Below are 60,948 nucleotides of genomic sequence, written 5' to 3' on the forward strand. Positions count from 1 at the left end.
TTTTGATGTTGAGCTGAAGGAGTTCCTTAGTTGTTTTACACAGTAGACACCTACAGTCTTTCTGGTTTTGTAGGTTGCCCTTCCTCCTGGCTATTTCATTTTTTACTCTGGTGTACAGAAGCTTTCGAATTTGCTATTACTCCGAATATCTACTTTTGCTTTTGTTACTTGTGATTTTGGTGTTATATAAAATGATTATTGTCAAAACTAATGCACATGAAACAGAGAAGGAAAAGGGTATTCATTTTAGAAGTAACCATAGAATTGCCATACAAAAGGCCCACAGTAGTTACAAGCATACGTTTCACAGATCTGTGGCACAGCATCACTCCAATAACTAGGAATACTAAATCATGCACTTACAATGTCTTAAAAAGGTATACTATGCTAGATATTCTCACTTCAAGAAATATAGTGAACATATGTCAAAATGTTGACATTTTAGATGCACTGGGTGAAGTAAGAAATTCATGCTTTAAAGTTATCAGTGCAATTCCCTGTATTAACAGAATAAAGGAGTAAATCATTATTAACTGAAGAGTTTGTTTTAAATGTAGTTTGTCTTGAAGGAAAAGATCTTATAATATAGCAGAATATGATTGCACCTCATATCAGATTGCTGGTTCAATTCCTAATTACTCCATCACTTTGCTTCTTACCCACCTCCTCCTTGGTTTCTAGGAAGTAGCAGATGATGGTCCAAGCACTTCAATCCTCAGGAGAACCCCCATCACCCTAACGTCACAAAGAGGCTTTTTGGCTTATGTTTCCATCCTCTCTTACTCCTTTCTTTTGCTGCTACATGAGCCAGTAAGTAGGGCACAATTTCAGGTTCATGCTTTTTACCACAGTTCTTTGATTCTCCAAACAGATGTCGAAAACATTTTTCCCACCAAACTTTACGTTTAGTCTCAAATGGGAACAGGTGCCAGCCATCCATAGCAAGGAATCTTTGATTTCTTCTAGGATTTTCTTTTACCTATCACCTAATCTCAAGAATCCCAAAGCAGAACAACTTCCCTTATAGCACAGCTCCAAATTGCTGTATGTCTTAACCTGAGCTTCAAATCTCAACTGACTATTTAAAAGATTTACTGCTTTCTTCTCGGTCACAGACATAGTTATCCATAGCCAAATAAAACAATTATGATTCTGTGTTTTTAGTACATCCCAGCTTCACTCTAATTTTGAAAAATAGTTATAAAGTACTTCATTTATCACATATGTATTTGAAATGCATGATTAAATTGAAACTGGATATAAACAGTTATGAATTTTTTCTTTCTCTGGATAAATATGTTCCTTGAAGTCCTAGGAAAATCCCCAAAGCCTTTTGAAAAGCACTTGGCTGTTATAAAAATGCAGAGACATCTAAAACGTTTGCTTGTTATAGCAACAGCAAACAGAACAAATGTTATTTCCCTAAGTTGGAAAAGAGGAGAGGGTCCACCCAGAACTCACCAAATTTCTGTCAGAAATGAAAACTCAGCAGGAGTCTATCCCTATTTTATTGTAATTCAATGCGCAGTGCAGGCTAATTGGGCAGCTTACAGCAACCCTGCAATTGATTGGGCTGCCTCTGTACGGGAGGATAAGAATTCATTGGCTTAATCAGTGAGTGAGGCAGAAAAGAACTGAGCTCTTCATGTGGACAGATGGAACAAGACATGTGCCAGGAGACAGCCATGCACGTAGGGTCTGACAGAGTAACCCCCAATTGGCAAGTAAAAGGAATGAAATCTATTTCAAAGCAATTTAAAGCAAAAGGATAGGCATTGGAGTGCAAGACAAAAAAAAAAAAAAATTATCATGCCCTAAATCAAGAGGACATGTAAAATAGTCAATGTTTTAAAATTCAGACAGAAATTCAACCAGCAATTGGAGCAAAACAAGAAAGAAGAAAACTGACATATAATCTCAGGAAGAAACAGGGTGTTAAGGTTTATAATTCAAAAACTCAGAAGTCAAAGGAAACAGATTTATCCTGAGCAGTCAAGATGGTAAGAATAAACTATACTGCAAGTTAATTCCCAAAACACAAGCTAGAAACATGCATGTAAATGAGGAAGAAGCTTTACTTACCAGAAACTTCAGGACATTTCAAGGGAGAGAGTTGTGGAGGACAGAAGTATGGACTGGAAACGAGAAATGTGCCCAATGATTACATTTAGAATAAAGTTGTCTGATATGAAGCAGAAGTCTTCAGTGTCTGCTCCGTAGTCCTTCTACCTTCTGCTGGAATAATTTTGGACGCAGGGAAGCAAATGTAACTTTCAAATGGGGCAGAATGGGCCCAGCTGTGGTTAGGAGAAAGTAACAAGCTGAAACACAGATAGTGCCAATAAATCACAAAAGGGATTTAAGATGTTGCTGATTTCTGCCAGCAATTGCTAGTAATTCGTATGGTTAAGATGGTTTCAGAAATCACCTGAGGGGCTTGTGAAACCACAGGTAGCCAGGTACCACCTGTGCCATTTCCAATTCAGTAAGCACAAAAACGCCAATTGTTGCCATGTGGAGATCATGCAGCCACAGACAGTGAGCTGCTCCTGGGATGAAAACATTACTTTTGAACAGGTGCCTCTACTTAGCTGAGGGCAATCACCTGCCAGCAAGAGGTGCATCTGCCTCTGCTGTGAGACTGCCCTAAGTATATGTTGCTTTAGAGCTCAAAAGCATCCCTGACATATAAACACGTATTACCATCCGTGAGTTACTAACCTCTACAAGTCACAGATGTCGCTATGACTCTAGCGAGGTTGAAAATTCGAAACAGAATCCTGTAACATTAATTCACCCTAGTTTATCATACACACGAATCTTTCTTTGGAATTATGCTTGATTAGAATTTGGATGATCCGATGTTACTCATATGTGATTCTGTCACAATTTGGAAACATACAGTTCAAATAGTGACCCATGACCCTAAAATTTAAAAGCAGTCATGTACATGGTTATTTAGATAGCATACTTCTTAGAGATTAATACTTTGAATTGGAAGTAATAAATAGAAGAAACACATAGAATGAAAATAAAATCAGGTTGACTGCTTTGTTTTGTTTTATTCCTGCTACATTGTGTGGATCAAAGAGCCTCAAAAAAAGAAAAGGAAAAACAAAAAGAAATGGCTTAGTTTAAGAAATAATTTGTGTTAAAACAGTGCCCTCTTGTGACAATGGGTTTTATGTCTTATTGGTAAAAGTTGATTTTATTTTCCCATACATCCTACATGACATGAGCGTTAAAAAGAAATAAATGTCTAACACACCTTTATATTGCATCTTTGGATAAAAAACAGCTTCAGGGGCTTGGAAGGTTTATATATATATATATTGTTATTTAGATTGTTTCTGAACATATGCAACCTTACTTCCTTGCTGGGAAAAGATAAATATCTGAAGCTAGACATAGAGTAAGATATGACAGGCACACTTCAAAGAATGTAACAATGAGGTCTTCTATTTTTCTGTGACTATGAATTCCACTACTAGACTGAACAATTAGTACAATGGTATGAAGATGTGCCAAAAAGATAAGGTGTTCTGTGGCAGAATGTTTTAGTGTGATCAGGCTCAGAATGATGAAGGCCTTCACTGATGGATTCAGTTAGTTATCTCTGGGGGGGATGAAGTAGGCTTCTCTTTCTCCTTGCCTTCAGCCCCAGCACCTCGATCCCCATGAAAGCGCACATGCACTCTTTTCTTAGTAGATGACTGAGTCCACAACACTGTGTTATAGCAGCAGAAAACCTACCCATTTGACAAGAAATATCTCTAATTAAACAATACATATCACATCCTGTCTGGGTTTAAAGTGTTTGTAAACTAAGGCAGTAGAGAATTGATGTAGACAAACAATTGCAGACCAAAATTATAAATCTTTCATATAGAACTATACTAATTTTGTATGTATATATATATTTTTTTTCCTAGAAGCATAAAAGAAAAGGCACTTAGCTTTAGAACCAATGAAATTGACTGGAACAGCATAATTTTATCCACCTTTATAGACTGAATAGCACAAGCTTTACTTCTGCATGTTAAGCACTGTTTGGAAGCTGGGATTGTCTTATTGAAAACAAATATTTTTCAAAAAAGTTTATGGAAAATTTAATTAAAAGATGCTCATTTCATTGTAAAATTTTTTGAAATTCATGTATAACTTTTCAGAATATACATTTGCCTTGAATATTTCAAAGCACCCTTCATGACCATGCCCTATCTTTGAAAAGTAAGGTATTTTGCATAAACCACAGTAAATAATTTAAATTTTTTGTTTATTTTCATTTTATTTAGAAGTTGGAGATACAACTACAGAGACAAACATAAATGCAAAGTTTTTTTTTTTTAATTAGTGGTTCACTCTTCAAATGCCCTCAATAGTTTTTTGTTTGTTTGTTTCTATTTTAATCATAAGCTAACATTTCAGAAGGGTAGTCACTGCCTCCTTGTAATTTAGGAGTCTTGTTTCAGCAGGGCCTCCACCTGTTTGCCCAAGAGGGTCTAAGGATAAAAACTAGAAACCAGGAGAAATTGATATTTTGACTGTTTGAAAGAGTAAAATAGGAGGGAAACCAGATTCTATATATTTTCAGAGGGACCCTCATTTTCCCACTTCACCAGAAATCCTGTCCTGCGTATTACCTATCTAACATCTTACAATCTAAGTTCCCAGTTTCTTAGGGACAACCCATACACAAGGAGTGGCCAATGAAATACAAGTGTACTCCTCTTCCCCTTATGTGAGTAGTTTTATTGGCACCATTCTTATGATGTCACTGTTGAATAAGTAAGTAATTAAATAAGTAAATATTATGAAAAAGAAAAATGAAATCTTAGAAAATGTTGAACATTCATAGACTTTCTCACATATGAACCTATTCATCGTATTTCAGAGCCACAATAGGAAAACTGTTCATGCATTCCGCACTTCTAAATTAGTATACTCAATTTGATAAAACTACAGAAAGTAGACAGAGTACATAATATCTAGATAAAATGATGAAAACCAGTTCCATTCCCTGGAACTTCAGCCTTTTGGGATCAGATGCAAAGACACCTGTGGACTGCATTGTTTACCCTTGGCTCGGTAGCTTTGAACACATTCTGCTGTATTTACCATTAAGTACTCTAGACACTTCCCACCGGGACACCAGAGCCTCTTGAGGCTGCTCTCAGGGTTCTAATCTCTTACCAGTTTGTTATTGAGAAATTATACTTCCCAGACATTTCAGTTGAGTCTTTTTTTCCCCACTATTCCAATTTTGAGTTTCAAAATGTAATTTTGTTTTACTACACTTATTCAATTGAAACTTTTTGGAGAGACATTATGGAGAATCATACATTTCTGCTTATTTTATAGCCACAGGCACTGAATCTGATCTTCATGCTTGTTTACTCTGGTGTTTGTGTAGGATATAATTTGGTGTAAAGATGCTCATTGACTTATGATCTGACATCTGCAATGTCAGATGCCATCAAGATTTGAAAACATTTTAAACTGAGGGTACACATGGTCCTCCCGACTTCTGCAAATCAAAGCTTAGGAACATGGTACACTACATAAAACGCATGCCCTCACAATCACAGGGCTCACTGCTGCCACCCAGGCATCGCAAGGGAACATTACACTGCCTGCCATTTGCTCAGGAAATGATTAAAACTCAAATTTGCAAGCATAATTTCTGTTGAATACATATTGATTTTGCAACATCACAAACCAAAAAAATACTAAACTGGCCATCTGAAGTCAGGGACAATCTATGTAAAATTGGTGCCTCCTTCTGTACAAAAGTACATTTTATTTACTGTCCAATATAAAAAAAAAAAAGAATTTGTCCTCCTGTGGAAAGTATAGCCACGTGAACTGCTGATTGTAAACTTTTAGTTCTTGAAGCTCCAGTGGCTCTCCTGCAGTGTAATGCGCATTTGAATTGGTAGCTTTGTGCAGCCTGTGCAGTTGGCACTGTGAGAGTTGAAAATTCTGACTATGCAATTTGTATGAGTGATAGATGCTTTATTCTATGAAGCAAAAATATTATCTTCTGCTAACATGGAGAGTACTGTGGTAAGCTAAATTGCTGGCTTGCAAGTAGGAAACAATTTTATATTCCTTGAAGTTATTCACAAATGCAATCCAAGATTTTCGAATGTGCATTTTTATAGATAGGCATGTGTCATGATGAAGCACAGAGAGAGAATGAGAAACTAAGAGAAAGTTTTATATTGATTAAGCTTTATGATGTTTGAAATTTGATTTTTCAGTTTACTAACTGATGCCTTAATAATAGTAAAAAAAACTCAGTGTTACATAAAATAATATACCACACATGCTATACTTAACCTATAAAATGAAGTACATTTCCTTTTCCATTGTTGATTTTCAATGCTTTCTTGCTAGTTATGTAGGTAATTATTCATTTCTACAATTCTTTTGCATCAAATAATTGCACTACATTATATTTGTATTAAGAACCACTGGCTTGACTGTGTCTCATGATAGATGACATTATTATCTAAAAACAATGATAACATTAGAAAGGATGAAAGTTTCAGTTTGTAGAAGATAAACTACATGTAGTGAAATAAATTCTGTGTACACTGTGATAATATAGTCCATTACTAACAGCCTAAGGTTTAACCTTCTGCCACTAAAGTGCACAATAGAATTTTAGGTATTCAATTGGTAGAGGTAGAAAATGTAGCATCAATTTGTCAAAGTATATTTTATTATTTCATTAGGAGTCCTTTTATTCAGGAGTAGAGATGCCTATTATGATGTAATTCATTTCCAGTATGCTACTATTACACAGTTATCTATGAAAAGTATTTGTTGACCTATATATCTATTTGTTTTATATTTAGCATGAATATTGTCTTATATCAGAGAGAACATATGATATTTGTACTTTTGGGATTGGCTTAATTCACTAAGCCTAATAGTCTCAAGTTGGGACCATTTTGTAACAAATGGTAGAATTTCATTCTTTTTGTTAGCCGATTACTATTCCATAGAGCAGATATGCTACAACCTCTTTTTTTATTCCTCTGCTGATGCGCATCTGGGTTATTTCCATGTCTTCACTATTATGGATTGTGCTATAAATATAGGACTGCAGGTCACATTCTCATATGAACATCTCTCTTCCTTTGGATATAGTCCCCAAAGTGGGATAGTTGGGTCCTTCATTGTCTGAGAACTCTCCCTATTGACTTTCACAGTGGCTGCACTGACTACACCCTCACCAACAATAGAGTACCTTTTCCCCTCGTTCATACGCACAGATGCTGCTAGTAGATTTCTGAATGTACACCATTCCTATTGAAGTTAGGTAGCGTCAAAATGTGGACATATGTCCCTAACAACTAGGGCGCCTTGAACATTTCCTCATATGTCTATTAGTCATTTGAATAGGGTGTTTGGGAAAACATCTGTTCATTTCCTTCACCCATTTCTTAAAAGAGTTGTTTGTGGGGTTTTTGTTGTTGTTGTCGTTGTTGTTGAGGTCCTGAAGTTCTTTCTAAGCTCTGAATATTAATCATCTATAACTTTGTGTAGTTCGCAAAGATTTTTTTCCCATTCTGTAGGTTGCTTCTTTGCTTAGTTGATTATTTCCTCTGCTGTACAGAAGCTTCTTAGTTTGATGTAATCCCATTTGTTTATTTTGGCTTTAACTGCCTGCGATGATTTTCTAAGACTCTATCAATGCCTATATTTTGTAGAGTACTTCCTTGTTATCCTCTCATGGTAGTTTCTAGATACAGATTTATGTATTTCATCCATTTGGGGCTGAATTTTGTATAAGATGAAGATGAGGGTCAAGGGGGTTTGTTTCTTACTTCTCAGGCTGCTATCCAATTGTTGCAATAGCATTTGTTAAACAGACCAACTTTTTCCCTGCGTTATTTTAAATTCTCTTGCCAAAGATTAGTTGGCTGGATATGTTTGGGCTCATTTCCAAAGTTTCTATTTTGCTGCATTTATCATCTCTGTTTCTGTACCAGTACCAGATTGTTTTGAGGGCCACTGGCCTAGAGTATGTCTTGGTGTCTGGAATTGTGATTCCTCTAGCTTTATCTGCATTCTTCAGAATACCTTTTGTTATTTGTGGTCTCTTGTGTTTCCCAAAGAATTTTCCTATCTTTTTGATTTTTGAGAAGAATGTTCTTTGGGTTTTGATTGGGATCGTATTGAATTTATGTATTAATTTTGGTAATGTGGAACATGATAAATTTCTCAATCTCTTAGTGTCTTCTACTTATTTTTTAACTGTTCTATAACTTACAGCATTAAAGGTCATCCAAGACTTTGGTTGGGGTTAATCCAAGGTATTTACGATTCTTCCCTGCTATTTTGAATAGGACAGTTCTTATAAGTTTCCTATGGCATGGAGTTATTTGTGTATACCAGGGCCATTGACTTTTGTTCAATGATTTTGTGCCCCATCAAATTCTTTTATGAGTTCCACTAGCCTCATGATTGAGTTTTTTGACACTCTTATGTGAAAAATCATGTCATCTGTGAACAGGGATAATTTTAATTATTCATTTCTGATTTGAAAATTTAATTTCTTTTTCTTATCTAGTAGCTCTAGCTAAAACTTCAATACTATGTTAAATGGAAGTATTGAAAGTAGACATCCTTGTCTAGCTCCAGATCTTAGTAGAAAGGCACCAGTATTTCCCCATTCAATACGATACTGCCATTAGGTTTTTAAAACATTGCTTTCATTGTGTTGTAGAAAATTTCTTCTATGTCTATATTGTTTAGAGTTTTCAGCAGGAAATGGTATTGGATTTTATCAAATGCTTTTTCTGCATCTCTTTAGATTATTAGAGGATTTGAATTATTCAATTTATTGATGTGGTATCACATGTATTGACTGTGTATGCCAAACTATTCCTGCAGGACAGCAATAAACCCCACATGGTATGGGCCAACCATCTATCTGATGTATTGGCATATAAATTGGGATGGTGCTTCTATAAAGCAAGTGATGTATATATTCTGAAAAGCAACATAATCTAGTAGAAGAACATGGAAAATTTCTCTATGAGCCTCTGAAAGGCACAAACTATGGACCCAAAGCTGAGGCTTCCAGCCTCTACAACTGTAAAAAATATATATGTTAGTATTGTTATTAAGCCTCCCAGCTTCTTACAACAGTACTTGCATCATTATACAAATGTAACTTAAAAATTTTTCATTGTGGAACAAAATGAAATGATCGTTTAGTTTTCTGTATTCATTACACATTTTGTAGCACAATAGAAACCGATTTTTCCTTTGTTAGCTTCTGATATGAGTCATCCTAGATTTATCTCATGAATTGTAAAACATTTCATCTGTTCATAATGTGGAGTTTTATTTTGTGTAATATGTGGGCTTGGACTTCCTTGAGTGTGTGAATGAAATCAACACTAAAGATTTTTTGAGAAGTAAATCTTAATAGTAAATATCTAAATTTCTTCCAATGTAACCAACCTCCTCTGCTCCAGCCCTGTCTCTGGATCACTCTGACTGCAGCTCCTCTGACTGTATTCCTTGTCCTCCAGTTTCATTTTTCTACTCCCTGTCCTCGCATTTGCTGTATCTTTTCTTGGAATACGCCCCCATAGATTTCTTACACAAATACCCTAGTCTTTATTCCTCTGCCTGATATTCATATTGCCTGATTAGAAAATCTTTTCTGAATATCTCTAATAAACAAATATTATATTACCACAAGTTGTGTTTATTAATTTATGTTTCTTGTGACCTTATCAATTTTAATTTATGTTTCTATTTACTCCAAACACTAAACTATATGAGTTCAGGCAGCTGGTCATACCTTGCATGTTTTTTTCCAATATAATATCAGGCATATAACCAGATTCAATGCACATTTTATGAAAGAATTGCTATAAATATGTGCTCAATTTACACATTATACAGTACATCCCTCTAGAAGCACTTGCCAGCATCTGTTTCCTAGCTGTATTTTTTCCCAGAAACTGTATTTCTTAATTTTTACCACATACCAAAACAGGTTAGATACATTATTAAGCTCAGAATTTTGTTGCTAAGCGGTATGATGTTGCAGGACTGGTCTCTCTCTGCTCATCATTGTCTGTGATCATTCTGGTCAATGACAGCCTCTCCCTATAGCAGTCTGGTTTTGCTCCACTTCATGTCTTACCCTCCTAGATGCCTGGTTTGGTGCTTTTGGGATGCCTCTTAGATCAAAGATAAGAAGTACTTTTTCAAGTCTGTCTTGTGGCTGCTTGTTCTTGTTCCCCAGTTACTCAAGTGAGACACATGTGCAAGTTCAGAGAAAGAGTTTGAAGTGAAGTACCCACAGGAATGGCTACAGAGAGATTTGACAATATTGGACCCATTACTCAAGCAATGCACAATAGGAAATAAGTTGACATTGCCTGTGAATGTTTCTGCTGTAGTAACTGAACAGAGCTGGTGAATCCCTGATGACTATGAAGTGTTCTCTCTAATATAAGGTAATATTTGTGCAAATACAAGATCAATAGCCCTTCCAATGCTTCTTTGCTACATCTCAGGCTGTTTGATAGTTTTGCCTTTGTTTTCATTCATTGATAAAGTTTATTTTCTTATTGATTCCCTCACTGAATCATAAGTCACACTTAGCATCATCTTCTTCAAGGTTTTTTATTTTCCTTTTCATTTTTTTAGCGACACATTGGCCATTCAAAAGCATGTTGTTTAACTTCATGTTCTTGTAAATTTTCTATGTTTTCTTCATGTGCTGATTTTGTTTTATGGGTTTTCAATTAAAAAGGATGTATAACAATTGTGCAATAGAGACTAAAATATTGAGATGTTAAAATAGGCAAACGATGGACTTATGACTGTTCCTGAAGTACTATTGTAATGATATAGTGAAAATCAAGGGGGAGGGTAACAGAATTTGGAAGGCCAGAGTCTATAAAACTGTATTATGAAATAATAAAATAATTTTTAAAACAAAAATGTAAATAAATAGGGAGAACGAATAGTATCTTGATCTCAGAAAGTAGTTGCTACCTAGAAGAAAAATGACTATATTTCTTTGCATGGCAAGTGGAATGGAATCACAGAATAGTACATCAACTTCTTCCCCCAACCCTGGCTACATTATTTGTGTTAACATTCTATTTCCATTCTTCTCAGAGCTTAGAAGGTTTTAGTATTTCTTGTGTTCTGGGAAGATCTTCAGAGCTGGACTTTGTATTCTCTAATCTCCTGGGAAGATAAGTGCTGCTGGTTTGTATTATTATTGCTCTGAACTGGCTGCCAAATAATTTTCTATACTTTAGTTGCTGCATCTTCATCCCAATCTACATCCCAATCCTTACATATGGATGAAATGTTGCTTTTTGGTACAGGAAAATTAGACTGAAATAATAGACTCTTTCTTCAGTAATTCACCATTTAATAGAAACTACATCTTGTCTTTTATAGCCAAATTGTCTTGTGAATTTTGGCATGTCGTTTTGAGAATACATTTCTGATCCTTCAAACAAAATGTATAGCTAATAAATTTTACCAGTTTATTTCTAGTGTTCTTACTTTCTCTCCCCACTTACATGATGTTCTATTAAAAAAAAAAAAGACAACAACAAAAATCCACTTTGGTCTATAGTGTGATATAGCTGATTAACCCGTCATCTGCATGCCAGCATAGCAGGTGGGCACTGGTTCCTGTCTCTACTGCTCCACTTCTGAGCCAGCACTGCCTAAGACCTAGGAAAAGCAACAGAAGACTTCCCCAGTGTTTGGGCTCCTAGTGCCTATGTGGGAGACTCAGATGAAGTTCTAGGTTCCCAAACTGTGTCTGATCCAATCCTGGCTTGTGTGGTCATCTGGAGAACAAATCAGTGTATTGGAGATCTCTGTATCTGCCTTTCTTTGTATGATTCTGACTTTCAAATAAATGCTCCTTGGAAAGCTTAAACCAACTTTCTAGCTCTACATTGATTTTGACAATTCACTGTCAAAAGTATTTTCTATAAACATTTCCATGTATCAAAATTTGAAGAATAACACAACACTAACGTATATGAGACTTAAAAAAATTTTTTTGACAAACATGACAGGTTGAAGTGGCAAAAGTCCAGTGATTTCAGAAAATATACAGGCAGGGAACAATGGTTGCTTTTCTTCAAATGTTGCTTTTCTTAAACAATTATTGACAATTATTTCTTACAATTAACATATTCAGTTAAGTTCAGGTAGTAGCAAATGCTTAACTATTTTATCAATATGCGTGATATCATTTTTAAACATTCACTTCTAAGTGCAAAATAGTATTAAATGTGATCTTTGTTCTGACTAATCTAATAACAAAATCTTACTTTGATATACACTTGGAAAGGGGTCTAACTTTAGTAATTTTAGATTTGCTTTACTGGGAAGGCACCCTGATCTCTGACCTGAACGGATTGTAACACTTTGTTCTTCTCAGTAGCCTGAACCCACTGATATCTGCCCACTCTGAGCTGAAAAAAAAAACCACCTTACTGCTTCACTTATTTAATTTTGCACTTGTTTACATGAATCAACACATTTTCTGAAAGGGTATTTATGGATACCCTGAAGCAGACTTATACATTCATTGAGATCCTGAAAATACCAACTATTAAAAAAAAAAAAGACCTGTCAGTAAGAAGCTCACATTCTCTTGATGGATACAAATAGGAAAATGAAGAATTGCACAATCCACTATGCTACATCAAGACATGAAAGGACTTTTCTAGGAAACAGAGGAGTGTGCTGGGGATTGAAAGAAATTAAACAAATTATACAAGGAAAAGGTCAGGAAAAGGGCACAAGCGAGCTGGGAATGGAAAGGTGCTGAGGAAGATCTCACAGGGGAAACCTGGCAGGTGGTTCAACAAGGTCCCAGTGCATTTTCAAACGCTCTGCAATATTGTATTCTAGACAAGGCACTTTAATCATGGCTGCCAGCCTTCATGTAGACTGTTAGCTCGCACGCAGACACGTTTTCCCAAGTCCCGAAGAGATATGATTCTACCTTAAGCCAAGAACTTCGCATTCCAGAAACTGATTCCATGATTCCAAAATCCAAATCCGTCAACACCATCTGTTCAATCTGCTGTTCACCTCGAAGATTTTTTTTTCAAGCACCACATGTTCACAATGAGAAAAATTATGAATGAAAATGCTGTGTTTTAAAGTCCTACATTTCATAACTGCAGAAACCATTCCGTGATGTTCTCCGACAATGAGACAACATTATGTTTGCCACCTGGGAACGCAGGTTGTATTGGTCTTGGTCATTTGCAGCAATGTTTTCATTGCACATGCCAGACAAACCACGAACGTGTCTGTACACTTGCCAAGATGAACACAACCTTCAGCACGCTCCATGTCTCTTGGCAGGCATTTACCATTGGCATCACAGATTTTAGAGCCAACCTCCCAATACTGTTGTGTGTTTCTTTCCATGAGATTTGACTTCCTGTTCATTCGTTTATCCACTTACTTACTTACAAGTATTCACAGGAATATCTGTATTTGCTTAATAGGTAACAATTAAAACACATCAAAAATGTCTTCCCCTGTAAACAAAAGTATATAATTTATAGTGCCTGTATAAAGAAAAATAAAATACTTCAAGTAAAAGAATTAAAGCTTACATTGGCACATATTAAGTATTGAATATGTGCATGCCAATGTGAAAAACAGGATTAATACATAAGAATATAAATAATGATGGCCTAGATCATATTTATTGTAAAATTTTTATTGTAAATTTTGTTGTAAATAAATTTTTACAGCCATGTTTTGCCTATGTTGGTAAGACACATATCTCAAACATGCAGTAAATGGTGGTGGTATTTTAGCCAATCTGAATATTACAATCTATTAGTTTGAAGTGTCATTTTTTTAGAAAAAAAGTGAAATCAAGGGATCTGTGTTGTGTCTACCTGCCATTTCAGCTGATCATTTTGGTTAGCAAAATTATGATTCATTTTCTTTGTGGTCTTTTAAAAAAAAAACAAGATGAAATTCAGTAAGGATTCAAAAAGAAAGTACCTTACCAAAATAGATCTTAATAAAATAAGTGATGTATTTATAAATCACATAAATGTATTTTATCAGGTTAAAACCAGTAGCCTAATTGTAATCAGAAGATCTTACTGAAGAAACTTCACAAGGCAGTGTCCAGTCAGAGTCTGTGATCCGTGCCACGCAGGCAGCCGTAACAATTGAAGCTCTTCATCCTTGCACCTTCTGTGTCTGATCCAGAACATCAGCTCTTGGAGGCAGTCTGGCAGAACGTCCTCTGTTCACAATGACTGCTTGTTCTTCCTCTGACTTCAGACATAATCTACTACAGAATAGCTACTTAACTATTGTCCCCACAAACATTCATTTCTGTTCTTATTACATTTTTTTCTGAAATAGTTTCCCCACACTTAGACAACAGCAACAATCGAAAATATTGGTAGGAGACTGGACTTGAGGAATACAAAATCTATTTATTTTACTACCGTGGAAAGCTCTGGAAGCTTCCTGACCCATATCAACCTTGACCCTGTAAAAAGGAGGAAGGAGCTAGAATGCTAGAGAGGATGTTGCAATAGGAAAACCTTGAGTTTATATATTTGAGTTATGAATAGAAGACTGTATCACCTATAGCAGGGATGGTTCATTAACTGGATAATGGTGTCCAACACACTATGGGACACGTCAGTTGCTGTTTTTATGTTACCCAGAAGCCGTAAGCAATTAGAGTATTTCAGGAAAATTCTACCCCTGATACCAAAGTTATAGTACACTTTAATTTTAAATATCATTAATCTCAAGTTGAGATTCTAAAACTAAAGCGATAATAGGCAATCTAATGGAGTGCATTGGAAACGTGAAATCACAGAAGTTTATGTTTATCTTAAGAATACAAGAAGCCTGTGAGCAGACGTTCATGTGGCAACGGTGAGAAGGCATCACGACGGACTGCAGTGGAAGGCCAGCAGTGTGCAGAGCCGTGTAGAAACTGAAGGAGCTGATTTCACGAATGGTTGTCACACAACAGACATGAAGTCAGTCTGATGAAACAGCTATGAAAGGAGTAAAGCATTTATTTCTACCTGAAATCTAAATCTAAGCTCTCAGGAAATTTCACACATTAGTGTTTCCCAAGTGGGCACCAAAAAAAAAAAAAAAAAAAAAAAAAAAAAAAAAAAAAAAAAGAGGCCCCAGTTAACCTTCCAGTGGATTATTTGGCAAAGAACTCTACTGGAATAATTGGTTCACAGCACAAGTTATGGGCTGACTGATGGCTTACCTCTTAAGTCACAAGTTGAAACCCTAGTCCCTAATAGATTGGAATGTGTATTTGGAGATAGGATCTTGAAAGATAAATGATAAACATGGGCCTTCTTCCAGGCAGGTTGGTGATCTTAACACAGGCAAAAATTTGGAGTCAGAAGAGATTCCAGAGATGCTCAAGGACAAGAGAAAGAGCACGTGAAGATGCAACAAGGAGGCTGCCATCTTCAAACTACGAAAAGAAGCCTCTAAATAAAAACTTCCTGCCAACTGATCTTGGACTTGTAACTTCCAAAACTAGATTTCTTAAGTCATCCAGTCCATGACACTTTGTTAGACCAGCCAACAAAATGACTGTTTTAGACAATGAAGAGCCCAGAGCCTGGCTGCCGCTGACGAAGTGACTCAGAAACTTACAGAGAATAAACCTTGGGAGGAATCAGACCTGAAAACGACAGAGCCCAAGCCAAGACAATCAGGACTTAACTGGCAAAGACCTCTTCACGGTTATTTTTGAATGTGAACCATTAGTAAATCTACTTATCATCTGACTCATATTGAAATTTGGGGAATCATCATGATTAAGAACATGGGTTCTAATTTCATAGGTTTCAATTCTGACTCTGTACAATCTTGTATAAGATTGAATAAGAAAATCTTTGTTTCAGGGGATATCACATTTCTAGCAATTTTAAAAAGAATTAGTATGTTCCAGGAACACAGTGACATAGATTAGCATAACTAACATCATCATAAGTGTTAGTGTAATGGAAGACAAGCTGTTTAAATTCTTATTGACTCAACCTTAACAAAATTCTTGCAGGTGACTCAGGCGTGTTGAGGTGAATAAACTTACTCAATACCACACCATTAGTAAATAATCAATCTAGGACCTAATCTTGCCAGACCCTTAAGCTGTTCATTGTGCTATAAAGAAGAAAATCTTATTGACAAAGCATTATTTAAAATGCCATGAATATCATTGATCAGAAAGTATATTCCTGTTTACAAAATTCACATAAGTTAAAACGATATTTCCAAGTGACAGATTTAGAAATGAAACAATTCATTCACATCTTTTACTGCAGTTTTATATGGAGCGGTACCAGTGATGTCATGTACTGAAGCAGTAGGATTCTCTGCTTTTGAAGTAATAATTATTACTAAGAAGTTGAAGCAAATATTCAATGCTAAGTATTGGAAGTAATAAGCAGACACAATAAGCAGAAATAAAAATTTTAAAATGAATTCAGAATGCTTTATGTCATGTGTTTTATTATCTGTATTTTTTATTTGAAGAATTTGGTCAAGACGGAGAAATATCTGAATCACAGATTGAATGGTGCATTCTGAAACACTGAACTGTTCCCATCTGAAGATTCTTTAATTCACTGCTAAGTTATTACTTTTGATAGAAGAAAGTGTTTTATATTTTCTTTATGACACACACATCTGGCTCCAGAAATATTTCTTTTCTTTCTGTAAGCACAAAATTATAGCTGCAAATTGGTGGTCTGTGAAACAGAAAACAGAATAATAACTATTAGTGAACATAAAAGTTTACTTCCTTAATTCATCTGATACACCTATCACTAGGTACATAAATCTCCAAGTTCAGAGAGTATGAACAAACCTATGAAAGAGCTGCAATTCCATGTCATTTGCTATTTGCCTATTGGAATAAGAAATTCTGTGTCCCAACTTCTACCATATTTACTGTCTCATTGGAACACTGACATTTTGTGGGATGTATAGCTGGGTACTGACAAATCTTGCCAAATGATTTCATCAATTCTTGCTTACTTAATAAAATAAAAACTATAATACCTAGAATAATCTCTCTCAGAAAGATTGTGTATGCATTAGGTAAGCTTTCTGAGAAGTAAAGTACAATGGTGAATTTAGCATCTTCTGTATTTATTCTCCCCCTAATGTCAGGAGTAGCTGTATAAAAAGTCATCAACTAAAGTAGTAAAAAAAAAGAAAAAGCTGAGCCAAGGAGCAATAGTGAAAGCTGTGACTCATAGAGTTCTTGTCACTGACAATCAGTTAATGCAGGTAAGGTCATCCAGTCGCCTGCAGAGTGCTGGTGGCTGCGCAGCATGCACTTGCCCTGTTTCTGCTTTCCTCCCAGTCTCCTTCTAGCTTTGTCTAAAAACCATGGAAAACTTCTGTAAGACATGCAGAATCACTTTTGTTTCAAGCATTTGATTTTTAAATAAACTACTTTTATAGCTGTGTTAGTGTTTGAAAACAATTACATGAAGACAGTGACGGAACACGACACTGTTTTCCATTCATTTTGGTACTAGAGCAGCAAATTTAGAATGATAATACCTCAATATTTAAGATTTGTAGACGTTGTCAGAAGTGACTTTTGATTAAGTTATTAAAGAGTAGAATTTAGGTGATTATATTTAGAATAATTATACAAAATGTTTAAATCAGACATCATCTTTCTTCATTTTTAAAAAATAGGTGAATAAATTATTCTCCCCTAAACAGATTTATATTCTAATTGCCTATCTATCTGGCTACATTCCTTATCACTGAATATTCTCCCAGTAAATTGAATTTCCTTGCTCTACCAGGTTTATTTATTCTTGGGAAGTGATGTATGTAATAAGCCCTGGAAATGGATACTTTATCTCATTTGTTAATTGCCCTGTTTACATGCTCATAAATATTGTGTTTGTTTCTTTTTCAAAATACAGTAAAGCTCACAATTATATTTCTTCTAAAATAAAATTATTAGTAACATAATAAATATTTAAATATCCATGTTATAATTCTTTACATGTATTATAAAACAGTTTACCCTGGTCATATTGCTTACAAATTTCTTCAGAACACGTATGGAAAATGTATTTTCTCTTTACACATTATGAGCAGCTATCTTCCATCACTATGACACTAATTTTGATTTTTTTATTCTATTTTGTTGGTAGCCTTTATTTTAGGCATCAAGAACAAAAATACAATAATTTAGAGTAAAATGCTTAATATAATAGTGCAACTACCATGAAAAGCATGGATTTTCTTTTTTAATCTCAAAGGGCACAGTAAACACTATCTGATACTTTTTATTTACCACAAATTCACAAAAATGAACACATTATTCATAAAATTAAAAATGCAAAATTTAATAAGACAATGGAAGACAACTGTTGAAAAAAGTTTCCATGAAATTTAAATACAATCTACATTTTTTAAAAACTATATTAATGCAACAAATTATAAGAAATACATATGCTTCTTTATTTCAAAAGCTCCCTAAGGCTTTTGCTAAACATCACAACTACCTATCTGATGCTCTTAAAAAAAAAAAAAAACTGGGCCCGGCGCGGTGGCGCAAGTGGTTAAAGGTCCTCGCCTTGCACGCCCGGGATCCCATATGGGCGCCGGTTCTAATCCCGGCAGCCCCGCTTCCCTTCCAGCTCCCTGCCTGTGGCCTGGGAAAGCAGTCGAGGACAGCCCAAAGCTTTGGGAACCTGCACCCGCGCGGGAGACCCGGAAGAGGCTCCTGGCTTCGGATCGGCATAGTATCGGCCCGTTGCGCTCACTTGGGGAGTGAATCATCGGACGGAAGATCTTCCTCTCTGTCTCTCCTCTCTGTATATCCGCCTTTCCAATGAAAAATAATAAAAATAAATCTTAAAAAAAAAAAAAAAAAAAAAAAACTTTATTGAGGTTAAGAGTCCACATACTAATGCAGGACCAGAAAAAAAATCTATTTCCACCTGTCAGATTGGTTGGGTCAATGATTAACAGGCCACCAAGTGTAGCACACAAAGGAATCTTTCCTAAGGAATGAGGATGATGAAACCTAGAATGAGCAATTCTCCAGGTTTGTACACAGACCCTGCAAGGAATACATTTGTCCTAGCTCTTGGTTCACTTTCCAAATGACTGTACCCACAGCTGGACTGGCCAAAGCCTGTAAGTCTGAAACTCAACCCAGATCCCCACTGTGAGTAACCAACACGGAATTGCTGGAGTCATCACTACTGCCTCTTGGGGTTGCATTAGCAATAAGCTGGAATCAGGGGCCAAATCAGGAGTTAAATGCAGGCACTCTAGTGTAAGATGCAGGTGACTAACTGCCATGCTAGATATCTGTTCTCAAGCACCTATTTATAAATGAAAATATCTTGCAAATATGTCTCACATATATTCACAAGAATACCAAAAAATATATAGTACCCAACATAACAGTATGCAAAGCTTCTTGGATCTCATCAGAATTGCCAAGCAATTTTGGTAATTAATTTTCTTTCTTCAAGATATATCTCTTTCCTTTATAAAGTTAGCTTACTTATGGTATTGTGTTACAGAAATCAAAAACTGACTAATAGAACCAAAAGGCAAATAAATAGGAAAAAAACTCATTTGAGGCAAATATTAAAACTATACTACAAGCAATTGAAACCAAACTAAATGTACACAAATGCATGAATTAATGCACATTTGCATTACAACAGTTATTATACTTGCAATTCATGAGTTCAAAAATTCAATTCGAGACATGAGAGATGAAATAAAAGTACAGATCACCAAAATGTTCAAATGATTTTGTCTAGCATGTAAAACACATTGCATGAGGTCAATAATACATTAGGGTTCTGATGACAAGATAGTGGACCAGGAATGGCAAGTGTACTTAAGAATGCAGAGAGCTTTGGGATGGGAACAGTTAAGAAATGCTGAAGGAAATGAACAGACACTTTTCAAAGCAACAAATCCAAATGTCTAACAGACATGAAAAAAAAAAGGCTCAAGTTCCCTAGCACTAAGGGAAATTCAACTAAAAGCAACACTGTTGCTTCAGTTAACCCCAGTGAGAATGCCCCAAATGCAGAAAACTACCAGCAACACCTGCTGGCCAGGATGCCAGGAAAAAGGAACCCTACTCCAGTGCTAGTGGGATGGGCAGGCTTGTACAGCCAGTAGGGTATTCAATGTGGAGAATACTCAAACAATGAAAATTCACCCACCCACCCTCTGATCCAACCATCGCATTTCTAGGAATATAGCAAAAAGATTTAACACATACATATAAGAAAGCAGCTTGAGCCTCTGTATTCATTGTAGCACAATCAATCACAAAAACATGGAAACAACATAAATGCCCATTGAAAGAGAACTTGATAAAGAAACTGTGGTGCATCTACTCTATAAAAACTTCAGTTATCAAAAAGAATGAAATTTTATTATTTGAATCTAAATGGGCCCAACTGGAAACCATCATGCTAAGTGAAATGAGCCAAACCCAAAAGGACAGATACACGCTCACTCTAAGACAACTCCATTGAAAATACAAAATAAATAATAATAATAATAATAAAGGAGAATAAAAATACATGTGTAACCCCACAAATGAAGGATATAATGGAGACCAGAGTACAAAGAATTAAAAAAAAATAATCAACAGAATACATCTTTACTAAAGAATGAGGGTAGACTCCCAAAAAAGGTATACTCTATGGAACTATACCACTTAAAAAGTAAAAGCAAAGTATGAGAAAAAATAACATTAGGAATGATAGAAGGAAAAGAGGTAATGAGTTTAAAGATACAGTAAGAGAAATTATCCAAGATGAAATGCTGGAAATAGAATTAAAAAATGATTAGAGCATCAATGAGATATGTGTCAAATTTACACATTGTAATAATCATGAAATCAGAATCCTAAAATGCAGAGAGATGAAGCATACACAAACACAAAATTCTCAAGAAATAGTTTAAAATTAGAAGTTTGATAAAAACCATAAACCCAGAGGTTCATGAGGATCAACAAATTCCAAATACAAAAACCCATTTATACTCATGTAAGAATCGTAACCATTTTTCACTTTCAACACATGAAAGATGTAGGTGAATTGTCCTCTCCCGTGCATTGATCCTAGCGAGAATACAAGAAGTGTAAAGGAGATTACAAGGCATGTTTTCAACAACAACAAAAAAATCAGTGACAAAAAGAAAATCACCAAAATCAGGTAGAGGAAAAAATGCGTGTTTTTATCAGAGAAGCAAAGGATAGCATTAGATACTGCAATAGGATAAATCATGCTGAAAGACTTTACAGCCATATCTTTAAAGTATCGAAACAAAACATTTCTAAGCTAGATATTTATTTCTGAAAAAAAATACCTTTGAAAATGGAGGTGACATTAAGACTTTCAGACACACAGAAGTGGAAATATTTCAGCACCAGGAGACATAAACTGCTAAGTAAGCCGTTCAGTCAGAGGGTAAATTACACCAGATGAAAACATGCGCCTTGTCAAGGGTGTGAGGTGGGCCATGAACAGTAACACCAGATAAATACACAGTATTTTTGTAAGTAATTAATCTTTTAATTTACTGTCAATTTACTGTCTAAACAGATATGGCATGTAATGGAATTGTGAACATGCACACAAGCAAAATATATGCCAAAGTAATGCAAAAGCTGGAATGGGAGAAGTAGAAATATACCACTATATGTTTCTCATGTTATATATGAAGTGCTAAAGTTCACATTTAAGTTACATTGCAGTAAATCAAAAATTAAAATATATCTCCAAATAAACAATAAAGGAATATAGAAGAGAATTAACACATCCACAAAGGAGATAATGTGCAATCATAAAATTATTCACTTTATCCAAAAGAAAACAAATGATAAGGAAAATTGGGACAAGGAATAGATGGAGCAAACAAAAAGCAAAGCAGCAAGACACAAAGTGGTTGATTTAAATTCAACCCCATCATTATTTCCATTGCATTAAGAGATGTAAACACACAATTCGTGCTATCAGTAATTTATATCATTTGTTATTTGAGAAATACAAGTTAAAATCCCAGTGAGATAACCTCTACAAAAATACAAAAAAGTAATCTGAAAATCAGGCAAACAAATATTGATGAAGGATGCGTCTAGATGCAGGATAGTAATGAACTCACACAGATTGCTAGTTGAAATGCAAATGTATACATATTTTAGAGAACAATTTGATAGTTTCTTATCAAGATAATTGCATGCTCACCATATACCCTAATGCTACTACTTCTATCTGTGTAACCAAGAAGAATGAAAGCTTAGGTTCAATAAAAATTTTTATGCAAGTACTTATGAGAGCTTCCTTCATAGACAATAAAACTGCAAACCAAATATAAGTTCACCAACTGATGAATAGATGAAAAAACTATCATCATATAATGGAATGTAGTCAATTGAGCAACATGAATGAATTTTAAGTAATATGGCTCAGTGAAAGAAACCATACTTAAGTAGCCACATACTATGTAACTCCATCCATTAAAAAAATATATTTCAGAAAGACAAAAACAAACACAATAGTTACTATCGGATGTAAGTGGGAAGTTGGATTAAAACCAAGAAGTAGCACCAGGGACTTTTTATGACAGATGAAAATGTTCCAATACCTGTTTATGGTAGTGGCTATACGATTCTATATAATATAGATTCTTTAATTTTTTTTAAATTTTTATTGGAAAGTCAGATAAACAGAGAGGAAGAGAGACAGAGAGGAAGATCTGCCATCTGATGATTTACTCCCCAAGTGACCGTCAATGGCTGGTACTGAGCCAATCTGAAGCCAGGAGCCAGGAACTTCCTCCAGGCCCAAGGCTTTGGGCCATCCTCTACTGCTTTCCCAGGCCACAGGGAAGAAGCTGGATGGGAAGCAGGACCGTCAGAATTAGAACCAGCAACCATATGGGATCCTAGCACATTCAAGGCGAGGACTTTAGCTGCTAGGCCACCGTGCTGGGCCCAATATAGTTTCTTAAATAAAAATCTTTAAGAAATTGTATAAGCTGAACACCAACATGAATTTAAAAACTCATTGATTATGAATAAAATTTACTTATTGTAAATTTACTTTTAGTCTGATTTTTTTCACGGTCACCTCTGTAGTGCACATTACTCTCAGATTCTACTTCCTGTATCGTATTTTATTGGAAGACCCTGGAACAGCAGCTCTGGGATGAACCCTGTCTGTTTGTTGCAGAGGAACAATTACTTGCTGAGTTTGGGCAGTGTTACCTGGATCAGAACACATCATATTTTTATAACAAACATTCGAAATAAGTTAGCAGTACTAATTCTCATTAATCATGCAAAAATCTTTATGAACATATCCAAATGGGAAAATAACTAGATTATTATGCCAATTATTTAGAAAATTAAGCATACAGCACAGATTCAGCCAAGATCTCTTAGCATCTCCAGCCAGCAGGGATTTTTCAAATACAGTAAGCACACAAATGTATTGTAGTATCTTTTTTTTTCTCCAGATAGAGCCAAGTGCATCCAAATCTCCAACTTCAATAAATTTTGGCAGTCTATTCACTATTGATATTTGATAATCTATCCACTTTTGATATTTCACTAATGATATATCCAATATTGATAATTACTTTGCTATTGAGTGTATCCAAGTGATCTCATTTTATTTCTTGCTTTTCTTACTCAACATATGAATGACTTGTATGTGGCATTTATTTATGCAAAACATGAATAAGAAAATTGTGCAACAAATATAGGAATACACATATCTGTGTTTGTTTCATCTTTCACTTTGTCCCCTATAATAAATAACTTAAAGAGGCATACATCAAGGTAGTGACTGTGGGCTCATCAATAGTAAATATCAGTGTGTGAACATCAGAGACTGGTGGAAGATTAGAAAATGCTTCTCATCTTTGATGTAGCTTCTAGAAATATATACTAACAGAATTGCTTAAAATGCAAATAGGCACAGAAATGCACTATTTGAAGCAAGTAAACAGGAAAGGAAAGGATCAAATAACAAAAGGAAAATGAAGTTAAATATTTCACAAAATGGATTGTAATAGAATTTTAAACTTATAGTTAGTGGGAAAATGCTTAAAATGCTGTTTATGGTGCAGCAGAAATCTAGGTGTTATCTACGTGAAACGGGAAGTTTAAACCTATTAACAAGATTCAAAATAAGCGATTCTTTTTTTTCCTTTGACAAAAAGTTATAACAGACTCTAACATAATGTAAATAATTAAGTGCACTATTCAGCTGCTGTCAGAAGTTGACAAACTATTAATAATTATTGCTCAGTCTTTGGAGTATGTGTAAATTAATTTTCCTAAATGTTCCATAATAATAAATAACTATGACAATTAGTGATTTTTTTGTTTTTGAAAAAATAATAATAATTGAAAACCAAAGCAATTTTAAAACTTCCAAGAGAGGTTTAGTTTCAAATAATTCCAAATGCACATTTCACTTGCAAAACTTTAGAAATATTATTTATCACTCAAATTTCTTTCCTTACAAATAAAATGAAAGAAACTATTTCATGATATTGTGGTAAGGATTGTAATAATATTTGGGATGCAGTGGATGATAAATGTATTTACTAATTAAAAAGAAAGCTTAAAAATATCTCTTAGATGCATAAATATTTATTACTATTGTCACTTTGAGATTTTATTTTATTTTTATTCTAAAGGAAGAGTTTTAGGGAGTGAGAGTGAGACAGAGAGAGAGAGAGAGAAAACGAGAGATACAGCAAGATCTTTTCTTAATTATTACATTGTATTATGTGACACAGTTTTTTAGGCACTGGGATCCCCCTATCCCTCTCCCAACCCTCCCCCCCATGGTACAGCAAGATCTTTAATCCACTGGCTCATTCCTCAATTGTCTACATTGGCAGGAGTTGGGCCGGTTCAAAACCTGGGTCATGTAATATTATCTGCATCTCCCAACTGGGTGCAGGGGTGCAAACACTTAGTTTATATTTCGCCAATTTTTAAAATACTTTAGCAGGGATTTGGAATTGGAAGTTTTGCAGTTGAGCCATACAGGATGCTGGCACTGCAGGCGGCAACTTAACTGTTACTCCACAATACTAACCACAAGTGCACAAATCTTTAAAAAAAAAATCGGTATTTGACATAAACACTTCTAACTTAAATTTTAGATAGATAGATAGATACATAATTTTAAGATATAAATATTAGAAAACTAAACTTCATCTTTATACACCACTTCACTAGTTGCCTAAAATGAAAAGTTAATTTGAGCGCAAATGGCCCAGAAGACAAAGTCCCCATTATGATAGGAATGTCTCATGAGTGCAGATTCACTTTCCTGCATATCTTGGTCACTAATGCTCAGAGGCTCCATACATTTGACTGTTACAGGTGAGGATTCTGATTGTGCAGTTGGCACAGTGAGAAGCAGAGCAGAAAAATGCAGATATGGGATAGGAAACTGTGAAAGTAGCAGTGAACAATATTTACCTTAAGTTAGGAGATTATAAACGGTTAAAGGAATGAGATATACTCTCACATAAGTACAAGGGATAAGGTATTTTTGATTAATTATTTTAGCAAAATAGATAAATCTGAATTAAAGTATTTCTGATTTGATAAGTCTGTTGCTTGAGCTGTGTATTTCAGGATAAAATGAAAAAGAAATCGAAATGATGAACCAATCAGAAATGTAAAGAACAGAAACATTCAGTGCCCACCACAAATAAAACATATAATCTCATAACTGCATCACTGAAAATATATACAATGAATTAGAAGACAAAGATAAAAAGAAAACAAACCTTTTTATGAGGAAACAAAACAGATTGTTAAGTTCAACTATACACACTTGTAATTTTTTTCAGTCATGTTTTGTTTAGATTTGTATTGATTATTGGATGTTTATATAATAATTATAATGCATTCATAACAGTGAAATAAATGTGCTAAGGTTTTCTTGATTTTAAAATGTGGAACCTATTGATATAAAATGTGGAAATTATTGTGTATAACTGCACAATTACTACCTGGAATTATAACAACTTTCAGACACACTAAAGACAGAATTTTTATTTGTAAACATTAACATTTTATACAACCTTATTCATGCAACTACAGAGAAATTACTACCTTAAAACACATAATTCTAATAATGAAATTAGAGTTAAAGTACTTTTTCTCTCAATATAGTCCTGTGTTGTTTCTACGAATAGTACAATATATTCTTTTGTGCTAAGTAATAGCTCCAACAATATACCAAAGTGCATTTATACTTATCTCAAAAATACTTGCTCTCATTTGATAGCTTAGTCTGTGAATGGGCTTCAAAAAGGTGGTTGAAAACTGAATTAACATACACAACATTAAAACTACTAAAGGATAAAAAAAAATGTACATTTTCCACCAACTTTTTGAAGACTCCTCATATTCATGAGGAAATCAGTGCGCAATATCTCTGGCTTCCTTAGAGCTCAAGCTTGCAGGACAAGAAACATAATTTCTATTCTGTGTTTAGTGGAAATCGCCTCTTCAGCTAACAGATACAGAGACCAGTTAGAGACTGAAAATTTTACATTAATAGACCATAAAGACAAGAGTCCTAATTCCTGTATGCTTTCCTAGGAAATGATGATACTGAAATGATGATACTAATTTTTCTTCTGAAATATCCTACACATTTTGAAACTTTTTGAAGAATTCATCAATATTTGATGAAAAGCAAAAAAAACAATAAGATGATCCCCAAGGATGTCATTATAATGGCGTCCTTCTGATTGCTTCTCACTGAATAAATATCCCAATAGTCAGCATTATGAAATATCTTACACTTCAAAGCCTTGCTCCCTTTTCTTCCCTGTGAATACAGACTATATAATACAGAACATTTTCATCTATTATGCCCATTTAACATTTCAAAAATTTTTACTCATTATATCAAAAAAATATATAGAATGTAGTTTACAAGCCAAATAGATGCACGCATGAACATAAAAAAAAACCCTGATACTCAGTGAGGGAGAGATTTGTGGCCATACACAAATCTATTTCCACTCACTCTCAGCTGGTGTGGGTTGTTAACACAACTCACATATTCAAAAACGTATCAATTTATAAGGAATTCTTTAGTGTTCTTAGGATTTCCCAGGTATTTTGTTTTTGGTATTACAAGTTGTTCTATGGCAAACATGTGTACTCACATAAAAAGCACAAGGACAGTGGGAAACACGTGTGATTGTGAAAAGATGGACTAAGGAAAAGAACTGCCTGATTCTATTATCTTTAAAATTTGTTAATTGGGATGGTGTCACATTATTATTATTATTATTATTATTATTAAAATATTTTTCAACTTTTTAAAAAGCAAAGTTATAAAAAGAGGGATGGAGGGACAGAGAGAAAGATACAGAGACAGAGAGAGAAAGAGAGATCGTCCATTCACTGCTTCACTTCTCAAAATGGCCACAATGTCCTGGGCTGAACCAGGCCAAATCCAGGGACCAGGAGTTTTTTCCAGGTCTTCCACATGGAAACAAGACATGAACACCTGTGCCAATGCCTGTTGCTTTCCCAGGAACGTTAGCAGGGAGATAGAACAGAAGTGGGGCAGCCAGGACTTGAAATGATACCCATAATACCACAGTGCCTAAGTTCCTGTAACATTATCATTGAATGGAGACATCTGCGTTTTAATTGACAGATCAAGACAGGTGACAATAAAAACCATTTTTTTCTTCAGGACGTTATACTTTATATCCAAGAACCTTATTTCTGCTTATATATGTCTGAAATACAAGTAAGAAAAGTACTGAAGTAATTACTTTACAAAGCAATGTTTTGGGGTTTGAAAGGTAACATGTTGAAATTAAAGGTTCATTTTCTTACCGTTCTGGATATGTCAGTGATTTTAACATGAGACTCCAAATCCTGTATTTGCATGAGGAACATTGTAATTCTGAATTCTGGAAATAAGTCAGAACAATGCTGGAGATATTTACAACATCTCTGAAAAATTGCACAAGAATCTTGACTTCTTGAAATTCATGAAATGGTTGGCTTTTCCTTAAAAAAAAGGGGGGGGGAGGGTTCATATATTTACATGGTAAAAATTGCTCAAATCAATGTAATGTTCATGGGATACAGAAAACAACCAAAGAGGGAAAAAGGCAAGCATAATATTTGTTATAATAACTTAGATTGTAAATTACAATACAATAATAATGACAGTGATAAAAATGTGTGGATCTCCACATGGAAACTTTTTGAAAATTCTTTCTGGGAAAAAAAAGAGATGCAATCAATGTCCTTTGAGAATAGGCACTTAGGTTGAATATTTATGTAAGATGAGATAAATAGTCTTCTATTTTTTTATGTTCTTCAATAATTTTGATTTCCTCAAAGATGAGATAGCTCCTTTTCTTGCACTACTTTATAGAGAATTTTCTAATTACTTGAGTAATTTATGAAATTAATGAATTTATGAAATACAATTTCCAAAGCAAAAATTACAGGCACTATTTTAGTAGCATATATTCCAGGGGCCAGATCATGTACATAGAGTTGTAGTAAGGCTTCATGTACTTGGCCATATTGAACTATCCCACAGATCCTTTCAGGAAGTACTCAGCCAACATAGAAACAAAGCTGTGTACCTGTTCTGCATTCCATTCATTCCTCACAGCTGTGAGTCTGCAGCCTTTTATTGCAATATGGGCAACTGTTCATCCCCTTCTACACTTTTTTAAAGTATATAAAACTTAGGGTAAAGGATAAAAAGAAGGCAGGGCATTGGGGGGTGGGAAGGAAATGTAAAAACAGATGGAAGGCTATGGTAAAGGAGTGGAAAGCACATGAGAAAAAGTAGGAAAGAATGGAGAGGACTTGCCTGAGTACAGATGGCAACCACACATAGAAATGGGGGAGAAACCAGTGGGACCCAGCGCTCCCCGCCATCTCTAACCTGTCCCTGCTCCGGATCCTCTCAGCAGCTAAACCCAAACAACATCATCTTTCCTCTAAGTCCATCTCTGCTCATGGATGGCAGTGTCGTTGAGCATGCCAGATGAAAATATGTAACTGATTTTCTCCCACAAAATTTAAACCAAGCTTTTAAATAGTTTGCTCAAGGCCACCAAATCTTTAACTCTGATTGAGGTTGATAAAATGAGTTTGAGATAAATACATCCGCTGCTACACATCAATCAATGTGCGTATCTCACAGCTGCCTAAAACTCAACAGCTCAAATCTAAATAAGTCTTCAACCCCCAAATTCTCCTTTCATAAAAAAAAGAGAGCAAACAAAAAATGAAACTTTTAAAAATATATATTATTACTTTATTTATTGTTTTCGTTTATTATTTATGTGAAAGACAGACTTGTAAAGAGGGGGAGACACAGAGATCACTTCCCAAATGGCCACAGTGCTACAGCCGCGCCAGGCCAAAGCCAGGAGCTACATCAGGCTCTTTCAAGAACTTGGAAGAGAGAGAGAGAGAAAATGTCTTCTATCCACTGTTTCACCCCCCCAAATAGCTGCAATGACTGGAGCTGGTCCAATATGAAGCCAGGATCCAGGAGCTGCCTCCGGGAGGCACACGTGGATACAGAGGCCCAAGCACTTAGGCTATCCTCTGCTACTTTCCAAGATAGCAAATAGGGAACTGGATCATAAGTGCCGCAGTTGGGACTCAAACCAGTGAACTTTTGAAATACTGGCACTTGAGGAGAATGTTTAGCCTACTCTGCCATAGTGCCAGCCTATTCATTAACAAATATTTTAATTTAAAAAAAATCAAATACTTTCAACTGATTTAGGCAGATAGATTATAACATGTGAGTATTCATGCCCATATTTTAAGTTTCTTCATTGTAAAATTTAAAGGAAAAAAAAAAAAAGAAGGGACTGATGTTATCTTCATAGAACTATATGTGTAAAATATATAGACCAGCACTCTTTGTATTAGGAAAACTTAAAAATTGAAAAGATGGTGAAGTAGTATTTGAATTGAATGGCCCATTATTTCATAATGTTCTACAGACGATATGAGGTTTACAAAGAAACCAAAAATTGTGGTTCCTTTGCCTCCTGAACAATCTGAAACAAAGGCTCTAGGACCTGTGTTGAATACATCATTGCTAAACTGAAGTAAGTTTTGATACCCATGTCTTTGAAAGTATCTTCTTGTTTCCTGATTATATTGAATTACTTTCAAACATTGCTTTTTTTCCCCCTCTCGGCTCTGGCAACCCGGTAAGTGGAACACATCATCACAACTGTGGTTATGCATGAGTCTCCCTCATTTTTCTCTGACATCCTTGAGAATAATCACCCTATCTATTTCACTTTGGATTGCCATTATTTTGTAAAACATCTGAATAAATTTGGTGAGATATGTTGTTAGACTTATTCAAATCTACTACATTACTGAAAATAATAGATAAAAGTCAACTGTCTATTTCTAATAAGATATATGCACAATTTTTAGTGACTTAAAGTCACAAATTATAGGAGAATAATATCACTTGCTACAATAACACGCAGTTTCTCATAATTTTCAAAAAAAAAGAGGCAAAGGGGTTTGATGAAACTTCTCTTGAAGTTCTGCTTATTCTTTAGGAAAGGAGAAAGATTGGTGTTGGTGCAATATTGGGGTTCAGGTTCCTGTATCGGCTGTTCCGCTTCTGATCCTGTCCTCTGCTAACGAACCTGGGAAGGCAACAGAAGATGCTCCAAGTGCTTTGGTTCTTGCAGATGGTTTCTGGCTCCTGACTACAGGTTGGGTGAATTGCAACCATTGCGGATATGAGGGTCATGAACTAACACGTGGAGTGTTTCTCTCTCCTTTCCCCCTTTTTGTGATTTATATTGTTAGATTTATTCAAGCCTAATAAAGTAAATTTCTGACAATAATAAATAAAAATAAAGGTAACATGTATTAATAATAAGGTATATGCACCTCTTTCCTTTCCTTCCCCTTTTCCAGTAAACTGAAATCACTCTCAGGAAACAAAGAAGAGAAAGAACATGAATACTTGCTTTTCTTTAATTTTCAATTCCTTCCACCACTAAATTTTTACTGTGATACCTATATGGACTTTAAGAAAATTAAACTTATATAATCTAATATTAAAGTATTTATCTATGGAGTTTAAAACAACTGAGTATGATTTTTTTTAACACAGGATATTATTTCTAAAGGCGAACATGGTGATCTATGAGTGATGGTATTCTTGCCAAGTGCTGAGTTCCTCAACATTTTTTCAACCTTATATGTTTACAAATAATTACCTCTAGATTCCAAGCTTTAAAAAAATTGTATCTGCTAACCAAGCAGTATTTAGTATTAGCTAGGATTTTCATTTTGTTTCAATATTTCTAAGCACTGCTAATACTTCAGCATTAATACTTTAACTGTAGAGTGAAGTAATACTACCATTGCTTAGAATATTAATACACAAACAAATAAATGCGAAGAAGTTTTGTCCCTGGATCACATATATTGGTTGAATAAGTTTGCACATTAATTTTCTAAGCAATGTTTTAATCAATTCAGGCACTGTGACAGTTGTAAAGATTGAGATACCAACTGTGCCTTCTGAAATTTCAATGCCATTAACAATTTAGAATTTCAATTGAGTTGTGGTAAAGCTATCCATAACAACAACAAAAAAAGTTTCTATTCTATTCATGTTCCTGTGAGCCTTGTGAAAGTAACTCCAGTACTTACTGACTTTCTAGCAGTCTAACATAACTGTTTGGTAACCATATCAACAGTAACTTTTTTTCATATCAGTTTTGTTTAAGAGCAAATTAATGTCTTAGTTTTAGAATCTATTAAACACGAAAAATATGCATTCAAGAAATTCAAAAGCTAAGAAAGCTTTTCAAAAGAGTACATACCATTAAAAATAAGTAAAACAGAGAAAAAAAGAATGGTTCAGTGATTGAAAGTATCAGTTACCACACCTCCATCCCACTTCAGAGTTCAAATCTGAGTTTTTGTTTCTCATTCTAGCTTCTTGCTAACGTGAACTCTGACAGGCAACAAAGATGCTTAAGCACTTGGGTCCCTATCCTTCACCTAGGAGACCAGAACTGAATTTCAAGATGATGGCTCTAGCTCCAGGCTTGCCATAATTGCTGTGAACATTTGTACCAGAGAATAGAACTAATCCTATTAGTTCTCTCTTCTCTTTCCTCCATTATATCTGCGTCTCTCTCAAACACACAGATGAAAAAGCTAAACACTTTGGGGTGTTGTGCACCACCTGTAACTGCAGCATTTCACACATGCTCCACTTAGTCCACGCTGCTCTACTTTTAACCCACCTCCCAGCTAATATACCTGAGAAAATGCAAAATGGTCCAAGTGTTGGTGTTTCTGAATCCACAAAGGAGAACTATAGAAAGCTCCTGGCTCCTGGATTCTGCCTATCACAGTACCAGCTTTCCAGCACTTTCTAACTCTCCACTTCTAACTCCGTTTCAAATCAATCAATATGTATTTTTTAATTAATACATACATGCATACTTGTACATAACACATATAAATTAGATGAAAGATTGAAAAAAAATCACAGTTCACCCAAATTATTTGAGGATTTTATGCCTGAGGGTGGTTTTATGAAATTCCAAAATTATATCACTTTGCTACTGGCAAAATTTAGTAAATGCATATTTACAATATTGTGAATACAATGGTTTGGAAAACATGAAAAGTAACAAATCAAACGGGTGGGAATAATACTGAAGCAGAAGTGAAATGATGAAAAGAAAAGAAAATGTTTTGCTTTTCTACTAATTTCAGTTTTGTAGTGAGCTAATCATATAACAAAAATTACATAATCTCTTTTATTCTTTCACTTTCTCTGTAAAACAAATTATATCAAGCATATGAAGTCCTATTAATATTTAACATTTTTATATTTTTTGGATATCTAATCTGCATTATTTGGATTATGCATGACTGTATTCTTAGGAAAACAGACATTTAATTCATGAAAGAAAATACATTGAACTTGACTTACTCATAGAGCTTTGACTCTTCAGCCACTCCAAGATGGTTTAACAATTTAAGGGAGAGATTACCAGCATTCATAGTGTTATCCAGAGAAACTATGCTAAGAACAAAATAATAGGCTACAAAAGAAAAATAGAAAATAGAGTTCATATTAATTTTAAACATTTTTACTACATGAAACACCTACGTATTATGTAGTCTGGGTTTATATTACATATACAAATAGCATTACTTAAAATTATTCATTTGGTCAATCGGCACTATGTTGCATTTCCATTTTGTCATGTTTTGAGTAGACTTAAAAACAAATGAAAAACAGGCAGATATGGACTTTGTGAAGATTTGGCCAAATAGATTTTAAATATTAACTATCCTCAAATCAGAAAGTTTCAGAATTAGATTTAAGTGATTTTTTTTGTTTTTTTAAATAAACTAGCATAATTATAGTAAGGTTCCTTAATTATTGGGCTAATAACCCCAATTTAATTTGTTTGGCAAAAATAATCTTCCATTTTACTGGCTGCTCAAGAACGATTGTAGACTTAAATAAAATTACATAGAATACATTAAAGTAATTCTCACTGAAAAAGTCCTCAATAAAACTAGGTGCAGTACAGATTTCAGAGACACGGATACAGAATCCATGCTTGTATTCATACATGGGCAGGTTTGACTCTACTTTATCCCAAGTTATTTGCACACTCCTGTAGAAGACAATGCATGTGTGAGAGTTTTTATGAATACATCCACTATAGAACAGAAAGCAGAATCCATGACATTTTCAAAAAAAAAAAATAGACAAAACGTTTCATGCTGATAAATGTTGTTATGAAATAGTCAAGACCGATGTAATGCAGTCCATATTCATTACTGCCTCAACTAAGGTAATAGATTTAAATTTTGACTTCATCAATTTTACACAAGAGATATAAAGGAACACTTCTTTTTCCACGTTGTATTTATTTTTATTTGAAAGGCTTATTTATAAAGAGCTCAAAGTGGTCTTCCATCTTCTGATTCACTCCCCACATAGCTGTAACAGCCAGCGCTGACATCATCTGCTGTTTTTCCAGGCCATAAACAGAGAAATAGACAGGAAGCAGAGTAACCAAAATTAGAATTGTGCCCATGTAGGATGCTAGCATTTGCAGGTGGAGGATGAGCCTTTTGGGCTGGCCCCAAAAAACACTTCTTATTTTGAAAAGACTACCTAGGTTCAGATGAAATACTTTAGTCTATGTTGTACATAAAATGGGCACGTGAACTTGCTTAGATGGTTTCTGACTGCATGACATACTGAGATATTATACAATAAGCACCTATCCTACTAGGAATTTGAAAACTAGCTATAATATGGAAACAGAGGATAAAGTGCCAGTGTCTGCTCAGAAACAGGAAACATGATGCCAAGTGACAGGCCAAGTGACAGACTGAAAGTTCCTGTACAAAGCCAGGGACTTTAGCTCTCTGACTAATCACTGAATGGGGAATGGGAAAAATTCCTCCAACTTGTTCCTGCTCCATATGAATCTTAGATTGAAAAAAAAAAAAAGTTAACTGGTCCCAGCACAGTAGCCTAGTGGCTAAAGTCTTCCTTCCCCTAGTGGCCGGAATCCCATATGGGCATCAGTTTTAATTCCAACAGCCCCACTTCCCATCCAGCTCCCTGCTTGTGGCCTGGGAAAGCAGTGGAAAATGGCCCAAAGCCTTGGGACCCTGCACCCGCATGGGATCCTGTAAGAAGCTCCTGGCTCCTGGCTCCTGGCTTTGGATCAGCTCAGCTCTGGACGTTGTGGCCGCTTGGGGAATGAATCATCAAATGGAAGATCTTCCTCTCTGTCTCTGCTCCTCTCTGTATATCTGACTTTGCAATAATATGAATGAATGAATGAATAAATAAATAAATAAATAAAGTTAACTGATACTAAATAAAACTTCACTTGGTGAAGAATCTCCAAAACATACAGAAAAATTCTCCAGAATTATGGTTCTAGGTCTCAGGATCAACTTTTTCTGAAGGGAAGACATCGAAGTGTTGATTGGTGAGATCTTTGTGTAATATAGGAAGACACAAGTCTTTATGATTAAATAGCACAGATTTTTTTTCAATAATTTTTAATCTACACAGAAAAAAGACAATGACCCCAGAAAACAAAACTACAGCAAAATAATTCAGTAATTCTGAGAGATAAACACTTCAACAAGGAAAGAATTGCAGTGGTAAGCAATGAAAAAGTAGTCATAAAACAAAAGATTATTTTCAATGTGTTGAACAAAAATAACTTCTAATTTAGCAATGTATCCTGAGTTATATTTTCATTTCTAAGTAAGGGAAAGATGACATTTTCAGAAGAAAAAAAAAGGCCTGAGAGTGATTACTGCTGAAAAGTCACTGGGAAGATACATATTTACAAGAAAAGAACTGCATCCCAAGGAAAGAATAGGGGCGGGGGGAAGAGACAAGAAATAACAACAACAACAACAACAAAGAAGTTGCTAAATGTAATTGAATATGTATTGTAATGGTGATATCTAAACTAAACGTTGATTGTTAAAAACAGCTGGAAGAAAAACACAACAAAATAGCTTGGCCAGAACCCCCGGAATATGCACACATGGAGACTCCGGGTTGATGTGATGTGGCAGTTCCCCATCCCTGGGTACCGGGACATGTAATCATTATTTTAAAAAATAATAAACAAACATATAAATAAAGTACCCAAAGACTGAAGAAGAAAAGATAATAATAAATGGAACAGGACAAAAGTTATTAAAATTTGCTGAAGGAAAACAGTAAAAAGAAAGTGAATTAAACAATGAGTCCTTGGAATAAAAACTAATGAGGTTGCTGAACAATTTTGTCTATCTTTACAGATAAAACTTAGAAAGTCACAAATATTTCCTGATTAAGAAAAACATATTAGTCCATACTTTAAAAAGGAATTTGAACAACCTAATTCTTCTAATTCAGCTTTGACAAAGCAAATACATTTCTTGAAAATTACAAACTACAAAATTTCAACAAAGATGAGATGGAGATTCTAAGTCGCCCTAAGGCTATTTACAAAACTTAACTTTGTAAGTTTAATTCTCAAGAAAGTCTTTTGTATTAAGGTAGTACATAAAGGTGAAGTGGCTCCGTTTGCTGCTAAAGAGGAAACAAAAGCAAAGACCACAAAGTTCAATGAAGTAACACTGAATGGTGTTCATAGCCATGAAGAAGAAAGAGGAAGAGGAGAACCATGTATTACTCATTTTCGGACAGTGTAAGGCGCTGTGGGCCATTCTAATGACTATCCAATAATTGTTAAAGGAGCACCCCAGAAGAAAATTCTATCACACTGCCGTCAGGAAGTGCCCCCTTGAGCACTGATTCTTCCATGAAGAATAAAGAAGACACAATAATATGTTTGTTTTCATTGTGGATGCCATGACGAATAATCAAAAGATTGAGTGGGCAATGGAGAAGCTCCATCACATTGATGTAATCAAGATCAATGTCATGATCAGATCTGATACAAACAAGAGAGCCTAACTGAATCCTGACTATGGTGCTATGGATACTGCCAATAAAGCTGAGACCGTCTAAGTCCTGCTGGTCAATTCTCGATGCATCCTTCTTCATCATAGAAACATCCTGAAAGGGTACTCCTCAGACCTAAATAGTTTCACTGAAAAAATATAGCAAATATTTAAGCATGAATTAGCATCACTGTTGTACGAGCCGCTCCAGAAAACACAGTAGAACAGAGAAAACCAAACAACTCACTAATGAGGTTGTACAGCCTATAGGTTACTTTCCAGTTAGTAAAAGACTGCTCCCATCACTCTCTACCTTGATCCTGGTGCTCTAGCCATTATAATAAAGCAGTGAAAAGAAAAACCATGTAAATACAAGAACAAAATTAAGAAAACCATTTATACTTATATATGAAATCAGTTTACATAGACCATTCCAATGTAATTTTAACATCTTAGAAAAAATAGATATGTCATTTACAAGCTGATTAAAAATGACTCAATACTATTTCTATATGTTTATAGTGAACATAGTAAATGTAAGTTTTAAAAATCAACTTTGGCATCAGTTGTTTTTTTTTAAAGATTTATCCATTTTAATTGCAAAGCCAGATATACAGAAAGGAGGAGAGCCAGAGGGGAAGATCCTCCTCTGTTGATTCACTCCCCAAGCTGCCTGGCTAGAGCTGAGCTGATGCAAAACCAGGAGCTGGAAGCTTCTTCCAGGTCTCCAACATGAGTGCAGGGTCCCAAGGCTTTGGGCCATCCTCCACTGCTTTTTCAGGCCACAAGCAGGGACCTGGATGGGAAGTGGGGTGCCAGGATTAGAACTGGAACCTGCATTGGATCCCAGCATGTGCAAGAAGAGGACTTTAGCCACTGAGGTACCACAACAGGCCCCTGGCATCAGTTTAAAAAAAAGAAGTTAGTATGCATGAAGCAAATATAGCAGTATATACTGAAAGTTACATTATACTGATGACAGAAAGCAAAGTAAACAGAAAGAACTACCATGTACATCAATTAGAAAACTCAACACTGTAGATATTGGTTCTTACTCAAATTAATCTATAGAGTTAATTTAATGCAAATCAAAACCCCAACCAAGTGTTTGTAGTCATGGATAATTATTTACAATTTAAACTTATGTGGAAATATACCTACACAAACATATCTAAAATAACAAAAATGTTTTAAAAAGAAAAAATATTACCTTAAATAATATTAAGACCTACTGTATGGTTATCTATATGGTTATATAATCAATATTGTGTGATATTGGGAAATGGCTTAGCATATAAATAAACTTAATTAAATAGAGAATAGAATATAGGCCCAACATAGATTCAACATGTTTAACTGTTGATAAGTTGCCAGAGTACTTCAACAAAGGATGGAGAAATTAAATTTCCTTCAGACAAAACTTGAAACAAAATTAATGCAATTATCTTATGTAACAACTGAACCAAAATGGAATTCACACATAAATATAACACATAACACTATAAAATGTCTGGAAACAATAAGTGAACATATTTAGGACCTTAGATTCAGCAAAGGGTTCCTTCACTTGAAGCTTGCATTATATTGCTAAAATTAAAGCATGATCAACATATGGCTGGAAACCCAAGATGCCTGAATTGCAAGAAGCCGCACCACTGACACTGGCCAAGAACAACACCAGAAAATGAGGAAGAACCCATTTCCAGAGGATTGATTTAGAACAAATTTTAGTGATGAACTGACAAAAGACTATTGAGATTCAGTGAGACAGCAAGAAGAGACGACAGAACCACCATTTGGTGTCAGGACACAATCCCTTTTGCATCAATAAGGCCAGCTCCTGGCTGGAAATACCATCTTGCCAAGGATGGTTGAGAGGCTGTTGCTTGCAGCCCCTACCACTGATGGCTTTAACTCGGGTAGAACTCCGTGGTCCATGCTGACTTTAATCTGTCATAGAGAGCTGGTGGGGACTGAGTAATTACTTTTCTCCAGAATGGGAGTTCAAGTTGCCTCACTCCTCAAAGTACTATTCTGTCTGCTGTAGGGCCATAACTAAAATGTGTCAAGAAAAGGGGGACTGGGCAGGTTTTTTGCAGTTGAAGCACACTGGGGCCAGAAATGGTTTACCCTGTAGGATGGATAGTAGTGCCCTGGTACTCTGTAACTCTGAATTTGGGGTATAAGCCACGGGGTCAAAAGCGTTGTGTGTAGTAACTGTTCCAGAACAACTGCCTGGTATGAATGTAATGACACTGAGCTCCACATACACTGAAGACAGATCTTGTGGACTATTTGGGAGATATTTTGAGGAGCAGGTGGGGCTTTGATTAGTGAGCACAGCTGCTTGGGTGAGGTGTGCTGCAAATTAGCGGGCTCAAACATCCCAGTCCTCACTGACTAGAGCCAGAGACAGGTCACCACAGCATCTCAGGGGTCACTCTGAAATCTTGCCCCGCATGAAAACAGCAGACCACAGTCCCTCATCTCACCCAGCGCACACCTCTGAAGCTCAAATGTACATTTCTCAAAGACCTAGAATTACATTACCAGAGGGGAAAAAAAAAAAAACTCGTGCTGCAGAGAGGAGAGAGTTACAAGAAACTCCATGGATCACAAACGTCAACATCGATGCACAAGAAACATGAACAAAGAATAAAACTGGCTTACCGAAACGAACAATAATACATTAATTTGGGACTGTGAATAAGGGGAGATGAGCTAGATGTTTGAAAAGGAATTCAAAGAAATGTTCATAAAGTTCATCAAAAACAAGGAAAAAGAGTTAAATGAAATAAGTAAATGAGTACTTGCCATGGACTGGAAATTCTGCAAAGAGATATTGAAAAGAAGCAATAACAGAAAGATCAGAAAATAAGTATTCAATAGATAAATTTAAAAATTCAGTGCCAACCCTTAGTGATAGACATGATGATGAACATGAAAAAAATATTTGATCTAGAATGCAGATTTAAAAATATCTCAGATCTGAAAAAGAAGAAAAAAATGAGAAGGATCAAAATCATTGCTCAAATCTATGGGAGAAAATCAACACACACACACACACACACACACACACACACACACCATCTCAGGAATCCCTAACGAAATTAAAATAAAAATGGCTTACAAAATATAATCACTGAAATCATTGCAGAAAATTTACTTAAACAAAAACATAGACATGTTAATACAATAAGCACACATAATCCCAAATTGACATGATCATAAAAGATCACCTGATACTTCAATTTCTATATTGAAACACAAAAGAATATCAAAAAGTTCTCAAGAAAGACACATCAGAACATCTTTAAAAGAATTCTTATCATGTTGACAGTAGGGTTTTTTCTAACGTAAAACCTACAGACAAGGAGAGAATAAAGAGATATAATACAAGTCTTAAGAGAAAAAATAATTTCTTGCACACCAGATCACTTTACCAAATGAAGTTCTTGTACATATGACGGTGAAATAAAGAGCTTACAATACAAGCAAAAATGTAAACAATTTATCACCATCTGACAAGACCTACAAGTTACACTTAAGTGTAAATCATTTCTTACCAATATCATTGAGCGTAATTAGATTAAATGCTTACAATAAAAAATATAGACTGACTTAATGTATTTAAAAATATAAGACTCTTACATACTCTACCTAAAAGAAATACTTTTCACCAATAAACATACACATGGATTTAAAGAGAACAGATGGAAAAATATATTCTGGTCAAAGAAAAACCAAAAGCCAGGAGGAATAGATATGCTGATATAAGACAAAATAGACTTTAAAGCAAAGAAATTATTATGCAATGATTAAGGAATCAATTCAACAGGAAATGTATATATGCCAAATGCAAGGACTTTTGTCAAATAACACAAATGTTTCAATCTGTCTAAAGGGAGACAGAAGCTCCAGTGCCATAACAATGACAGACTTCACTCCATCAGCATTAGTGAACAGATCAATGAGACAAAAACAACAACAAAGATGCAATAAAGCTAACCAACACTAAGGATCAAATGGTAACTGTTCATCCCACAACTGAAAATATACTTTCTTTACATTAGTACATGAAGCATCCCATGGTGTAGACCATATAGGTAAGTCTCAAAACCTTTAAAAAATTTGAAATTAAAACATGCATCTTTTTTAAGCACCATGCAATGCAGTTGGAAATTGACAACAAAATAAACTAGAAAAATGCAAGTATTTAGAGACTGCACAATGTTCCTGAAAGAACATTTGGTTAAAGGAAATCAAAAGAGATGTGAAACAGTCTTGAAATGAATGCAAATGAAAACAACATATTAAATCTTGAGGAGTATAGCCAAGACAGTGTTAAAAGAAGAGTTTATAGCAACAAGTATCCTATGACAAATTGGAAAAGTGTTAAATGAAAGACCAAAAAATGTGTATCAAGAATCTGGAAAAACAAGAATAAGTCAAATCCAAAAGTAAAAGGAAAGAAATATTTAAAATTAGAGAGAAAATAAACAAAATAAAATTTTAAAACAAAAAGTGATCAATGAAATTAAGAGCTCTTATTGAAAAAATAAAAACTGGTAAACCATTGGAAAGCTAAACAAAAAAAAGCAATGAGATAATTCAAATTAACTGTAATAATTTGTCAACAAAATGAAACAGAAAGTTGGCAGAAATGCTTAGAATTCTGGACAAATATAAGCGACCAAAATTGAGGAATAATCACATAAAAATCTGAATAAAGCAATAATAAAAACTAAGATTTAATCAAGAAGAGTTAAACAACAAAGAAAACTCCAGGACTTGACAGTTTCACAACTGAATTCTACTGAACTTTTAAGGAAGAACCAATACCAATTCTTCTCAAACCAATCAAAACATCAAAAGGAAGAGTACCCTTCCAGCCACACCCAAGAAAGTCAGAATTGTCCTTTTACAAATCAGAGAAAGGTGCAATTGAAAATGAAAGCTACAAATCAATATTGTGGATAATCATAGACTCAAATTTTTTAGCAAAATACTAGAAGATCAAATCAAATGCCACAATCATTCATTTAGACCAACTCAGTTTATCTCAAGTATACAGGGATGTATCAACATATGTAAATCAATAAATACAATACATAGTAACAATGAAATTCATGATAAAATGATGTCACCCCATGGATGCAGACAAAGCATCTGATAAACTCTAAACTTGTTTCCTGATTTTTAAAAATTAGCAAAATTGGATATTAAAAAAACACCTCAACACAAGGCAGTAGTAGTGAAACCAATAGGCAGGATCAACTTGATTGCAAAAGCATTGGGAGTATTGCCAATAAGGTATAAAATCATAACAGGATGCCCACTCATCATTATTATTCAATGTAGTTCTGGAATATTTGGCCAGAGCAATAGACAAGAAAAATGAATCAAAGGAACTCAGACTGCAAAGGAGGATATCAAATTAGCACAGTTGGTCAATGATATGATCCTTTGTAAGGGATATTTCTTTTTCTTAAAAAAAAAAAAGCAAACATATCATTGTAGTATAACATGTTTAACTGCCTCCTGTGACACAAATATTCCATACGGGAGGTGATCCCAGACACAGCTGCTCCAGAAAGTAGCAGAAGAAAGTCAAACAGCTTGAGTGCCTGCACCCACTTGGGACATCTGGAAGCAGCTCCTGACTCCTGATGGAGCCTGACCCAGCATTAGCCATTCTGGTGTTTTGGGCAGTGAACCAAGCAAATGTTAAGTTGATTCTCTCTGTTTCTTGTTGTCTGAGTGTAACTTTCAGATAAATAAATACATCAAAAAATTATATACCGGGCCCGGTGGCGTGGCCTAGTGGCTAAGGTCCTCACCTTGAATGCACTAGAATCCCATATGGTCACCGGTTGTAATCCTGGCAGTTCCACTTCCTCTCTATCTCTCTTCCTCTCTGTATATCTGACTTTGTAATAAAAATAAAATAAATCTTAAAAAAAACTTTATACCAATGATACTTTAACTGAGAATGATCATATACTATAAGTCCCATTCACAATAGCTACAACAAATTTAAATATGTTAGGATAAATTTAATGAAGGATGTGAAAAGTCTCACAATAAGAATTACAAAACATTAAGGAACGAAAGATGACAGAACAAAACAAATTTTAAAAGTTTTCAAGTTCGTGGTTTGGAATACTTAGCATTATCAACAACATGCTGCCCAAAGCAATTTACAGATTCAATGCAATCCAAATCAAATACTGGACCATTTCTTCTAGAAAAAATAATTTTAAAACTCATATGGAAACACAAAAGACTCAAAATAATGCAATTTTGCCAATAAACATGAAGCCAGAAATATAACTGCCAAATTTCAACACATAGTGTAAAGGTAATCAAAACGGTCTAGAACTGGTGCAGAAATAACCATGTAGAACAGGATAGAAACTCCAGAAATAAATCCACACATATATAGTCAACCAATCTTTGATAAATGAGCTAAAATACTTTATTGGAGAAAGAATTTTCAACAAATGGTATTGGGAAAATTGAATTTTTAGATGTAGAAGTTGAAACAAACCCCATGCAAAATCAATTCACAATGGAGCAGGTATTTAAACTTAACACCTGAAGCCATCAAGTTACTAGGAAAAAAATAATAGAAGCACAACACAGTGGCCTTGACATTACTTCTTGAGTAAAATCTCAGAAAGATATGACATGAAGCAAAAATGGACAATGGAATTACTCAAGTTAACAAGCTGCGGTTCAGGAAAGGAAGCAACTAAAAGTGAAGAATTAATTAATGGAATGGGAGAAAATATTTCCAACTATTTATTGAATAAATGGATGCTAATTTTCAGAATATATAAGATCAAAAAACACCACAAAGTGTCAGTACACACAATCATGAATATGATTATGAATGACCATAATAAGTGACCATTAATAAATGATCAAGGAATGTGAACAGGTATTTTTCTAAGTATGAAGTACAAATGACCAACTGACACAGGAAAACAATGCTCAGAATCATTAGCTTTCTGGGATGAGCAAATGAAAACTACAGGGAGGCGTCTTCTCATCCATTTGAATGTCTATTGCTCAAAATATCAAAAAAAAAATAGATGTTGGCAACAATGTAGAGACATGAAGAAATGGATGCATCAATAAACTGTTGGTAGGAATAAAAATTGATAAACATCATTATAGAAAACAACCTTGACTGTCCTCTGACAATGAAAAAGGGGCCAACCATTTGAATCAGCCATCCTATTCATGGGAATACATTTGAAGGAAATGAAATCAAAAAATGAAGGAGTGAGTTGTGTTTTCCTGTTTATAATAACTCAGTTCACAATAGGCAGAATCTGGGATCAGTGTAGATATCCACCAGCTCCTGATTATATATGAAAAATAATATATAATTAGTGTGGAAGATTACTCAGCCTTAAGAATGAACAATTACGACAAAATATGTGCTGTTGGACATCACTAGTGAAATAAGCAAAGCCCCAAAAGACAACTGTATGCTTTCTCATTTATAATACTTAATATTTAAAAAAATAAAAATTATGTGGGTGTCATATTATTTGGTATATATCTGAAAAATATCACGTGAATGACAACATACTGTTCTTTACACATTGAAAAAAAAATTGGTGAAAGGTTAATAGCGAGAATTCTTGAGGTACTAATATTTTGTTCAGAATTTGGGTGCTGGTTGCAAGTGATCACAGAAACAAAAACTTTATTTGTACTCTTATGTGCATTTCTTCAAAAAGTAATGTTTTAGCTTTACCTTCAGACCAGAGAAGGTCTCCCCTAGAAACCACTGAACTTATCTGGACAACAAGATGCTGAACTCTATGCTAGGCATATGCATGCAATGAATGAATCCCAATTGAACCTCAGCTGTGAATATGCAGCTAGGTGGAGGAATCCACCATGGGGGTAGGGTTGTGGGAGGGGTAGTGGGAATCCCAGTGCCTACAAAACTGTATCACATAACACAATGTGATTAACAATAAAAAAAAAAAGCAATGTTACAAAATGTGTGAAAATACTTGCCTGCCAAATATCTCACAAACACTAGTTTCTAAAATGTAATTATTTAAATTTGTTGAAGATAACCCTTGATTGCTTCGTTGGGGAAGTATTATCAAGTATCAAAAGAATCAAGTATTTAATTTAATCAAGTCTACCTAGTGCTAAAGTTTCTTGAAGTGGTGATTTTTTTTTAATAGATGTAAAGAACATTTTGGATAATGTGAAAGTGATTGTTTAAAATCTAATAATTTGCTTGTTTTTTTAAACATATAAATGACTTACTACAGAATGGATTTGTGCCACTAGTGTCCAAATACACAGTGCTCCTGTTAGGCCATCTATTCATTCTTTCTTCGAAAATATCTTTCCATGGCTGCATTTGATAACCTGAGATTTGAGAAAACAACACTGAAAATTGCGCTTCCATCAAATTACATAAAAATACTTCAAATCACTCATAGTAATTCAGGAATCTGTGTGTATCATCACCCTCATGGATTGTTTGTTTCTTTTTTTCATTTTTATCATCCTCATAGATTTTTCAAACTCTTTTAAAGCATTTTTCAAATAACATCAGATTTATTTTAAGTGGAGTAACAACTCAAATTCAAGATTCACCAGGAATCCCACTCGCTCAAGGATTTTCAGAGCTTTGCATTCATCATGTGGATAGTTTCTTATAACAGTTTGTCTTGGCATAAATGCAAACCTTATTTATAACATGACTTTGAATAAATTTAGCAGTTAAATTAATCGCATAAAATGTGAATATGTGCAACCTATGTCGTCAATTGAGTTAAATGTTTCCTCATTGTATGGAAAATCAAAAGGGTCACCAAATAAATCTTCAACATAGATCCAAAGAAAATGAATCTCATTTGCTCTCTTGTAGGTAGAAGTCTTTGAAAATAACGCTAATAAACCTGTGTTGCATAAGCCTCTTCTAGAATGAATTCAGTGAGAATAACTGTATATATATATATATATAGAGAGAGAGAGAGAGAGAGAGAGAGTTTCATTCCAGCCTTTATAATCATTACTCATTTCTTGAGCCTTAATGTCTTTGGAAATATAGATGGATGACCCTCTAATGATAGACAAATCATATGTGTGCATTTTCAAGACCCATTTGCACAGCACTCAAAAAACAACTTACTTAGGTTGCCTCCAGTTTTTGCTGTTTGAGAAGCAGAAGGGTTTGCAGATTTATAGAAAACTTCTACGTGCTTGGTTCACTCCCTAAATGGCCTGACTGGGCATGGCTGGAGCAGGGCCAATATCTGGATGCAAATATTTAATTGGGGTTTCACTGATGGGTGGTAGATGACCAATGAATAAAGTTCTTCGCTATTTCCCAAGGTCTACATTATCAAGATGGTGTCAGGAGCCAAAGCTCAGAATTAAACTCAGCCATTCCAACGTGGGACATGGACTTTCAAATCACTCAGATAAACACTTTTCCCTTAGCAATCTGTTGTAACATGACTTTTTTTATCTTTAAAACTTCCTGCTGGCAGGCAAGTTATTAGAGGCTGCAGTACTTAAATCTTATTACCAGGCTTTCATAGTTTAAAAGTTGTGCACCTGTACGAAAACACTTCAAAATATTTACGGAAAATTGAATAAAAGGCAAACTTACTTTAGTACAGTAACTGAAACGTATCATATGCACACATCTGATTTCAAAACAATCGTGGAAATTAATATATACATATATATTAAGGAAAAGCTGTGGGGTATGGCACAGTTGTCTAGTGGCTAAAATCCTTGCTTTGCAAGCATAGATATCTCATACAAGCACCAGTTCACATTCTGGCTGCTCAACGTCTCATCCAGCTCCCTGTTTGCGCCCCAAGAAAGCAGTAAAAGATAGCCCAAAACCTTGGGACCCTGCACCCATGTGGGAGATCCAGAAGAAGCTCCTGACTCCTGACTTTGATTCAGCTTAGCTGCAGCCATTGTAGCCACTTGGGGTATGAATGAGCAGATGGAAGATCTTTCTCTGTGTCTCTCCCTCTTTCTGTGTATCTGACTTTCCATGAAAAATAAATAATTCCTTAAATAAAAGAAAAAAATTGTGTACAAATTCCAAAATTCCAAAATTTTGGAATAAAATTAACTTACATTTTAATCTGATTGTTGCAAAAAGTTCTTGAAGTATTCTCATATGATACATGTCTACCTACTGGTAGTAAATAGACATCTACAGTTAATACTTCTTCATTAAGATTCTCCATTAAAAGACAAAGGTGCTCAGGGCCTCAGTTTCCAAGTGGAGACAACTGGGATGCCAGTTAGATCATTTCGAGTGTCAGTAAAAAGGATCATCATGATGCCACCTACTTTACCCAGTAAATAGAACATACAGAGACATTTAAATGGATGGGATGGGTAGATGGCATACTTTGAATTAAATTTGGGGTACTAGCACCACATATTGGAGTAGCTTGACAAAGCTCTGACTCCTCCACTTTGTGCTAATGTGTATCCTGAGGTAATGGATGATTGCCCAAGTAAATATATAAATATGGCCCTATTCCCCAGGCTATATCATGGATGGTGTTCCTGGCTTCAGCCTGGTCCAACCTTGGCTGTTACCAGCATCTGGGGAATAAATCACTCACTCACTGACTGCCTTGCTCTGTCACTTTCTCATTCTTTTCTCTGCCTGTCAAACAAAATGAAAATAAAAGTATTTTTTTCTAAGACATTTAACCAAATGCCTCTAATTTCATGTTCTTAAAAGATTTAGTAAATAAGTATCTGTAACATCTCCTCAGATAAAGTTCTATTAAAATGTCAACATATCAACAAGTTCATAAGCATATTTTAGCTTCCAGCACAAAATATTAATGCAATTGTAATTCATTTTCAAAAAATACATACAATAAAATATCAAAATCTTACCTAGAATCGGGCATGATGTTTTCTTAAATTTGTCACAATCCACACATAAACTGGTTTTAAAATCTTGATATGATTGACAAGGAAAGGAGACAAAATTGCAGTTTGATTCCAAAGCTGCCATAAACAGGTATACCGCTCTTTGGTGGTTGCACTTGATATAATCAATTCCTTTTGGGTTAAAAAAATAACCACACAATGAAGCAACAATTGATAGTTTAGATCAAGTAAAGTAATTTAAAGAAGAATAAAAGATTAAGATACATCAAATATTGTTTATGAATATTAAAGGGTTGACTGCAATATATAATTACATAGAAAGTTACTGAACAAATAGCGTTGCCAAACCTGAAAGTTGCTTTGTATACAACATTTCTAATTTTTAAAATAGTAACAAAATATAATACTTTTCCACAGCCTAATAAACTCTTTAAGTTTAGAGTTTATATTTGATAACTAGTACATGCACTTCTTCTCGAATCTTCGACACCCAATATGTCCAATCAATGTCAAGAATAAATAAGAAAACAGCTATCCTAAATCTGTTTCTTCTTCTCCACAATGTTATACATCTTTCGTTTGGCCAGAGGTGTCTATCTTCAGTGACTTTAGAACAGAGGCGATTACTTAGCCAACTGGAATGTGACCGCCAGCTATTTTTATCTATGACTCCAATGTGAGCCAAATCCACCCCAAACTGATGATCACGTGTGTTTATTCATAAGACAGCCATTGTCAAGTGCGTGTATATGTACAGTACTGTAGTGACAGTCAAGCTGAGGTACCGAAATCAAACTGGTGTCAAAACTTTAGATACTTAGGTTCTCTCAATGACTTATATTCTTTGCTTCTTTTCAATCATCTGTATTTCACTAAAAAGCAGATTCTATACCTGAAAGAATTGATTTAGGACAGCCAGGTTGTTTTCTTCCTCCATTTGGATAAAAGTCTACATGTCCCAAGGGCTCTCCAATGCCTAAACCTGAGAATAGAAGAACGCAAGCCTAAGTGTGCAGAAGCAGGCCAGTAACATTTGTATGAAATAAAATCTGTTATCAAATCCACTGTGAGTGACTCTATAACTGTACATTGAAAAAAATAATATTTTAAAATTATGTTTTACTGGGAGTAATCCATTATAGTAATCACTTATAAAATATGCATTTAATCAATTTAACATATAAAAAAATCAGCAATCTTTTTTCGACCACAGTACTTTATGCCATAAATTGCATAAGTAAAAAACAAGACTAAAACTACACAAAAATTTGCTTTTCAGAGTGGAAGACAAATAGGAAACACAAGTTAACATGAAGGATGGTAAATAAGAATCAGTGCTACGGGAAAAATTGATAAACTAAAGAACAGAAATTCCCAATAACATACTCACTTCACTGTAGTCAGATTAGAGAATTTTCTACTGATGAGGTTGGAGTTGGGCAAAGATCTGAAGGATGTGAAACAGTAAGCCAAAGGATTTATGTAGGTATGCTCGGTATATTCAAAGAGACTACAGTGGCTACTACAGTTTCTATGTACAGTGTGCATAGAAAAGGCGTATCAGAGGAATGAAGCCAAGTCAATTAGGATCTTGCAGACCTTGGTGATCATTTACTCTCACATTAGATAACATTGCCCATGAGTTGTTAGAGCTAGATCCATTAAAAGGATAAATAAAAAACATTCTGTCTTAGAATTCTGGGCCAGAGTAGCACAAAAAATGCATGCATAATACAGAAGGTTATGTATATTTTAGATATATCTAGTGAAGGTTAAAATATTAAATCAATTAGCAATGTGAGTCTTCAACAAAAATGAGCCATAAGAGTTAAATACTGGGACACAAGACATTTGCTACAGCATAATGAATTCTTGACAGTAATCAGCCATAGAGTAGGTAAAAAAAAAAAAAAAAAGATAAATATTTGGCCAAATGTTAAGAATTAAGACACGATAATTTGGTCTAACTGTAGTATGTAACACAGCATGGTAACGTGTAACTAGATAAAGGATATCGGGTTCTAGGCATGTGTACTACAGAAGGTGCAGAGAAGTGGTCACAATTTAGGAAAGATAAAACAAATTTAGACAACTTGATAGAAATCGCCAGGACTAGGGTTAGCATCAGTGTGATTTGATTAAGACAGCGGCAAATAAATAAACATAGCTATCCCTCTACTTAGTTTGCACAACATAAGCAAGGAAGTGCACAGAGAGACACAGAGGAAAGTCTACCATCTGTTGATTCACTTCCCAAGTGGCCACAATGTAAAGCCAATCCAAAGCCAGTAGCCCAGAGCCTCTTCCACGTCTCCTATGCTGGTACAGGGTCTCAAGGCCTTGGGCCATCCTCAACTGCTTTCCCAGGCCACAAACAGGGAGCTGCATGGGAAGCAGGTTGGCTGGGATTAGAACTAGCACCCATATGGGATCTCTGCATGTGGAAGGCGAGTGATTTTAGCCACTAGGCTACCAGCCCGGACCTGTATTTTTTTTTTTCATTTTTTTTGAAGGTGTTTATGTGAAACCACATCATATAATAGTCCACAGCTGAAGGACTAGTAAAAAAATTCAAGTTTTTAGTGCAGCTATATTTTACTACTTTAGTTGACCATATCAACTGTAATATTTTAATATAATGTACTTTTGTCCTGGAACAGTTTGGCATTGCATACTCACTCATTCTTCTTTTCTTGGATATTCTGGAGATTCAACGAGAAGAGTTTATTTATAAAAGTATTGAAAAGTCACTTTTATATTTTCCTTACAATGAATTTAATAGAAAATATCTGTATATAGATAATATTTCAAGCAGTGTCCATTCATATTTTGCCATTTTTATTTTTTAGCTTCCTAAATAGCCACAATGTAAGAATAATTTTCTTAAGCCTGAAGAATAACCATTCTATTCATAACTGTTCCGTTTTATGAATTTGTCTGAGGCAAAATGTATTTGTTCCATTTTATTCTTGAAACTGCCAGGGATATGACCTTGGCAGTTATTTCCTTTCATCATACTGAAAATACTATTGTCTCTGTCACTCCTGCATATACTCAGTGATCTCCATTTTTTAAATGATACTTAATTTTTTTTAAAATTATACTCTTTCCTGCAGCTTTAATTGCATGTATCTTAATGAGATTTTATTTTGTCTTATAGATTTAAATCTTTTGAAAATCACTATTGTTTATATTTCCTTAATTTCAAGAGAATTGGAAGCAATTGTTGAGGTTTCAGAGGAAGAGTCCAGACAGTGGATACGGGTGTAACAGTAAGCGCTGGGATAAAAACAGCCACGAGCAGGTAGGGTACCATATTAAATGCAAATCTTTTGGTGTTCACTTCTAAAGGATAAGCCTAGATTCCAAATAAGCAGCACAGATATTCCAGGAAACTTCGGTTCCTTGTCAGATAGTCTTAGAGTTGAAATACTGCCATCTGTGACATTTACAACTCACAGAGAGGAAGCTGCCGTGAGTCACCGCGAGGTAAAATAAGGATGACATGAGAGCAATTGTAGCACTCCAGTTAAAGAAAAGGGGAACCAAAAGAAGCAGGGATTCAGCTGCAGTTTCACTGTCTTTCCTTTTGTCTCTGTTTTAGACAAGACAGAAGCCCTACCATCCCCATGTCCTTGTCCACAACTCCTGCACTCTGTCAGTTCTCCAGAAACAACGTAGTGGTGACGTGAATACTCTGAAACCAAGATATAGGGTTTCATATTTTGGGCCATTTACTGATGGACCTTCTGACCCTTTAGTTACTCCATATATAAAAAGACAAACAATTATGATTATCAATCTCATAGGCACTTCGGAAAATTCAATAATTAATTTAAACAAAACACTTAAAACACTGCCTGGTGTACACGCATTGTTCCATAAATGTTAATCTTATCAATCTCCAAGAGAAAGGCCTCAGAATGGTTCATCATTTATGAAATGTATCTATTCAATGTACTGTGATCTAAAATACTAATATGTTAGACATTTTTAAGAAGATAATTTACAATGACAAATTCTGTATTTTTTGTAGGAACCTCTCTTTCTTATTGAAATAGTATTTTCAATGTGAGTTGATACTCCGCACTGAAAGAAAACGAAGGTGCACCGCAAGCTAGATACATCAAAACACCAACAATGCAATCAATAAAACTGGCAGCAAGTGAACAGGATGAGTTGTCTCAGCACGCTCTCATTTTGTGCAATGACATGGCATCTTGCAAAATCTGAGAGGCAAGCTGAAGGCGAGGAGCATGGGAGACCACTAACTCCAGACAATGCTTGCTCTGCTAATAAAACGTTACCAATCTATGATCACAGATTTAAAATCATTTTATTCCCATTTTGTTATTTTCTCCTTCTCGGGGCTAAATTTCTCTTTTCAATTCTTAAATAATTAAGCAATATATCCTACACGGTTACCATTAGCATCAGAATGGATGACGTCCACAAATTTCGCATCAGTGTGATGCAACCTCGTGTAGGGCGGTTTTCCAGAAAATTTTGGCCCAGCAGGGTCAAGACCTGAAATGCAAGAATCAAACTACCAATAAAATCAGATATCACTAGATATTACTATGGTGTTGCACTGTTACTGAACTGAAAACCTAGGATATATTCATAGTGCTGGTTTAAACTTGCTCAAAACATAATTTGTTCAAAATATAATGGAAAATAAGTGAACTTAAATATATCAAGTATATTTATTATTTCAACATATTTATTACTGATATTCAAAGATTGTCAAGTTAAGCCAAATTTACTAGAGATGCCTTAAGAAAATATTATGGGATGTTAAAAATAACTTTAACTGAAAAAGTAATAATGGGTAGTCTATTAGTAACCTAATATTTGGTAACAACTATTTCTCCTGAGAAACAGAAATTACAGAATATAACCTGTTCCTCTTATGACCAGACTGGCCTTACTATTTCACTTTAAATTTCTCTATTCGTCTAGAATGCTTTTCAGCTATCAAATTAAATCTATAATACACAAGAAAATATTCTCTTTATTTTCTTACTATTTATTTATCATGAGAGATTTCCATACCATCTTAAGAAACAGAATTGTATTTGAAGATGAGGCTGCTGAGGAGTGAGGGAGTGGAGAGAAGCGCTGATCACCTTATGAAGTTGGAACAATCAAGAACACTGATATTATTTCTGGGTTATCTTAATTTGAGATTAAAACTACAAGTTAATGGTTTTCTTAACAGTAATAAAAAAAAAACAGGGGGTGGGGTGAGATATGAAATTAAAAAATTCAATTCCTTGAAAGAATGTCTCAGTAGAGAAATAATAATTTTTAAAAAGATATTTTATGAGTAAAGTAAAATTTTGCTAATGTCTGATTCAGCTGAATTCCCCTGATTTGAATGTCCAGATTCACTCTTGATATAATTTATTCTAATTGAGAATTTCCACATCTGCTTGTCTTTGCAGTTCTGATCATTTCTTGATTTTTAAGACTTTCCAATCAGTCTTATCTATGAATAAACACACACGGGAATGAAGTAGGACTATTTTGCACTGAACAAGGGCATTTATTGAAGGAGAATGGGATTATGTACATTGAGGTTTAGCTGCTATGTTCTGATCCTATATCCCCTCAGTTAAACTCATTTATGTTTCCTGAGAATAATGTTAGCCATGATCTTATTGAATGAGTTGAGTATAAGATATTGTAAGCTCCAACCTATGTAAACAGGTAGACACCTCTCCATCCTTCCTGAAATCTAACTGTAGTCTCTATTACCTTTTACTGGTGTGTGAAAATACTGCTAATTATCCATAAACATAGATACTAATAACTGTTCATTAAGAAGGTAAATCATTTTGAGAGAACTATTACCTTTCTAGTTCTAAATCATCATCATTCCCAGAAGAATAAAAATCTTGGCCAACACTAGTTAGTCCCTGGGTATTCAGGATACATCAATTCTGTTATCAAAGTCTGAGATCAAATGGGACCCAGAAACCCTCAAACTGGGAGCTAACTCATGACTCGCCCTTTATGCACTCAAGAAAAACATTTAGAAGAATGGATACTTATCAAGGTTTGCGAAAATTAAGAATGTAGACATGTAGATACAGTTAGCACTCTACCAGCTAATGCTTATAAATGAATAGACAATCTTTACCGTAATCAACCATATTTCCCTCTATGTTCTTAAATTAATGTATCTAAATTTATACGGAGTTGCAGAAATATATTATTCCCTTTCATTTTCATCTTGAAGACTTAAGTTTTGCAAAGAACTAAAATAAAGCTTTGGAATATAAATGAGACAATGTCTAATATTCTATAATTAATGCAAGAAAAATGTGTATGATTCTTCTTGCTCCAAAGTTATCTTAACCAAATTTTAAATACAGTAACTTCTGGTGCTTAACAGCATTCTGGAACAAGTAAGTTCAAAAAGGTTTTATTTTTGTTTTCTTTTGTATTTACCTGTTATTCTTCCAAGCTGACCACGGAATTTCTTTCCAACAAATCCGCTAATATGAGCCCCTAAGCTCACACCTATGAAATGAAAATTGTGCAGCGATGCTCCATGTTTCTGTAATTGAAAATTCAGTATCAAGGTTTTCATTTGGGTAATTGCAAATAATCCTCATGTGTTTATCTACGGGAAAATGTATTTTATTATTACTTAATGGTATTAAGCAACATGTTAAAGAGTGTACACTATGCATAGTTCAGAAAATTCCTAGACTCACCAAAAGATTCTGAATGTGTCCGCTCAAGTTCTCTGCAACTTTTCTTGTGTTTTTGACTGCTCTATTATAAATAAATGTTGTTGCGCCCCGGTTCCAGTCTACTACAATGACATTCATATCTTCTTCATTCAACAAAACCCTCAAAAAATTCCGAAGCCATGATGGGGTGGAACCCATTGGTCTATACCCATGAATAAGCCAGACTGTTTTCTTCTGGGTGTTGAAATTCAGATTTAGGGAGTTATTGTGCTCAAACAGGGCCTCTGCACAGTTTAGATTGTTTCTTGTATATAGCATCAGAATTATCTTTATTCTGGGAACAATCAAATCTTGAAAGGAATCCTTTAGAGTCAGCTTGGAGAATTCAAGGCATGATCTTTTACTATCTGCAATTAAAAAGAAAAAGAAAAAGGTCAGACTAAGTGAAGAAGTGATATTTGATTCAGGTTGCTGTTACTCTGAACAGAATGAAACTCACTAGGAAAGATTTCATTTTTTACACTTCTGCATAATTCTTTGAGCTGCTACCACATTTAGTATAACTCATGGTTTATATAAACTTACTTTCTTAACTAGGAATAGTGAAAAAATGCAATACAAAATATAAATAAAATGAGTTAAAAGTTTAAATTTATTTCCTATCTGTACAAAAACATAATAGTCATGGATGTAACTAATACCGCTAATATTGTTAGTGAAAAGTGATACAAATTAGAAAATAATTATGGATTTTAGTACAAGTGTCACAGAAAAGCACTTATGTATGGATAAGAAGTGCTGAAAATATTAGTGATCAAATAATTACATGCCACAAACAATACTGTTTTTCCATTTCAAATATTTAAAAGGTGAACAATGCCTAACAGTCAATATTGGCAATGAAAAAATATTCATATGAATGAATGCTGATAGTATTTAAGTATATATAATACTCCCCCTGAGACTGAGTGTTTACATGTGTTTAAGGGTGGGGTGCTAATACACTTTGTTACAAATATTTCCTTTTCTTCATTTTCTTTATAATATTTACATTTATAAAATGTATGACATGTGATACATATGATGTACATATGATGTGTGCATATGATACCTATGATTACATAGGTTAACATCCAATTTCATAAAAATTTGAGCATCTCAGATGTCATCATGATGGCATTCTCATTCATGCATTCATTTTACCTGAATTCTCTCTGTATATCTAATTCTATAGCCGCTTAACTAATTATTGCTCTATCCTTTTTTTTCTTTAAAGATTTATTTATTTTTATTGGAAAGCCAGATATGCAGAGAGGAGAAGAGACAGAAAGGAAGATCTTCCATCTGATGGTTCACTCCCCAAGTGACCGCAACAGCTGGAGCTGAGCCAATCCGAAGACAGGAACCCCCTCCAAGTCACCCACAGGAGTGTAGGATCCCAAAACTCTGGGCTGTCCTGGCCTGCTTTCCCAGGCCACAGGCAGGGAGCTGGATGGGAAGCAGGGACACTGGGACCAGAACCAGCGCCCATATGGGATCCCGGCGCTTTCAAGGCAAGGACTTTAGCCACTAATCTATCATGCTGGGGCCCTGCACTATCCATTCTAAAAAGAACTGATATAGCAAATGAAACAACTAAAACGGAACAATAACAATTGTAAAGGACATAATGCTAGTTTTAATTTTCTTTTTGAAGACTTCTCAAAATTGAATTTTTGTATGATAAGCATAAACTCAAATGGATGTTGCAAATGAAAGGATATTATTATATTGCTTTAGAAACCAACTATTATAAATAAAAATTTTATTTAAAAAAAAATGTTGGCAGACTTTTTCCCAGAAATTCACCTCTAGAAATACAGCAAATATCAAATCTTATTTCCTTTTGGTAATAGTGATAATAAATTTAGTTTTGAAAATATAAATATGATATTGTTGCTATTATTTGCAAGAAGGAAAAAAGGAGAAAGGTGACCAAGAAGAAGCAAGATTTGGATTCAATCTCCAGAGGGTTACTTGGACAAGTTAAACACCTGGCACTTCGTTTGTTCCTTAATACCACGAGATGAGGAAGTAGAGAGGCAGAATCAGTGGAATCACAGTGAAATATCCTGCTGGGCAGTCTGGGAAAACCATAAGAAATAATGCACACCCACCTTTCCCAAAGCTGGAACCAAAATAAGGACCAAACACAAAAATCAGTCCAAATAGTTGGTGCATTTTTACCCAAGACAAATTTCTACTGGCCCTAGAATGAGTTATGTGGGTTATATGAGAAAGACCTGTCCCAGTAGTAAGGAAAAAAAAGAAAAAGATCACCCTTAATTGTTGCCAGAGAAATCTCTTATTAGATGCAGAAATAATTGAAGAAAACGCTATAGCATCTTTAAACTGCAAGAAAATTTATATCTCAAATGCAGGAATAGGGCACAGCATGCTTGCCTAGTGGACAGAGTCCTTGCCTGGCTTGTGCCAGGATCACATATGGACAGCAGTTCTTATCCCAGCTGCTCCACTTCACTTCCAGCTCCCTATTTGTGGCATGGAAAAGCATTTGAGGATGGCCCAGAGCCTTGGGACCCTGCATCCACATGGGAGACTTGGAAGAATCTTCTGGCTCCTGGCTTCAGATCAACTTAGTCCTGGTCATTGTGGGCACTTGGGAAGAGAACCAGTGGAGGGGAGATCTTTCTTTCTGTATCACCTTCTCACTATATATCTGCCTTCCTAATAAATATTTTTTTAAAAAGCAGGAACGAAGATACAGTGAAAGAAAATTTGTAGAAACAAGAATAAATAAAATAATTTGAAAAATGAAAAATAAATTTGCTTTGGTAAATTAAAAATTCTAATATGCATACTATAACAAACATGAAAAGCTCTTCCTGTAACAGGAAATGAACGAAGGAGTCAAAATTATGAAAGCAAACATAAAACAATAAATTAAAATTAAAATTGAACACTATTTTTTCCCCAAGGAGAGTAATGCTTTCTAAAGGGGAGATGGTAATAGCCACAGTATTTAAGGAAATAATTGTGTACTATAGTTTACAAACTGAGAACACTCACTATTAGCTGAAGAAAATTAGTTAATCAGACTCACCAAAGAATTTCCTAGAAACTGGCTTGGATTTTGATGGAAGAGAAAAATATCCTAAAAATATCAAGGTAGAAAATGTAGGTTATAATTAGAGGAATGAGGTTAATATGACTTTGTATTTTTCTTCTTAAGTAATACATCAGAAAGATAAGAGGATATCAATGAAAATTGTAAGTGGAAAAGTTTGGGACCAAATCATTTCATTCTTTTTCTAAATCACATCACTTATAAGTGACATGATATGGCTTCTGACAGTGCCCCTGTTAAGTCGTGTTAGATCTGTGGAAAACAAGGTCCACAGAAATTCCCTACTTAGAAATATTGAATGTGAGCTCAGGAACATGTTAAATACTGATTTAAGTCTAACTATTGCGAAACATATATGTAATATCAAAAGTTATCTTTTTTAAAAAATGATTTATTTGAAAGTTGAAGTTACACAGAGCAAGAGAGAGTAAATTTACATTTTTATTGTGTTGTGTATGCTACTTTACCATTATTGTGACATTGTATAATTAATGCCTTTGGTAATATTAATACCAGCTCAAAAGTAAAAAATTGTAGAGTAACACATAAATTTTAATATTCATGTTCTCCACAAATTGTTTCTATTTTGCTAAACTTTAACCTATTTCTTATATTCATAGAGGGTTGTTGCTCAATGTCCCTCTTTCTCAACACTGTCCATAGCATCTAGAAATCACTATGATAAATTAAGATCAACTTTTTAAAATTCTGTATGAGACAGAGAACATGCAGTATTTACAAGCATCTGGCTTAATACACTTTACAATAATGATTTGCAGCAGCTTCATCCATTTTACTGTGTGTTAGAATTCCATTCTTTTTTCGCATCCAAGCAAAAATATTTAGATATATAAACAAACACACCATTTTCTTTATCCATTCATCCACCAATGAGCAATTAAATCAAGTCCATATCTGGACAAATTACTTACTCTACTTTTACCTTTTTGAATTAATTATAAAGCTAGGTTAGTATAAATTTAAGTCAGACTGTTATAACTTCAGGATATTAACCATAAAGAAAATACCTAATTTGCTTAAGAAAAGAAATGAGAAGTTGAAAGAATGTTGCTATAACAAGTGAACTAAATAAGAAACGGTTAAATAATAAAGAAAATGAGACATATAGAAAGCTTTGAGACACAGAAAACTAATGCAGAACTGGTAAAGTGCTTCTCTAACAGCAATGACTTTCAAGGTGAATTAAAAACCACAATCAAAAGATAGATTTTTCATACAATATGCGTACTAATTTTTAAGGAACTGTAGTGTTCCACCTATGCAAATAACTTCTATGCACATGTAACTTTGTACCTATTATTAAATTCCCTTATCCTTCTACCTCTTGCAATCTCAAATAACTATCATTCCGTGTCCAGATAGATTTTTGTTGCCATTGTTTTATTTTCCATATATGAGAGTTTATATCAGCTAATATGATCTCCTCTGGTTCCATCTGTTTTGCTACAAAGGACCATATTATGTTTTATATTTTCTTTATCCAATCATCTAATGATAAACACCTTGGTGGATCCACATTTTGGCATCTGCAAGCAATGCTGAAATAAATGTAGTGGAACATGTATTTCATTTTTGCCATGATTTCAAGTGGCATTTCTGATCATATGGCCATTCTATTTGAAGCTACTCCAAATCACCGGCCAGCAAACAATGTCAAGGAAGGAGAAATATTAGTTACCCTATTGTGGTCAATACACAATGTATACATGCATTCAATTAGTATGCCACAGCTCACAAGTTATTTTTAAATGTTAAAATTATTTGTGCAAAAAGATTTTTCAAATTCGTGCATATGAAAGCTCTTCAACAAGATCACAAACCATACACAGAATGGAAACACAAGGGAGATTTCAAAAGTTGGCAATTTCAAAAGAAATTACCATTTGTTTATTGCATGTTCTAGCAAATTTTGTGAAGTAAAATTTTTGCATATATTAACATGATAAACAGAGTGCCTGACAATAATCTTAAGTTAAAAACTTAGGAAATCAAAGAAATATATAGTTAAAAAATAAAACACTTTATTTAAAGAAAACACTTGGTAAAAGCTTCAAATTAAATTCAGCAATGTAATTATTCCTATAATATTATACCCAAAAATAAAAGCAGTGAGAGAAAATAATAGAAACAGGATTTTACCACAATATTGAAATGTAGGGCCCAAACCAATGGCTCAATGGCTAAATAGAGATCCCAAATGGGTGATAGCTCATGTCCCAGCTGCTCCTATTCCCCTTCCAGCTCCCTGTTTGTGGCCAGGGAAAGCAGTAAAGGATGATCCAAAATTTGGGGATCCTGCCCTCAGGGGGAAAATCCAGAAGAAGCTCCCAGCTGCTGGCTTTATATAAGTTCAGGTCCAACCATTGCAGCCAACTGGGGAGTGAGCCAGCAGATGGAAGATCTTTCTCTCTGCATCTCCATCTTTCTTCCAGTAAAAATAAATCTACCCTTCCAGTAAAAATAAATAAAATCTTCAAAAAGTATATTCAAATGTGTTCATCAAAGAATACTATCCACATGCAGAGAGGCAACCCACATAAAGGGGAAAAAATATTTACAACTCGTGTCTCTGATAAAGATAATATCCACAACATAAAGATCTGAAACTGAACAAGAAAGCACAAACAAGATTACTATTTTATGAAACAGAGAGAAAGAGGAAGATGAGATTATCACCCACCAATTCACTCCCAAAATGCTTGATATGGTTGAAGCTGGTCAAAGCCAAAGCTGGTGACCTGGAATTAACCACTTCTATGTGGAAGGCAGGGCCCCAATTGTAAACAGCTCCAGCTGCTCCAACAGAAGACACAGTAGCTAGATTTGAGAGCCTAGTTGGAACTCAGGCACAACTGATTTAACTGCTCAGTAAAATACCCTAATTTGGGAATTTTAGTCAGAAGCCAAATTTTTTAAATGGGTAAATTATTTAAATATATGGATGGATAAAAAAAAATCTGTAGAAAATGTGTACAATGAAATATCGTTCAAGTTTTAAAATAACATTCTGACACATGCAACAACATTAGAAAGGATTCAGAACATTATGATAAATGAAAATAAACCAGCCACAGAAGGGCAAAACTGAACTATAAGAAGTCTGGGGGGAAAAGACAAGTAAAAGGAATTAAGGGTTCGTACAGCTATTATGATATGACTTTGATGTCTACTTCCTAAGTTTAAGTTCCAGCTCGTCTTCCAATTCCAGCCTTCTGCTAACCTGAGCGTGTGGTGCCCCAAGTATTTGAAACCCTGGTACTCACTGAAGAGATCCAGATTGAATTCCAAGTTCCTGCTTCATCCTACCCTAACTGTGGCTATTGTGCCATTTGAGAAGTAAATCAGTAGATGGAAGATTTCTCTCTCACTCTCTCTCTGCCATGCATATCAAGTAAATTTTAAAGTTACAAAAAATACAGTAAAAACATTTCATTTTAATGCAAAAGTTTGAACTGCAGAATTCATAAGGTGTTTTCAGTGAGCCTTTGAAAGACATATCACATGATTCTGTTTACATAATATATATAATGCTATCAAAGTTTTAG

The 60,948-nt window shown here is 34.7% G+C and overlaps 1 protein-coding gene across 1 annotated transcript; it reads right to left on the bottom strand.

Moving 5' to 3' along the window:
• Positions 1–27,966: 27,966 nt before the first annotated feature.
• On the bottom strand, positions 27,967–54,588 carry LIPI (lipase I). Its single transcript, XM_040980419.1, has 8 exons — positions 54,277–54,588; positions 54,008–54,116; positions 51,977–52,078; positions 48,444–48,533; positions 47,555–47,722; positions 44,930–45,034; positions 33,114–33,225; positions 27,967–28,147 (listed from the first exon to the last, which is right to left on the bottom strand). Exons 1-8 carry the CDS (start codon positions 54,571–54,573, stop codon positions 27,967–27,969), a joined length of 1,164 nt encoding a protein of 387 aa, XP_040836353.1. The 5' UTR covers positions 54,574–54,588.
• Positions 54,589–60,948: the final 6,360 nt, after the last annotated feature.

This window comes from Ochotona curzoniae, unplaced genomic scaffold, assembly GCF_017591425.1.
Source record: "Ochotona curzoniae isolate NIBS_2020 unplaced genomic scaffold, NIBS_Ocur_1.0 contig_3498, whole genome shotgun sequence".
NCBI lineage: Eukaryota > Metazoa > Chordata > Mammalia > Lagomorpha > Ochotonidae > Ochotona > Ochotona curzoniae.

Coding starts and splice junctions, on each gene's coding strand:
- LIPI (XM_040980419.1), bottom strand. CDS start 54,573: ATGCTATATACAAGAAACAATCTAAACTGTGCAGAGGCCCTGTTTGAG. Junction 54,117..54,276: donor GACACATTCAGAATCTTTTG/GTGAGTCTAGGA, acceptor TTTCAATTACAG/AAACATGGAGCATCGCTGCA. Junction 52,079..54,007: donor TCAGCTTGGAAGAATAACAG/GTAAATACAAAA, acceptor CTTGCATTTCAG/GTCTTGACCCTGCTGGGCCA.